The following is a 72,089-nucleotide window of genomic DNA, read 5'->3' as shown; positions in this document are numbered from 1 at the left end:
TTGATTCTCTCTTATGATTAGACTTTCTTATTTGGCATGCTATTTTTTGAAATCACCTAGCCTACCTAGGTATCCATGATCAACCATTTAATTTCCATGTTTCCCTCAACTTAGTTAGTAGAGACATCTTTAGGGCTTAGAGGGGTGCTACCTCCTAGAGGTACCTTCCTAATAAGTAACTTGATCTCCGAACCTAGACTCGGGTTTTTCAAAGACATGTTTTTTCCAAAATTATGGAGTCACATTTTAGGGTTTTACTTTCTTATTTTATTTTCCCTTTAAAATAAAAATAAAATAAGTGGTGGCTCTGACTTTTTCCAAAATTAATTTTTCATAAATAGAAAAACGAGTATCGCCGATCGAGTGGGGGCACACGTGAAAAATGCGGGTCCACACAAATGTAAGATGAATGCATTAGGTTTTTCATACCTTTTCATGCATCTTTGAAAACTCGGTTTATTCTTTAAAATTTCGATTTCATTAAAACCTGAGTTTTATCAAATGCACCTTAGGCAAAACATTTCAAAATTGGCATATTAATGTACTTAAAGACCTTGCCTAAGTGTTAGAAAAAAAAATGATTAAAAAGGATAGGTTTTCGAGGCCAAAAGACTAAACTAGTCAAGGCTCTGGCTAACCGGCTCAATCGGTTAGGGAATCGGTCGACCGGTTGCCCTTATTAGGTCGAGGTTTGGTAGAGGAGTGCCAAAAACACACATTTTCTCATCCAGTAGCTTCCTCTTCCCGGTTGAGGTTCACCCCTTCTCGGTCGACCTCCAATCGAGGTCACCTCCGGTTGAGGCAACGGTAACCTGCCAAAGCATTAAATGCTTCAACGGCTAGTGAACTGGTCGACCCCCAGCTCGACCGATCAAGACTGCCTCTTGCTGTTTTTGGCTCCAGAATTTAGAAACCTATAAATTGAGAGCTCTAATTCATTTATGACATAGAGAACACTTGCAATCAATTGTCTACCTACATGTTCTTGGCTTAAAAGCTTTCATTTCTTTCTTAGTTCATTAAACCATCATTTGCATATTTTTTAGTGCACCCTTGTGAGTCATCATAGCTTTGTTTTGTATTTGAGCTATCTTTGAGCTAGGTTGAGGGGTTCTTTCTTGTAAAACTTGAGTGTTAAAGCCTTTAAGAGGTTTGAATCTTGAAGAGATTATGTAAGAGCCCATTGGAACCGGAATCCAAGTGTAAAGGATTGGAAGCTTGACTTCAAGCTAGTGAAACCCTCACTCGGTTAGGAGATTGAGGAGAGTGGACATAGGTAAGGAAGTTCCGAACCACTATAAAATCTGAGTTTGAATTCTCTAACTCTATCTCTTTATTTCTTGTTTATATTGTGTTTGAATTTGTTGTGTTGAAAAAGTTTTTGAAAAACCCAATTCACCTCCCTCTTGGGTGTTTTTCTCTTTTAAGCATAGCCTTTATTTTCTCAATTACCTCTAATGTTCTTTGACCTTTTTTGTTTTTCTTTTAGTCTTTTCAACAACCAAGTCAATACCAAAAATCGACTCATTGTCAATAAAAGGTGTGACATTTATAGGTCTCATATCAATGGTAGCAGCAGTTGGTTGTTCTCTTAATAACCATGTCTCATCTTCACTATAAATTTTAAGGGTACTTCTAACACTACATGACAGTTATGGTCTTTTGGGTTTTTGAAGTAGAAAACTTGTCTAACATGTTTTTCAAGAATGACTTATCCAATACTTTGAGATACTCATATTAGAAAGATTTACCATCCTAAGAATCAATTTCTCATCAATGCAAGCATCTTGTTGCATCAATTTAACCTAATCATACTTCCATCAAATAAGTCTATATCCTTCATCAATACTCCGATTGAACAATATCCTTAAGATCTCCATAATATATCATAGATTCATAAATTGGAGATTTGCATTTAGAGCTCAAACAAAAAGTGGTCATTGAATTTGTACAAAGCCTACTATTTTTTTATATTTTTTACTTGATTCATATCCATTAGTGACAAAAAAACCCATTAGTACAATATTTCTTATATCATGTAGCAAAAGTTATAGATACTCTTAAAATGATCTTGTAATCAACATTTCTAGTATTAGGCACTAGCGATATTCACATGACATAAACAATATGCTTAGTTAGTTATACAAACTATCACAATAATTTTATTCAATCTTTTAAGTAAGTTTTAATAACATGTTTGTTGACTTAACTAAGGTATAAACTCTTATTCAATAGGTACCTTATAATAGTTTAATTTTTTTCTTATATATTATGCTCTTGTAACATATCTTCATGTTTCCTAATTGACCATGAAAAGGATTTACATTATATATTTTCAAATATAATTTAACATTTCATAGAAATTTGTTAAAAAAAAAAAAGGTAATGTACCATTTACCCTAATCATATCTCATATAATGAATGAATTTTCACTACTCATTTACAAACGTGTTCATATTCAACACCTTTTAGAACAAATGTTTTTCCTATACCAACTAGTCTTTTTTCAAGTACTAAATTGTTTTTCATCATCATTACCATCAAATATATATATATATATATATATATTTTTTTTGTTGAAGTAGGCTAAATCCATCAAGCACTTTCTCAAGCTTTTGTGAAAGGTTTATATGGTTTCTACCTTTATATCTAGTGTAATATGTTAGTGTCTCCTCTTGGATATACCTCTTTGCTATGCAACCTTTAGGTTATCCTTTGTTTGCAACATACCCTTTGAATGTTTTCATCAATATTTGAAAATTGAAAATTGAAAATATATTAGGGATCCATTTATAAGTAAAATAAAATTAAACCTTTAAATAATAATATAAATATGATTAGTAAAATTTTAATGGTATTAATATTATACCTTTCAAATATAGACATTCATCTATAGTGTACATGATTGCATACTTGAGCCTTGTAAGCTAAATAAATTGGCAAATGCATCATCATAACAAATCCTAAGGGAGATAAATATTTTCCATTTCACATAATGTTCTTGTTGTACTCTTTTTTAACACTACACGTATTCCAAGATCTATGAATTTTGAACATAATGCATTGAAAAACATATAAAAACTTTTAACTATTTTTTTAATCCTTGAATAGATATTGAATCAGAATTGGAAGCAAATGTTGCATTAGAATATGGTAATCATGTTCTTCAAAGTCATACTATCTTTTTTAACAACATTTGACCAATCAAAACTAAACCTAGAAGGAACTAAAAAATTAGATAATGTTTTAACGAAGATTTGCTTCTTTTCTTTTTGAAACCAATATATTGCAAACATTTGTATTTCCTTATCACATGATTTATGTAGAGAATCTCATATCATTCTTATTTTCTAAATAAGGATAAAGTCCAAGATTTGATTTATTTTCTTAATATGGAAGATTGTGTTACGTGTTTTTATTTTTAATTATTAGTTGTAATATTTCAGTTGGTTTGAATCTCCTAAAATAAAGGGTTATGGTTAAAAAACCTAGCCTATAAATTTTATTGTTTTTTAAAAAATAAAAAATAACTTGAGTAGTCTCCATTCTATGGTTTGCATTTTTGTATGATTTTTTTTTTTTTTTTTTTTTTTTTTGTTTCTTGCCCGTTTTCATGGTACGAAGGCTGGTGCCAGTTGAGACAAAGAGATGTACAAAACAACCTTAATTGGTGAGTGTACGTATGCCAATTTTGAGGTTTCTTCAAAAGCCTCTCAGCCTGTCTTTATAAGTTCATCCATTACAACCTTTCTAACCCTTTTTGAAAGTTCTTCCATCCAAATCACAACCATAAAATTGAATAATCAAAATTTCCTTAAATAATTTTGATATGTTTTAATAGTGACAAAAGGATGAGGTTGTCTTGGCTATGTAGATGGCTCAATGAAGAAACTTGATCCAAAAGATCTTTTTTTTTTCAACATGGGATGCACAAAACTCTATGGTTATGACTTGGATTGTGAATTCAATGGAAGAAGATATCAAGGAATCTTACCTATATTATTCCACCGTTAAGGAGATGTGGGATGCATTAACTCTAGCATACTTAGACATCAAAAACTCAACCTAACTTTTTAAACTTCAAAATAGAGCTCATGATTTGAAACAAGGAGAGCTAGATGTTGTGCAATATATCAATGCCCTAACTCGATTGTGACAAGAATGGACCTTTATGTCTAAATTCCATGGTCAAATCCTAGGGATTCTAAACTATACAAAAAATAGGTTAAAAAAAATGAGGTTATGATTTTTTGCTAGGATTAAATGTTGATCTTGATGAAGTCATGTTGCTGACTTCTAGGAATCAAACCTCTCCTAGTGGTTGTTAAAATATTTGTTGAAGTTTGATGAGAGGCAAGCCGAAAATGGGTTATGATGGGCAGATCAAAACCATCATTGCCTGAAGTTTCATCTTTAGTAGTTTATGGTCAAGAATCCCCTAAGCACTCGAAAAAAACAATCTTTAGTTTGATTTATTCAAGAAAAAAAATCACACCAAAGATTGTTGTTGGAAGTTACATGGTAGGCCACCAAATTGGAAGGACCATAGAGCTAGAAATCAAGATCCCTCTAATTTTCAGATTTTAGCTGAGATCTCTAACCAACTTGGTTCTAGCTTGAAGTAGAATGTTTATGGAGAAAGTACATATTTATTGCTTACCAAAGAGCAAATGGAACAACTTTACAAACTACTTAAACCGTCACAACACACCAATACTTCATTACTAGCACAATTTTTTTTTCATCTCTTAGTAGTTGGAGCAATAATTTGGAATCGTGGGTGATTGACTCTGGAGCCACAGATCACATGACAGGCTACGAAATATTATTCATGTCATATAGTCCTAGTTCAAGAAGTTTCAAGGTTAAAATAGCAGATGGATCTCTTTCAACAGTGATAAGAACTAAAACAATTAGAATTAGTCCTAATAGTGAACTACATTATGTTTTGTATGTTCCAAATTTGTCTTGCAACCTTCTTTCTATCAATAAGTTGACTTGAGATTTATAGTGTGGTGCTCATGTAAAATTTCCAATTAGCCAAGCATCGTTCCACTTATCCTCCTTGAAAATACAAAGCTTCATTACTTTTTTCAAAAGTCCATAGTGATATTTAGGCTCTTCACAAGTTAAAAAAAAATGGTTTATCACATTTATTAATGATCACACTCATATTTGTTAGGTATATCTTTTGAAATAAAAATTAGAAGCAGAACAAGTGCTCAAAAATTTTTATGTCAGGACTAACATTAAAATTCTCAGAACATATAATAGAAAAAAAAATTTTAAACCTATTCTAGAAAGTTTTCTCTTTTAAAAAGACATTATTCATCAAAGCTCTTGCACAATAACCCCACAACAAAATTGTATTGCTAAAAGAAAGAATCACTACCTTCTAGAAATAGCTAGAACCATTATGTTCACAAATAATGTACCAAAATGCCTCCGGGGAGACGCTGTTCTTATTACCTATTATCTAATAAATAGAATGTCAACCCACATTCTTAATTATGAATTATCGTTAACTTGTTTTCTTAAAGCCTATCTTCATAATCAATCTATCTCTTCATTTCCATTAAGAGTTTTTTCTTGTACTTCCTTTATACACATCCACAATAATGATAGGAGTAAACTTGACTTTAAAACTCAAAAATGTATTTTCTTAGGATACTTTCCTACACAAAAAGGGTACAAATGTTACTTACCAAAAATATGTAAATATTATACTTCTATGGGTATGACATTCTTTAAAATCCAACATTTTTCTAACCAAAAATTTCTCTTAAAGGAAGAGAGTTAATGAGGACGAAAATATTTAGGATATCATTGTTCCTATATCTATACTGCCACTTGAACTTGAACAAACACAAACCCTATTACCTGAACCTGAACAACCCCAAACACCCTCTACCAAACCTACTATGACCATGAACAAGGGTTCAATGATAGGGGGAGACTTGCAACTCTAATCTCCCGAGCCACTTGTTTATTCAAGACGAAAGAATACTAAAATAGTGGAGCACTTGATAGATCTCTTGCAAAACCATGAATATGAACCGATATCAGGTACTCAAACTTCTAACCCACATGTTATTTCTAGAGATAGTGATCTTAATGTTCCTATAGCTCTTAGGAAAGGAACTCGGTCTTGTACTCAACATCTAATCTCCAACTTTATAGCCTACAACCACTTGTCATCATTTGTTCAAGCTCTTATAACTAATTTGATAGCAGTGGAAGTTTTGAAAACTATACAGGAAGCTTTATCAATACCAGATTTGAGAAATAGAGTAAGATAAGAAATGTTAGCTTTGGAAAGTAATAGAACTTGGGATGTTGTGGAGATGTCGAGGGAAAAATCCTTTGTTGGCTGCAAGTGGGTTTTCACTGTTAAATATAAGTCATGCAAATCTATTGAGTGCTATAAAGTGAGGTTAGTAGCAAAAGGTTTTTCTCAAACCTATGGAGTTGATTATTAGGAGATATTTGCACTAGTGGCAAAGCTAAACACTGTTCGAGTACTCTTATCCTCGACAACAAATTTGGATTGGAAACTCCAACAACTTAATGTCAAAAATACATTCTTGAATGGTGAGTTAGAGGAAGAAGTCCATATGGAAATGTCATCAGGATTTGATGAGATTAAAATGAATGGAAAGGTTTGCAAGCTCAAGAAATCTTTTTATGAATTGAAACAATCCCCACAAGCTTGGTTTGGTAGATTCACGAAAGTTATTCATCATCAAAGGTACAAACAAGCTTAATCCGATCACACTCTATTCTATAGACAAAAAGAGGGTAAGAATACTATTCCATAGTCTATGTTAATGATATAATCTTGATTGATGATGATATTATAGAGATGGAAAGACTAATAAAATACTCTTGCAGTAGAATTTGATATTAAAAATCTAGGTCCATTGAGATATTTTCTTGGTATGGAAGTAGTAAGAAATAAAATCGGTATTTTAGTTTCTTAGAGGAAGTACGTCCTAAATATCTTAAAGAAGATAGGGATGTTAGGGTATAAGCCTGCAAATACTCCTATAAATCCTAATTTGAAACTACAAGTACACTCTATCTTTCCCATTAAGGTCGATACCAATGTTTAGTAGGAAAGCTTATCTATCTTTCCTATATTAAACCTAATAATGCCTTCATAGTTAATGTTGTGAGTCAATATATGCATTTTGCTATGAAAAACACATGGAAGCCATGTGTAAGACTTTGAGATATCTCAAAGGGACTCCAGAATGAGGCTTATTTTTCGAGAAAAATAAAGAAAGGAGTGTTGAGACTTTTATAAATACAAATTAGTAAGATCGGTGAAAGACTAAAACTTAACAACTAGATATTACACCTTTGTGTAGAGCAATTTAGTGACTTAGAGGAGTAAGAAACAGACAGTGGTGGCTAGAAGTAGTATTGAGGCAGAATTAGAGCTTTAGCACATGTGATTTACGAGTTACTTTGGTTGAAGATATTATTAGATGAACTAAAATTTATGAGAAATGAGTCTATGAAGGTTTATTATGTTAATAAGGCTACCATCTCCATCTCCCATAACCTTGTTCATCACGGTAAAACAAAGACATGTAAAGGTAGACAATCACTTTAATAAGGAAAATATCGAAGATGGAGCATTTGTGTTGTGTATGTGCCTTCATCATAACAAGCTATAGATTTGTTAACTAAGAGATCATTCAAATCGGTATTTGGGAAGTTGGTCAATAAGTTGGGCCTATTCAATGTGTTTAGTCTTGCTTGAGGGGGAGTATAAAGAATCTTGGATCCTTCTTATTCTCTGAATAAGGATAAAATCCAAGATTTGGTTTATTTTTTAAATATAGGAGATTGTGTTACCTATTTTTATTTATAATTGCTAGTTGTAATATTATAATTGGTTTGAATTGCCTAAAATAAAGGGTTGTGGTTACACAACCTAGCCTATAAATCTGCTTGTATTGAAGAAATAAAAAATAACTTGAGTAATTTGCATTTTATGGTCTTTATTTTTCTACAGTGTTTCTTATATTTTTGTTTCCTGCATGGTTTCAATTTCTTTAACAATTATTGCTCTTTAATTTTGAAATGCTTCAAGTCTCTATGTGCATTCCCATCATTATTTGTTTTCCTTTTCTATTTATAGCATCAATACAATAAGGATTTCACACACATTTTTTTCAATGTGCATGACACATATATTGTGTTGCACAAGAATGCGCTTCCAATATTCAAGATTGAATAGTAATGACCACTTAGAGAATCATGTCAATTCATCATCACCATTTTGTTCGTCAATATCTTCAACACATCTTTGTGTCTTATTTTCATTATTTCCCCATTTCACTTTCAATTTATTTGTTATTTGTTCAACTGCTTTACCAATTAAATGTTTAGGTCATCGATGAATCACCTCTTTATTATTAAAAGTGCATGCATTAGTATTCTTTCTTGGATCATCTATAAGTGGAAACCACCAATTATCAATTATATATACATGTTTCTTTCCATGTTAAAGCATGAGAGAATCAATATTTGGACCACAACAAGGACAACCATATTGTTACATCATGATACAACTCTATATGCTAAAAAAATAATGAACTATTCATAATAAAATAAGATGAATATTGAAATCTGTACTACTATATGCATCAAATGTGATCATCCCTTTATGGTATAACTCTTGCAACTCCTTAATAATGGTTGCAAATAAATGACAATATTTTTTTCTAGTTGTCTAAGACCATCAATGAGTAGTGTTAGCATGGTAAGTTGAGGCTTCATGCATAAATTTGGTAGAAGATTGTATACTAAACACATAACGGGCTACAAACTATAAGACATGTTTTGAGGCTCTACTAAGAAATCTCGTACATGTCGTCATCAATGTGTTTCCATGCATTTGAATCAACTGGATGAATCATCTTTCCTATTGGCATTTTTCCAATTGAGTGTGAAGTATCTTTTTTGTTGCTATCTATGACACCAAACACAAAATGAATTGATCTAGTTACATTATCATTTAATATTTTTTTTCACATTATCTAATTAAAAAAAAATATATAAAATAGAATACAAACCTACCCATCCTCTATAGCTCTGGAGTCAAAGGAAAATATCTTAACATCTTATTAGGCATTTGTCTTTTTTTCTTATTTGGATTATATTGAGTTTCATACTTAAAAGCACCTCATGTTGGGCAACTAGTCTTCTTTTCATGTTCTCTCCAATACAAAATATCTTATGATCATTTTAGCAAAATCTTTTTTTTTTTTTTTTGGTAGTTGAGCCTCAATACATTTATAATCTTTTTTGTATGGTATATGTTATTTGGGGTCTTATTACTTGAAGACAATACTTCTTTAGGAGTTGAAATAGCTTAGTAAAACTTTGATCACGACCTCTATGACTTACTTTTAAGCCATAAAACTTTCCAATGAAGGTAAGGATATTGAAGTTTTCACATACATGATATAATGCATCCATTGCTTCTTACATATTGTTATTGAAATTCAATACCTAATTCCATCTCATCATGTTTTCCATCTTTTAGCATTCTATTTGTTTCCTCTTCAACAACACTATTTAAATTGTCACTAAGATTTGACTTCCTGAATTCCACATCAAAATTTTCCATTAAATCCCTATTGAGTTGATTTTTGAACATTTGTAGTTGTTCATTGCACTCACATTTGAGTTAAATACATATTAACTAAATCATACTTGACATCATCATATGTTGATGAAAGTTGATGATTTCCACATTTGTTACATGGACATAAAATTGTTTGTTTATCAAGAAGATTCATTCATACAAAAGCTAAGATGGATTATTGATCTGGAAATTGAAGAGTGGTTCAATCTTTATCCATTGGATATAACCTTTTTAACTTCTATATTCTACAACATGATGGTAAAAACATAATTGATGAGGATACTTAATTAATTACATGAAAATTTTGACAAATAAATTATAAGATTAAGATAATATAAGGTGTAAAAAAAATGCTAATATATTACATAAAGCTTCTATAACAAATTGTATTTCACATATTTAACATAAAAACTAAATATACTTATAATGCTGGGATTGAGCCCCTAAAAGCAAGACATGATATGATAAAGTTAGACTTTTCTATCCCCTTACTATCTCTTTTATGTATTGATATCAATTTGATCATTAAGCCCATATTTCTTATATTGTACATGACTTAGGTGTATTAGGAGTTGTATAAATGATACAAGTCATGGGTTCCTTGTAAGATGATAAGTTGTTTACAGTCAGTTCATAGATTTGAGCAATTTGGTAGAGACTATAGAATACTACCTCCTAATTAGATTAATGACTTGTCTTGACCATTGGGATGAGTTTCCCATTGTGAGTGCAGTAATGTGTATGGTTACACATTGGACAAGACTTATGGTGAATCATGACGTAAGGCTATCGGGTTGTCATGATTCACTAAGCTACTATGTTGTATGGACTGTTAACCTTGAGATGATATTGAGTCTATGTGAAAATCAATAGTAGGTTTTGACTTATAGGTGAGATCCTAAAGTGGTTATATATTCCCTACAAATTAGGTCACTTTTGATGAAAGATAGTGGCAACAAGTATTCTTAATAGAAACACCATAATACCTCATGGTATTGAGACAATGTGTCTCATTAAGTGAACTAAAGGACTTGTGATCATAAAATCTGTGCCATAATAATTCCTCTAATGGAATTTGACATGCTACGTGAATTAGGACTAATTAATTAATTAGAACCCAAGTGGGTTGAATTAGGTGACCTAAGCCCAATTTGAGTTCAAGTCATTTAAGCCCATAGGGAAGCCTATATGAATCCCCTTAGGGGTTAGGGCTTCAGTCTTGCAATTTAGTTTTTGTGAAATTTTGAAGAGAGGAACCCTAGCCACCATCATGCGAGAAAGAGAAGTCCACCATTTTCTTTTAGCAAGACCCATGGAGGGAGGGATCAGGTGGAAGATCGCTGGATAAATGAGTTCTATAATGATCACCGTAATTTTAGAGTCTTCATCAAATGGAAATCAATATGAGAACATTCAAATCACATATATGAAGCTTTTTCAATTTAGATCTATACCTTAAAATGGTTTTTGAAGCCATAATATTCCATGGTGTTAGATCTAGAAAAGTCTAGGATAGAATGCATGCATCCTATGTGATTCAAGGCTAGGGAATAAAGCAATTTGAAATTCCCAATACATAAAATTTAATATCTATCTATCTATCTATCTATCTATCTATATAGAGAGAGAGAGAGAGAGAGAGATAAAATTAAACTTAAAATAAATAAAATTTATCACTCAAATATTTAATGTGATAATTAACCAATTAGCATGTAATAGGCGTAAAGTTCAATGGTTGATATTTTTTAAACATGAAAAATCTAGATGTATTTTTTACTCATAATAATTTTTTTTTTAAAAAAAAAAAAATCAATTGTTATAGAAATAACCAATTATGCAAAAATAACTTATCATGTAAGTAACAAAGACAAGAGTCATAACTACTAAAATAAGCAAAAAAATTGTTAATTACTAATAACACATTTTGGGATCTTTTACAATGTAAAAATAAAAAGACAATGAACAAATCCAAGATCGGACTCACCATCAACATACAAAAAATTCAAATCTAGCAACATAAAATCAATACAAATATATTAAAAAAATTGATTAAACATGCTTCTTTGATATGAATCTAAATTTTGTAACTTTACTTCATATTCACATGAAGTTAAATTTCAAATTGAATATTTTATGTCTTGTACTTCAAAAGTTCAAATGAATTAATATACATCATTTAATGAAACAAAACATGTTCTATTAAAACTTCGTTAAATTATGCATCAATTGTTGCATTTGCATTGTATATGATCCTCAATATGCTACAATTGAGCTCATCTCTTTGCTTCAAATTATTCAATATCTTTTTTTTCAACTAAGATATTCATTTCTTCTTGATTTAAACATCGACCCAAAAAATACCTTTTAAAATATTGTGCTCCAATATGATTGTGTCTTCAATATTCAACAACTAATATCTAATCTTTATCAATTGGTAGTTTCGCACCCTTAAGAGTGGACATCCACTTTGCTTACCTAATGGTGGCGGTCCTTTCTTTCAAGGATCTTAATATTCAAACTTAATTTATCTAGGATTTTAAAACGTGAATAGAGAAAATTCAGGCATTGGATATTTGCAATATGAAATAGAGCCAAAATCCACTGCATTTTATCCTTAATAAGAGTAACTTCTTAAGATCATAATTTCCAGGTCAACCTCTCACGAAAGTCCAAAAACTTGACACAAAACTCTACTCCACATATAGAAGGAAGTTGTTATGATAATTGTTACATCAGATCAGGTTCTGCTAATAAATAGCTTCTTTAGTTTCTACTTTAAAAGATGGAATCCAAGTCAAGTAATAGTTCTCAAGCAATACAACTCCCCTGAGCCCCATGTCCTGACTGAAAAAAAAATCAATTAACCAACAAAAAAAAAAAAAAAAAAAATCATACAAATATGAATTGGAAAACACCTACATGACAAAAAGGGTACATACCCAAATTTATTCTAGTGGTTCATTCAATATTTAACTGGATGAACTAGTTGAAGCCCTGAAACATTTTCCAGGCAAAGAAAATTTTACATAATTAAGATTCCTCTTTCTAAGCAGAACAGATCCATTAGATCAAGCCCAGTCATTAGTTCCTCATCTATTTTGGCTACAACCGTCAAGTACTGAAGACGTCCAACTGTCCACCCCATCCAACCCAAAAGAGAGAGAGAAGAAAAAGAAAAGGAAGAAGGGAAGAACAAAATTTCCCTCTAGGCCACAGAGAGAAGAAAAGGAAAAAAATTTATATATAAAAATAAAAAAGGAGGGTATAAACAGTGAAATGTGAAGAGAAGACGATCTCATAGCCAGTGAAGGGATTTACTTGGTTTGGCTGAGTTCCGAATAAGAAATGACAAGTTGTCTTCTGCCTGTTATGACCCCTCACAAGTTGGCATTACCAGGGATACTCCACTGTCACTAGGTAAATCTTTCCATTGTTGCGTCACTGTTTTGATTTGGGTGTAAAAATGAACTCCAGCCTTTCCTGCAATTCAGGGAATTCTTCTGCTCATCACTTCAGAAATTTACCCAATGTAGCCCATTTTGTGTAAATTTGCTTTTAGAACAGATGGAATTATCGAACGAGAGCATGGACAAATATATGTTACCAAAGAAATTGAGATCCCCAGCAAAAGATGCCTTGGAGCCAGTAAATGAGAAAAACGGCAGTGGGTCTGGAACTGGCACATTTATGCCCACCTGAGTCAAAACTGGTTCATCAGTTTCTAGTGGCCATAAGATTAAGTTTTCAAGACCAGTCATCAGACATGCTGAAAAGGATTGCCTCACCTCCCCAGCTTCAATCTCAGTCTGAAATTTCCTCGCAGCTACACCAGATGTGGTGAATATAGAAGCCCCAATGCCATATCTGCATTAGGAGTATAACTCGAATAAAAAACAGAATGCAATACGTCAAGTGATTATAGACTATTTAAGGTGATCAAGAGACGTTAAATTGATGATGTACTTGTTTTTATTGACAATGCTTATGGCTTCTTGTAAGTTGTCAGCCTGAAAGAAAGTTGCAAAAAGAGAAGTATGTGTGACTACTACATCTCATAGACAACTTGATTAAAAAGATAATAATAAATAAATAACAGGAGCGGGAATGCTCAACAAACCTGCATGCAGAGAAGCACTGGACCAAATATTTCCTCCTGCACAAACCAAAAGAAGAGCAAGGTCAAGTTTATGACAGGATCTAAGCTCCAGTCATTTCTTCTGTGGGGATAATAGTTTTCTGAGGTCCCTTTCAGAGAAAATGAAATGAGGTACCTTGTAACACAACATGTTGGCTGTCACATCAGATAAGATGGTAGGACCAATAAAGTTGCCATGCTCATATCCAGGAACCTATAGTTGTCAATAAATTAATAAGACCAACTTGGATCCTTCATAAAATTCAAAAACAGAAATGCAATGGACATCATAAGATCACCACAAAACTAATTTACAGGAACATAAATTCAAGGGTGATGTTTCTCCAAGGAAGTCCAGTGGATAATCCTGTACCATAGATAATATATACACACATGTACATATACATGCATACATCCATGTGTGTGTGTTGAACATTTCAGCCAATGGGTGCTAAATTCCTCCGACTTTATCTCCACCAGTTGCCCATGATTCAGGCTCTGTATATCACTAAGACAGTGGTCTAAGTAAGTCCCATTCAAGGGCCAAATTTCCCAACATCAGATGAATTATACAAAATTAGGACTATTAAGCCTCCACCACTCAACCTCAACCCCCCACAACCCAACCCCTCCCCCTCTGAAAAGAATAAAAAGGGATGACAAAAAAGAGAAAGTCCCATCCCAGAATGTAAAAACAAAGAAGAAGAAGAAGAAAAATGTACATATCAAATGGACTCAGCCACATTTGTTGGGCACGAGACGTGTCTAAATGTTGCATTCATCAGATCACATCATGAAACAGCGGCTCAGCTACATTTTCATGGACATATAATTATTACTTATCAAATAGGAAGCCATAAAAGCTTCACAAGAGAAGCTAGTGAAGGATAAATTCTTATACCCATAAATAACACAAACACATTGAACTACAAATACAAAAAAAAAAAGAAAAAAAGAAAAAAGAGAAAAAATCTGGAAAGACTAATTTTAACCATTGTGAGTGACTTTTTTTTTGCAAAAAAATTAAAAGATGTGACTTTATGTTGGCCGTGTGTCTCCATGTTTTTTTTAATAGGTAAACCTTTTTTTTTCTTCTTTTTTTTTTTCCCCTCCCTGGGACTTGAACCAGGAACCTCCCAACAACCCCATCCGAACCCCTTACCACTTGAGCTAGACCTCAAAGCAATCATGTTTCTCTGCAGAGAAAGTAAGCATGGTTTCAGCATGCTGGAGTTAAAACACCATGCTATGGGCAAGGACACAGACAGTAGAAGTGAAGGGTCCAGGTGCCAACTTTTAAAGGCTTTTTCTATTTTTATTTTTTTATTAGAAACAAACAATTGTATTAAAATAGAAAAACATGAGAAGGATGGGAAGTCTTCCCCATGATGTACATACTTGACCAAAAGAAGTGAGTAAACCTCCATTAAACAAGGAGGGTTATACAAAAAGGACAAAAGACCTATACATGTATAACAAACCTAGACCTTGCAGACCCAACCCTAGGGTGTACAAATCGATATCTAGCTAAGTTGAATTATACTCAAAGGATAAGGTTTAAAAATGTCTGTATAGTAAGCCTAAAAAGAATCAGAATTGAAGCGAATCCCACATCAACTCTGGCATCCTCCAAGTATCCTCAAAAATCTTAGCATTCCTTTCTCTCCACGCAATCTTAAAACAAAGAGAGACATGCTATCCTCCATACAGTCTTGCCTTTGATAGAATCCCAAAACACTTGAAGGAAATCACCATCATATCCTAAATACTACCTGGTTGAACCCAATCCATCCTAGCCTGTGAAAAAATCCTATGCCACAATCCCAAAGTAATCAGACAATATAAGAAGAGATGATCAATCATCTCACTACTCCTACAAAGGATGCACCAATCAAGACTAAGGGCTTTGAAAGGCCTCCTCAATTATAGCATGTCATTGGTATTTACCTTCTTATGTGCTACTAACCATGCAAAGGCCCGGACTTTAGAAGGGACTTTTGACTTTCACAAAAAATTAACAAGATAGAAAGGAGCAAAATCTGAGAAATTGGATAAAGTTGAAAAAAATGAGTTTACTGAGAAAGCTCCTGAGAAGGACGGAACCCAAGCTTTCGCATCTAGAACAAAAGGAGATAAATGAACATTGGAAAGTAAGGTCATTAGTCTTTCAAGATCCACAATCTATGCATCATTTAGATTGCGAAAAAATGTGAGATCCCAAGACAAAGAAGTGTTATTACCTAGAATAGCTAAAATAAGAAGGTTTTTAGTTATGGTGACTATGAACAATCTTGGAAATTGAAAGCAAAAAGGTTGATCCCCCTACCACAGATATTCCCAAAAACAAAATTTGGTCCCATCACTCAACACAAAACGAGTGAGTAAAAAAACCTTAGAACATATGTGCAAATGACCTTCTAGGGACTTTTTTTTTTTTTTTTTTTTCTATAAGAGTAATTCATCACACATAGACTTTTAACTCACTTATAAAGGAAATAACGAATACCTGAGAGAAAGGAATAAAATGCAAAGTCACATGCACATTGCCATTGTATAGAACAAAGTTTTAAAAGGCGAAAGCAAATGGCAATGCATTTTTATGCCCATTAAGTGAGGTGTAGGCCTCAAAGCATTGAAGTGTAAACATTTTGAGACCTTATTTTTCCAATTAACAAATATTTAAAAATAATTTAAAATATATGAAAAATATAAATTAAAAACCTCATAACAAGTCAATTTAAGTCATAAAAAACATAATAATAGTTCCACACTATCACAAAAAATTATAATAAGTCAAAAAATAACAAATATAAGTCAAACACATATGACTAAAATATATAACTTAAATCCCTCTCTCAAATGTCATCATCATCCCCATCCAATGTATCTATTGTAGGAAAGCTTCTACTATCAAATCCTCCTAATTCATCTCATTCCTCATTTTCATTAATTGGTGCCATATTCACCTCCTCTTTGCCTTTATTACCTAGCATAAAGTACAAATGAACTGTAAAATTTTAATTGTTCATGGGTAGATCTAGTCATATTTATAACTTTAACATTTTAATACTTACTTTCAAATTCATCATGCTTTCTTTTGTAGGAATGTGAAGAAACTGTTGATCAATAGTGCTTGAATTTTTTCACCTTTTGATAGCACAGTTCCAATACCATCAAAATTAAATAGTTCCTCATCTTCAAGCCAAGTATAAAGTAGGAGGAAGGGATCTTCTTTCTTGGCAATTTATTCATGTTCAAAATTAATCTCCACCAATATTGCATCAACATTTTGTTTTCTTTGCATACCTAACTTTCTCAATCTAGTGTTGTACCTCATATATACTAGAGCATTTGACCTCTTATGTTCAAGTCTATTTCTCTTTTTTTGTATGAATCTACATATGATAAAAGAAACAAATTTATATGTTAACTATTGAATATTTAAATATTCAAATGTTAAATCTACGTCATCGTATTAAAATAGAAATATAAGTACTTAAAATTAGAAGTATTACCGATTTAAAAATGCTCCCATTTCTCACATCCTAAAGCACTACAAGTGAGGCTAAGAACTCAAATAGAAAACTTTTGCAACTCCAATGTTGAAACCTCAAAATGTATCCACCAACTCATTGTATTTTTTAATTTTTGAGAATTAATTACAACACAGCTTCCAAATTCTACTCTTGCTTGGTCATGTAAGTCTAAGTAAATATCAATTGTTAAATGTTTATTATAACCCAACATCCTATGTATGCATTCAAATAATCTGTTCCACACCTCATAAGAGAATTTATCTTCATAGCGCACTTAAGGTTAAGACAATAACCTAATGCATATAATGGCCCATGAAGTTGTGGAGTCCATCTTACATCTATTTTTATCCATATCAACCCATAGTTTCTCTCAATACCTCCACAAGTAAATGCAATATTCCCCTTGGCTAAGTCCATCAACTCATAAATATAACCCATGACTGGCTTCTCAAATGAATCAATCTCTTTCAAAGCCTAACCAATAAAATATTGGTCTTTATATAAAGAGCAACATGAGACTAAAAAATTTGGATTAAACAACACAATACTTCGAGCTTTGACACCACCTACCTTTTTTCCTCAAAAACTTTAACACCATTTTTTAGAGGAAAACATTGTTATGAGAGCTTATTTTTGCTTATAAAGACTTTAGAAAGTAAGAAATGCAATAGCAAATGAGTTCATCATTTTTTGTAAATATCCTAATCAATCTAAGAACCCAAGTGTGCCCATATATAACCTTTGCCCCTTGCCTGGCTTGTGAAAGTGCATTAGCATGAACCTTTAGTTTTTCCATTCAACATCAAATCAATGTATTGAGCAACACAAGGAGTCCACCACAATTTTGTACTATTTTCCATAAGCCTCGTTCCAACATTCACATAATTGGAGGCATTATTAGTGATGACTTATACAAAATTCTCCTCTCCATTTTCTTCAACCACGTTATCAAGATATTTGAACATTAATTCTTTATTTTCTATTGTATTAAATATATCAATTGATTTAAATAACCATGTGTCAACAAGACTATTAACAAGAAAATTTATTACATATCTATTCTTTTTATCCGTCCAACTCTCTAATATAATTCACAAGAAGCTACCACAAGAGTGAGAAGCCATTGATCTTTAGGGGGCTTGAGGAGGTGGTGATTGCGGCACCTACGTATGTGAGATAAGGGGTTCCATAGAGAGTTAGGATTAGAGTTTTTTCACTCAATATCTTCTCTATTTTTACTCTATGGGATTTTGATGTTGAAAGGTTGGTTTTCTTCCTCGGCAACCAAGATCAGCAGAAGCTGATGCCTTAAAATCATGGCAAAAAAGGCATGCCCAAAGCACGTCACTAGGGTGCCTTGACTCTAAAGGCAAATGGATTTTGGGAGCCCTATGTTTATTACAATACCTCAATGCTTTTTTGTTATGCCCCATCCTAAGGTGTGCTTAGAAGTGCACCTCAAAAATGCTTTTGAAAACCTGGTATAGAATAACTAGATTTTAGTTTGATGTCAAGATCCTCTTACAAAACAACAAAAATGCCAAGGAAACTTAAACAACAAACTACAAATTTAACCGTGAATTGAAGTGCATTCTCTTATATAAATAATTGGTCAGGGCAAGGGAAAAGGGAATTTCCCATTAAATTCTACATAGTAATACCTCAAATATTTAAGAAATTTTAGGTTTACCCTTTACAATCATACTTTGGGAGATAGACTTACTAGCATCTTGTTGCAAATCATGGTCATAAAGAAAAAATCCAATCCCTTATTATTGGGATATAGACTTACTGGCTCCTATTCATCTATAAAAAAAATAAAAAAGGATAAACATATAATAAGATAACCATAAGAATAGTAGTCAATATCTTCAACACTCCCTTTCAAGCAAATGCGTAGATATTAATCAAGTCTAGTTTGGATAAAGCACTTTGTAATGTATTTCTAGAAAGGGCTTTTGTAAAAACATCAGCCAGCTGACCTATAGAGCGAACATAGGGAGTAAAAAATTCTTGAGCTAATACATTTTATGTTTTGTGCATTAATGGAGAACAAAATTAGATGCAATGTGAATGGCCACTTGATTGTCACAATGCATATGAGAAGGAGATGAAACCAGAGAAACCAACTCAGCCACTAATTTTGGAAGCCAAATCAATTCACTACATGTCTAAGTCATGGCTCTAAATCCAGCTTCACCACTACTACGAGCAACCACAAGTTTTTTAGTATGCCTTGTTACCAAGTTACCTCCCAAAAATGTAGAAAATTCTACAGTAGATCTTCTATCATCTGGTGAACCATCCCAATTTGCATATGAATAGCTAACGATATTAAGGTAACTTTTGTTTTAAAACAAAATTCCTTTCCTAGGAGTTTCATTAATATAACGAAGAATTCATTTAACTTCTTTGAAATGTTCAATGTGTGGCACATGCATTTATTGGTTGACAAGACTAACTTTATAGGCTAGATCAGAACAAGTAATGGTGAGATAAAATAAGTTTACCAACCAGACTTTGACAAAGATGAGGATCACGTAAAAGACTGCCACTGTCTGTAGATAACTTTGTGTACATATCAATTGCAATATCACTCAATCGACATCTAAGGAAGTATCTTAGGTGGTCAAGATCATTTTACCTTAAAAGTTCACTTCAAGAAATTCTTAAGAACAAGAATGCCTTGAGAATAATCTCTTTTGATAACAATATCATCAACATTCACGACAAAAGAGTCAAGCCTATATCACACATTTTGTAAAATAAAGAATAGTCTTCATTAGATCTCATAAACTGAAATTGCAAAAGAGCGGATCTAAGTTTCTCAAACCAGGCACGAGAAGACTTTTTAAGGCCATATAAAGAATTTTTCAAGATGACATTCATAGCATATATATTCTTCATGTAGATCACCATTCAATAAGGTGTTTTAATATCTAACTGATGTAAATTCCATCCATAAGAAGCATCCAAAGATAAAATGACTCAAATAGAGCCTATTTTAGATATTGGAGAAATGTATCAAAATAGTCCTCCCCCATAGGTACGCAAAAAACCTTTTGCAACTAATCTCACCTTACATCATGCAATGCTTCCATCAAGATTATATTTTAAAAAGCAAATACCCACTTGCAATCAATTGGATGTTTTCCAACTGGTAATGATGTTAACTCCCAAGTATGATTTTTCTAGAGAACTTCCATTTCCTGATTCATTGCTTGTTTCTAGTAAGGTAAAGTAAGAACTTCTTTGTTTGAGGAGGAGACATAAGATTGATCAAGTCAAGTAATGAATGTCTTGTGAAGAGGTAAAATGAATTGGTAAGAAACAAAGGAGGAAATAGGACATCTTGTACAAGGGTGCTTACCTTTTTGAAGAGCAATTGGAAGTCCAACAAAGGTTTTGGAAGAAATGGTAGGTACCTCATCAGTATGTGACTATTGATCAAGGTATGTGGTAGATTCAAACACAAGAGATGGATCTAAATAAATAATGGCCTATTCTTCCTTCATGAATAAACTTGTAAAGTAGGTGCAAGATTCACAACAAGAGTAAGTGGTGTTACGCTTATTATGGGTGTGGTATTTGTTGACAAAGTGGGTACGAAAAAATAGATGGAAGATCCTGAGTGAGTTTCCTTTTAGTGCATTTTTCAAAAGGATAGAAAGAAGTATGTTCAAGAAAACGAACATTCATGGAGAGCCTCTTCCTTATAAGAGAGTCGAAACATTTATATCCTTTATTGGTTGTAAAATATCCTAGAAAAATGTAAATTGAGTAAGAAGATGACTTAGAACTAGCAGCAGAATGCTCATATACATAGCAAACACAACCAAACACGCGAAGTGGAATTTTTGTCTCATGATAAAATTCAGAAGAAGTTTCAATAGATGATTTACTATCAACTAAGGGACTAGGCCATTGATTAATTAGATAGCGTGTTACGCATTAGACCAATAATGTGTGGGTACATTCATTGTAAAAAGTAAACATCGGGCCACTTCAAGTGACAATTTTCTTTTCAGCAATACCATTTTGTTTAGTGTGCAAGGACATGATGTTTGTGATTCAATCCTTTCATCAAGCAAATATTGTGTAAAAGCATGTGACAAATATTCTTTTGCATTATCACTATGAAATGTGCCTATAGATGTGTTAAAATTGTTAGTAATCCAAGCATGAAAACTTCTAAACATAGATATAACATTACTTTTACTCTTTGAGTAAGTAGATCCATGTCATCTTTCAATATTAATCAATGAAAGTAATAAAATATTTGAATTTTGAAGAGTAGACAAGGGATGGTCCCCAAATATCTGAATGAATCAATTCAAAGAACCTAGTATGACGATTAATTTTATTCAAGGGGTAAATAGATCCATGATATTATACTCTCAAACATGGTTCATGACAAACTACACTCAAGCTTGGAAGGCACTACTCTCTCTAAGACACATGTGGATGGATGACCAAACCTGTAGTGCCATGACAGTGCCTGGTCACTTGTTACATTGTGTGTAACACTAACTCTAGATGTATTTGAGGAAAAAAATGCATTTAGGCCATGCTGCTCCTTACCACCACCAATTGTCCTCCTCATCCATAGATCCAAAATGACAAAATGTGAAGGAAAAAAAGGTTACGTAACAATTTAATGATTTTGTAAATGAACTAATAGACATTACATTATGAGTCAACTGGGAAACACGTAAGACATTTCAAGGGCAAAATTTGAGACAAACTAATGGAACCAATACCAACAATCCTAATTGTAGCACCATCAGCAAGTTTTACTGAAATGGGTTGAACTGATGGAGAGTAAGAAAAGAAACTTTGTAGATGTACCTGTCATATGGTCAGTAGCTCCTGAATCAATAATCCAGGGGTTAGCATCAAAAGATACTAGAAGAGAATAAGAAGACTTGTCTGGACCAAAGCAGTGGAATAAAATGAAGGTTTCTCCATTTGAGATATTCTCTCATATATGAGTTGAACCAGTGAATCAAAATCTGGCCTTGAAAGAGATATATCATTTCTTAGGTTAACCTCCTCAGTTGGCACAACTGGATTATCTTCTAAAGAGATAGTATTTGCAGAAGGCCTCCTGTGTAAATCCCAACGATATGTTGTGGTAGGATTGGTACACCCACAATGGGTACATATCTTCTCGCTTGTAGATCAACCTCTACCTCAACCATTAGATGCAGCCCCTCTACCTATACCCCTCTTCTGAGAGAAGTCTCATGGTCTCTTCCACATCCTCTAGTACTTCCCACAGTTGTAAGTGCTGACTTCTCAATGGAGTTTGAGATTTTCTTGGGAAACTTTTCTTCTTTGTGTTCCAGGGCATATGCTAAATTTAAAGATGGCAAAGGGATTGTATTAATTACCCCCAAAGAAACTCACAGATTTTATCTGTTTTGAGAACTTTTTTCTTGCTTGGCTGCATCACCAGGACAATCATAAGTAACATCTCTCAAATATGTAAGTTGATGTCAGCAGAAGCGCAACTAAGTATAGTAATCTGAAACTGATTCCTCCTCTGAGTATAAGGGACAATTTCCTTCTTCAAGATGTATCAAAATTTAATTATTTTATTTTATTTTATTTTATTTTGATTGGAAACGACAAAGGCATATATAGATAAAAAGGAAAGTACAAGAGAAGGATGAGGAATCCTCCCACCAAAGAAAAACAAAACTACAATGAAACAAATGCGAGAAAATACAAAGTAGATACAGACAACTGCTATAAGTTAGGCCAACCCAATGGAGTTGCACGCCGCTAACCAATCAAGTTGTATCACATTAAGGGGAATCCCCTTAAAAACCTTAGAACAACAAGCCCAAAGAGAAGCAAGGAAATGAATCATGTCCCATAGGTTCTCTGAATTCCTTGCTTTATCCTCAAAAATCCTTGCATTTCTTTCCCGCCACACGACCCATAATAAAGCGATGCACGCAGCTTGCCATAATACAATCCCTCTCTTAGAAGATCCAAACCCATTAAAATTGGTAGATAGCATGTCACAGATGCTCCTAGGAGGGACCCAATCTATCTGTGATAACTGAAATAGTCTGTACCACAACCCCATCGTCAGAGGGCAATGAAGAAAAAGATGATCTACTGTTTCTCCCTGCTTCATGCACAACATGCAAATGTCGGGACTAAGTGCTTTGTAGGGTCTTCTCAACTGTAGCATATCATTAGTATTTACCTTCTTGTGAGCCACTAACCAGACAAAGGACTTGATTTTGAAAGGGACTTGAGAATTCCAGACTATCTTGGAAGGGAAAACTGAAGGCAAACCAGAATAATTTTATGCGGATCTCAAAATATGAATACTGTAAATTTCTGCATTTACAGAATCCAAACTTTTATGGTTCACCCCAGCATTCACTAATTGTCTGACTGCCTTCTTTCTTCCCTTCATCTTAAAGCTATGGCATATCCCACTGATCCGATCCTCAAAATCAGCACAGCAGATCATGGTTGATATACAGAGCATATTATCAATACTGTCTACAAAAAGATTCTCCCTTCTCACATCTCTAAAACTGTAACCCATGAAGTTGATAAGGACTTTAATTTTCATTTTCATTTTCATTTTTACATTCCGATTATCATCTAAACCCTGAATATTACTTTGCAGGGCTACTCAACCTCCTCAAACACCTCTCCCTTACTTTTAACACTTCTCAAAACTGCTCTCTTCAATCCCAAGATTTCAACTCTGTAATCCCCTTAAAATATTTACCTTCCATCACATCTCCCTTGAGAAGATTTTGTGTCTTGTAGCTTCCTTCTAATCATTTATTCAATTTCAGTCCTTCCTCAACGTCTGATTCATCATATCTTACTCTTGGATGAGCAAGATCCATTATGTTCTAAGGCATGAAACATGTGTCCATTGACAATATTTTTAACAAGAAAAAAGGAATATATGGACAAGGAGTGAATGGAAACGCTAAGGAGTGGGTTAAGGCATACAAAGGCCTAAGACAAGGAGATCTCCTTCCCCTTTTTCTTTTCAACATTGTGGTTGATGTTTTAAGTAGATTAGTTGTGAGAGCGAAGGAGAGGTCTATTCGAGGGGTTTCTAGTAAATAGAAATAAGACCAAGGTGTCTCATTTACAATTTGTAGATGACACCATCTTTTTTTCTAAAGCATCCTTGGAAGAGTTGAAATCTCTTAAGCTAATTTTGTTGGTGTTTAGGTGTTTATCAAGGCTAAGGATTAATCTAAATAAGAGCACTCTATCTGGAATTAACATTAGTCAAGACTAAACCGCCAGGTTGGCTTCTCTACTTGATTGTGCAGTCCTTGATTAGCGTTTAACATATTTGGGTCTTCTTTCAGGGAGGAACCCAAAATTGATTTCCTTTTGAGATCTAATGCTAGATAGAGTCTCGAGGAGGTTGGATGGATGGAAAAAAACTTTCTTGTCCTTAGGAGGTAGAATCACCCTAATTCAGTCTTAATTGTCGCACATCTCGAGCTATTTTCCATCTCTTTTCAAGATTCTAGTTTCAATAGATTTGAGGATTGAGAAAATTCCAAGAGAATTTTTATGGTCAAGTTCTGGGGAGGGTAAGAGAGATCATTTGGTCAAGTGGGACATGGTTTGTAAGCCTAAGGAGTTTGGTGGGTTAGGGTTTGGGAAAATTTCTATGAGGAACCAAGCTTTATAAGGAAAGTGGCTTTGGAGGTACCCTAAGGAAAGTTATGCTCTCTGGCATCAGGTTATCTTGAGTATCTATGGAACACATCCTAATGGATGGGACACCAACAAAATAATCAGATGGTCACATTGTTACACCTGGAAGACCATCACACATATTCTCTAAGTTTTTTCTTCACTCTCTTTGTGGTGGGTGTTGAGACCAAAATTCGTTTTTGGGAAGATCTGTGGTGGGGGAACCAACCTCTTTGCTTACAATTTTCAAGACTTTTCATAGTTACCATTATTAAAAACCTTCATATTTCAGCTATCTTGGGCAATAGCACTTTTTGGTCTTGGGATCTCATCTTCAGACACAATCTAACTGATGTGGAGATTGTGGATCTTAAAAAACTAATGTCTTACTTTCCCTTGTTCATTTTGACTCCTTCAGTTCTAGATGTGAAGCTTGGGTACCGTCCTTTTCAAGAATTTTCTCAATAAAATCGTTTTTTCAGCCTCACCATGTCTCAAATTTTGTTCCTTTCTACCCAACTAATTTTTTTTATGGAAATCAAAAGTCTCTTCTAAGGTCAAGGCCTTTGCATTATTAGTGGCACAAAAGAAGGTAAATATCAATGACATGCTATAGTTGAGAAGGCCTTTCAAAGCTCTTAGCATTGATTGGTGCATCCTATATAGGAGGAATAGAAAGACGATTGATCATCTTTTCTTGCATTGTCCGATCACTTTGGGATTGTGGCATAAGAGATTTTCATAGGTTGGGATGGCATGGGTTCATCCAAACAGTATTTGCGATATGATGGTGATTTCTTTCAAGTGTTTTGGGAATTCTATTAGAGGCAAGACTCTTTGGAGGATTGCGTGTCTCTCTTTGTTGTGGATTGTGTGGAGAGAGAGGAATGCTAGGATTTTTTAAAACACTTGGAAGACGCTAGAGATGATGTGGAATTTGCTTTATTTCTATGTTTCTTTTTAGGCTTACTGTATAGACATTTTTAAACCCTATCCTTTGAGTGTAATTTAGCTTAGTTGACTTTCGATATGTACATCCTAGGGTTGCGTTTGCAGAGTCAAGAGTTGTTATACTTGTATAGGCCTTTTGCACCTTTTGTATAGCCATCCTTAGTTAGTGGAGATTTACTTAATACTTTTGATTTGGTTTGTACATCATGGGGAGGATTTCTCATCCTTCTCATGTTTCTTTTCTTAATTAATATTTATGTTTGTTTCTGATAAAAAGAAAAAAAGGAATTTATGGACCATGTTTGTTCAATTTTTGTTTTATTTTTGTTAAAATTTTCTATTTGTAATTTTTTTACATTATTTTTTATTGGAAGAATTGTACCTAAGTTCTAAAGATTTGTTCAATCTTTCTTAATATGTTTAAATTTCCTATGTTGTCTATATTGTAAATTCTTTTATGTAATTTCTCTACTAAAAAATAGGAAAATTGCTATTTATATAGCTATGTCAAATTTCTTGCTTTAACTTTAAATTTTTAGTGATTTAAATATGAAAACAAATACAATATTATGTCCACTACATTGCACAAAAATCATGTGCCTTTAATCTTAGTTAAGGAATATAAGAAAATGATTGATTGGACCAAAAGAAATCAAGCAAAATAATCATAGACAAATAAGTGGTAAGACATACCTCAATATTTCTTCCGTCAAGCACGAGTCTGGCACCACTGTCCACTCCAGCTTGGATCAATCTGCATATTCGTTCCTTCACCTGGGTGCACATGAAGAATGAATTAAAAAGTTTTAAAATGCAGTCCGATGTAGAATGCAAAATCATAAATAGACACCCAAAATAAAAACTGCCCTATGTTTCCATTGATAAGTCATAAAAATTTTCACGATTAAAATTGTGGAAAGCCATTTCAGTAAATCTCACCATTTCTTGTCAAAGAAAGTAGTTCACATCTACAGGTAAAAGTTTGAACCATGTATGCACCTGTTTGCTAATCACTGGACCAAGGTCTGCATCAGGTTCTATTCCAGCATTTACTTTAAGAGCCTTGGCACACTCCACTAGTTTATCTTCCCTGGAAAAGGTCATAACAGACCCCTGTTATACTAATATATTTCAGTTCCATGACCAAACTTCATTTCCCAAGAAGCAACATTACTTAGTTATGATGAAGAAGAGAAAAGGAAAAAAAATTTTAAAAAAAATGGAAAATAAGAAAGCAAGGGAAGATATTTTTTATGAAGAGGAACATCAATTCTTAAAAGGCAGTCAATTTACTAGCAGCAGAGGCTACAGATAACAGGGGAAGAAGTCCGCTCTGGTCCAGCTAGGTGGGCTGCATCAGTAAGCATATATGGATGAGAATATCAACGCTCCCTAGCCAAGAGATGGTTTTGGAGAAAGGTGGCTATGCAGTAAACCACAAAGCAAATCTTTTTTCTATTGATTCTAGGCATGCTAGGAGTTGGTTTGTGAATGGCTGACGTTTAGTGCTAAAAAATTTTTTAGTTCCTTCATCTTTCAGAGACTATACATCATGGTTCAAAGTCACGGTATAAGTCATTGACTTGGGAGGTCCTAAGGCACATCGGTCTATGCATCTTGGATCAACATTGGCTGATACGCAAAATATACTAATTAAAAATTTAAAAATATTTTAAAAAAATTATTACAATGGTAAAAAAATTAAACACAATTAAATGAACTCAAGAATTAATAAAATAAACTTCTTTCATTTAATATTTAGTTACATTAATTCATAATTTTAAACCATTAAATATAATTAATAACTGTTAAATATTTAACTATAAATGTATATCAATATACTAAAATTATTTAAAAATACTATTATTATGTTTTATGCTATTTCATTATATATTTATTTTTTATATTTATATAATAAAATTTATTAATTTATATTAATGATTAACATCCAAGTCTATTTTAAAATTATTATATATGCATTTTTAATACTTGTAACAATTATTATATTTCAATTTGTTATTTTTAATTCCTTATGAATATCCTATATAATTAATTTTATAAATAAATTACCATATATTAGGAATACAACTATAAAAAATATTAGGAATACATCATCATTTAATGCATTTAATTAATTTCATAAAAGGAATATGTTAAAATTTCCTAAATCTATCCCAATTGCTACTTTCCCAATTCTTAAATTCCAAACCAAGAACAAAGAAAATGTAGAGGCATTTTCGTCCAACCCACCCACCCATGTGATTAGACTCATCGCCAACCATCAATGAAGACAATATTATTGTTCAACCAATGCACCGACGCAATCGGCAAGGAAGCAACAAAGATTGAAGAAAAGGGTCACGATTAGAATCTTTTGCAATGATGCCTCAGCCAATCCTAGCACTACCACTCATCGCCGTTCAATCCAACAACAGCAAAGATCATATTGTTTCATGGGTTTGAAGCCATGGATCTGAGTTAACTAGGTGTAGTTTTGGTGAACCAAAACGAGTCTTACTGATTTTTCACCAAGTTAGTGCAAAAACATGTATTAGGTATCGGACTTGTCATGGAACTTGCCAAGGCGGATGCGACTCAGCCCTGAACTCGGCTGATGCTTCGAACCTTGGGGCACATCTCCCAGTATTCCAGTTAACTTGACTTGGAATGACAAACCATCCCCCTAAAATCATACATTATTTTGGCTGAATGCAGCTTAGACATTCAATACTAATGACTTGCTTCTATGTAGATGCCTTATAGATCCCTAATCTCAGATATGTGCTTATGTACCTAGCTGGGAAACAGCAGGCCATCTGCTGTTGCATGGCTTATTGTCTTATTGTCCTATAAAGACCAACCACTTATGCTGTTTGGAAAAGGTGGCTTTTCATGGCCGGAGTTCAGTAGGTTCCCTAGAGGATATCACCAAGATTGATGGTTGTCTCTGAGGGTCTTGGTAGGAGAGTGCATAGTGGTGCCCTTCTCACACAGTTGATTTGGCTGGAAACAAGTGTGAAACTTTCTATGTCAGATGATGATAAAATCAATGTTGTGAGGAAAAAAGTCTGGTTCATGACTTCTCTTGAGGAGTTTAGGGATTTGCAACTGGGCAGTAGTTAGTTCAACAGGGAAAAGAAAAGTGTCTATTTTGACCATGGAAGTGTAAAAAGTTCATTTTAATTTCGAAGTTTGATCTTTAAGTAACCTTGTTCAGATGAAAGTTGAAGGATTTATTAGAGACCACATGAAAAGTGTGATACATGTCTTCTCTAAGGCTAATGCTTGGATATTGGCAGAGATTCTGGCCTTATTGGCAGGCAAGCTCAAGCTAGGGAAATTATGAATCTTGCAATATTATCACTAGGAGAAAGATTGCAAACAAGTCTAACAGCATTGGGTTGTCTTCTAAATGGAATCCCAGATCAGGTAACCAAGAGGCTGATATGCCAGCCAAGATGGGAGATATTGCTCCTGATGGTTTTGTTGGGAATCTTACCCCCTGAAACTAAGCCTCTAGATAGCTGTGCCTGGCGTTCCTTCTTTAATCATAAAGTTCACCTTTCCTCTTTCTTTTAGCTTCTTTTGAAGGCTTTCTCATCCTTCTGTTGTACTGTATTACCTATTGAGCAATCAGATTGAGTTGATCCCTTGTTGCTCACAGCACATTGTCGTGGTGGACAGTTGATGTAGAGCAACATGTTACTGCACTAATATATCTTGATTGACCTGGCCACACCCTTCGCCACAAAATGAGACGAGGTGAAATAAACCTCTCGAAACAACTAATAAGGAGCAAATATGTCTGCCTACTGATACAATTAAAAGGAAAAAAAAAAAAACCTATATGCTTTTATCATTCAACAAAACATCAACAAAATTCCACCTTTTTTATTTACTTGCAAATGAAATCAAATACACAAAGCACATGCACTATGGTTACAAGAAACTGCACAAGATGTTCTCATCCTTTTCATGTTTTCTTTAACATTAATATATATATATCACTTGTTTCTAATTAAAAAAAAAAAAAAAAAAGATGTCCTCAACACATCTTTATCACTGCATTGATGTGGGCACTTCCCACAGCATCTTATACAGAGAGAACTTATTATCTACAGGGCTTCTAAAGGAAGTTGTCTGCCCAGAAATAGAAGTTATATTGTTATACATATCATGTACGATGTGTTATATATGAATTTTACATCCCTTGGTTCACTAAGCACCTGTGTTTGCAACAAATGGAGCCATCACCGAGTCTTAGGATGCAATAACATCAGACCAAGGATGAAAGAATTCAAACACCACCCCCACCAAAACCATGACCATAAGTGGGGAAAATCTAGCTTGATAGCCACTCACATATATTTATAGAGAATTTAAAAGAAGCTTCTTCTTCCAATTGTAGATATTAATGTGATAGATATTGAAGGTGAAAACTAGTTGCAGTAGAACTGCTGATTGTTGACTTATAATTTAAACCTTAAGAGAGTGAGGAATAAATTGAACTCAAACATCAGAAAAGCAAAATATTTTATTTAAGTTAATAAGGGAGACAGAAAATACGACCATGATTTTGAGCCTCCAACAAAGACTACCGTGCTGAGCACCATGCATCTTTGTCCTGCAGCACCAAAACCAGCAGAAACTAGTGCATTCAAGGTAGCATCCTTGCTGGCATCAGGCATGACAATTGCATGATTCTTGGCTCCTATATTAGACTGAAAACCAGTAATAAGTCAGATAGCCATTTAATTTGATCTCAACTATCACATGAGTAGAAAAGAAACCATTTCTCTTACATGCGAAACTTTAAATTTGTTACCAAAGATAATGAAGTGCACTTACCTGCACACGTTTCCCTTTAGCTGATGCCCTTGCATATATGTACATGCCATCCTTAAAAAATAGTATCAATAACAAAAGACCAAATAAGAACATAACTAACAGATGCTAAGAATACATTTGAACTATGTTCCATGGAATCAAGTATGATAACAAACTACTCTCAACAGTGTGAAAAAAAATATTGTTCAACAAAAAAAGGCTTGTTGTATAGTTTCATTATATGATGAACAAACATTCAATTATAATAAATTGAAACATGGCTAGTAGAACTCTGCTAGAAATGTTTAGATTAAACTATACTGAGTTGGGCAAAAGAATTATATTGACAGACCCCTTAATGTAGGTTAATATGGAGATCTGATTATGGAGCCCATCTAGCAAGAATTCCACACAAAAAGAGGAGTTGTTAAGCTGAATACTTGTATCATTTCAATTAAGCTGAAAAGAAAAAAACCCCTGATATATCTCAAAGGTTCCCATAGAAGAGAGTTCTAATATAAATTTAGGGGAGTTTCATGCCTCCTTGAGAGGTTCTTTGATCTATATATTCTGCATCTTACTTCCTTCACGGTTCTTCTTTTCTTTGTAGCGAACTGCTTACCCTTGAAGGGTACCCCATCCTTCTAGTAATTTTGATTTGTGATGCTATAAATATTTGGTTTATGACAACGCCAAAAAAAAAAAAAAAAAAAAAAAGAAGAAAAGAAGAAGGAGAAAGAAAGACAAATGAACTTCAATTGGAATCCTAGAGACATTATCCTTGGATGGAGGATCATTGACCTTTCTAGAGATCAGAGGTGCCCTCTCAATTGGAATCCTAAGTTGTCAAGCAGGTAGTGGATAACTTGGCTAAGCTAGGGGCTGTTCCACTGAATTTATTTCTTAGGAATTCACTTCCCATCCAGAATTCCTTGGTTTTGTGGCTTCTATTAGGTTTTGGGGGGTGCTTGGTCGTACACTAGCATCCATTTTTTTAATTTATTTTTCTTCTTTTATTTCCCCCATGGCTTTCTTTAAGGATAATCTTCCATCCTAATAATGGGTTCTTCTTATTCAATAAAAAGCTCTAGTTTCTTATGAAAAAAATATATGTAATACTGTTAGAATGAGTTTAATCATGTTCAATGGTGTTGGACAGCCAAAAAAATTAATCCCTCCAATAAATTTAGTGATGATAATCTAGGCCTCATGGTTAAATAGTACGCATACAGGTTAGAGCAACTGAAAACATAGGTTTCATTTTTAGGTTCATGTTGATTTATCTTCTCTTTACAAGATTCCATCTTCAATCACATCTAAGATTGAGAAATTACAAAGGTATTTTCTTTGGTTAGGGGTGGGGGAGTGTAAGAGACACCAACTCATCAGCTAGGACCTAGTATGCAAACCAAAGATGGAAAGGGTTTTAGGTTTAAGGAATCAAGCCCTTTTAAGGAAGTGGCTTTGGAGGTTCCCAAGCGAAAGTTCTACTCTTTGGCACCAAGTTGTTTTGGTTTGGGCATCTACAAGACATAACCTAATGGATAGGATGCCAACATTCTAGGATTCTAAGACCACTATTTCCTTATAATTGGCAATCATCATTATCATAGTGATATTGCTAGCTAGACATGATCAATATTGATGCTTAAGGGAGTGACATTAGTGTAAATGCTTTTTTGTCCAACTATTTTAAGATGCATTTTGCCTTATATGTCCACAAAATTTTGGAGTTGTAATCATTTCATATAAACGGTTATGGTAAAAGAGAAAAGGTTGTGTTCGCCTTTTAGTTAAGTAAGAATGAAATTCATTAATAAAAAGCTTGTGCAGAAGATGTATAAACTCACCTAACAGAAAAAAAAAGGAAGATGTATAAACTCTACATCATTTCGAAGAAGAAAGTAAAAACTCATTACTGTAGCAATGCTAATCCTGAACAAGTAAAACTACAATTAAGCCAAGCAATACGTAAGAGGTCCGACACTCTTGATTTCTAACAATATCTACAGTGCAAGGAACACCTATAGAAGGAAAAATCTTCACTTGCAACAACAACGATGGCACAATTTCTGTTTCGTGAAGAGTTTGCGACGATGCGATGGTGGAAGTCTGAGATAAAGGGAAGGCCGACAACAAGGAAGATCCAAGGGTGACAGCAAGGTTGAGACAAGAGTTGCAACGCGATACTGGTGCAAGGTGGAGATGAAGTTTGCATGATCTCTCAACAATGTGATTTGCAGTAGTGGCATGACATGATCTTTGTGTAGTGCGATGGCAGTGCAAGGCGAAGATAGAGATGTCTTGCATTAGTGGCATGACAATGTGAGCTTTGGCATTGCATTCGTGATCTAGGTTTCCTGCAATGGCTTAACTCAGACAAGAGGAAATCTTAAGGTTGATGATGAAGGTTGACTCTGGTCTTCAACTCGGCTATGAAGGTTGAAAAAAAAATTCTTCTCTTCCTAGATTTATGAGGCTAAAGCTCTAATACCATGTAGAAGAAGAGATGGAATGAATGAAAGGTATAAAATTCTTTCCCTTGATTTTTTTACCCTATACAGAGACTCAACACATATACAAAAATTCCTAGCACCAAAATTAAAAACTTTCCTAATTTAATTACATTAGATCCCTTTGATTACGGGATTGCCTAATTCTCTTCCTTAATTATAAAATCATGACTTTCATAATTTCATTCTTCCACAGAAACAAATGGTCATTAGATATTTTCTCACTTCTAATAAATCATCTTGTAAACCCCTAAAGGATACAAAATTTTATTGATGCATACACCAAGTTTGTTTATCATTACTAACTTGCAAATTTGTAATTCATAAGAATCCTAACTTTTTATTTACTAGGCTTTAACTACAACAAGTTGATGAGTTTGGACACTTAGAACTAGCCCTTAGCTATGTTTGTTATTTAGGACCCTAAGCTGGTCACTGATGATCATGCTAGAGCTTTTGAGCCATTAAATAAGTTGCACTTAAGTAAAATCATGTTTGGAACAAATGGTTAAGTGTTGAGGAATGAACATAAACAAGAAGGCCAAGCAGGCCATTTGAGCAGAACTAAGGAATGAAGGAAGAAGCATGAGGATAACCAAGAATAAGGCTTAATCTCTTTGAGCAGAAACAAGATGCACTTTGGGTGGACTAAGCATGTATGTCAACAAATAGGCTGAGTTTGTTCAAGCAAATTAAGTATGACCCAATGAGTGGATTAAGAGAAAACATTCTTTGCAGCAACCATGCTTAAAGGGTTGCATGTCTGTTTGAGCAGACTGGAGACCATCTACCTATTCTCTACTTTGAGCCTTGATGTTCACATGAGTTGGTTAAGCATGGGATCTACAGCTAAGTTGCACAAAGGGAATGGTTTTAGATAACAAACTCATCAGTGTGTATATATATATGAGAGATACAATTGGAAAGGGAGGATTGTTTCTTTTGCCCATTAAAAAGTTCTTTCTAGAGTTTTATAGTGTGTAGCTTAAGACCTAAGCAGTATTCTTCTTCTTAACAAATACAACTAAGTTCTTATTTTGCAAAGTGTTTTTCCATTTCTCTGCAATTATGCATAACAATTTCTTTTAGCTAGGGCTCAGGTGAAGACGGTGAAGCTGAGTTTGCTTCTCCCTAGTATAGTTTCTGCACTATTATAGATTCTAATAAGTTTTTGGAATTGGCTTTGTGATTCACTGTGAGAGTTTATATTGTTAGGGATCAAAACCTAAGTTAACGGTTCAAAGAGATTCTGATACTATTGATTCTCCGGATTGTGTGAGTGACAGTGTTTGATTACACCAGTAACATATCTTTTGAATCTGATAGCAATCAAGATCTGGAAAGGTAGCACTTGACCAATTCCTGAACACTGACTGCGAATTAATGAATTAGAGCTTTATTGATTATCTGCCACAGTCTCTGACCTGACAAAGGTTGGATGACTAAGGAGCAAAACTCTACTCCAGAAAGGGTGAATCAGTGGATCTTAGCCTCAACTATGTTTCTTCTATTGTTTAATTGTAGAAAATCATTCTGACCATCACTACCACCAATTGCTTGATACAGCTTCTACCTTACTGAACATTACCCTCTCTTTAACTACATGCATTTGGTATGCTACTGTTTTTGGCACAAAATCCTTGTGAGTCTGATACCTAATACTAACTGGGTACTACAATTTGAGATCCTTCCACTTGGGGATATGACTTAGCAACAAGAGGTAATCATATCCACAAACACATGATACCCAAAGCTAACTGGGTACTACAATTCAAGATCCTTGCTCTTGGGGACACAAGACTTTTTGAAAATCATTAGAGCAACAAGTAGTGATCATATCTATAAATACAAGCATTATATACGAAGTAATTTAGAAAATGCAATACTGAGGAGTAACTTACTGTGTTTGAACCAACAAATGATATAGCTTTAATATCATCATCATCACAAATGGCATTAATAATGTCCTGGTCCACATCCAAAAGGAAAAGAACTGTCAGAAATATCAAAACAAAAAAATTTAGCAAATTCATGTATTTGGATATAGTACTTCAAGAGCCATATGTCAAAGACCAAATAAAACGTGTAGTGCAGATCCAAAAGAATATCAGATATTAATATCAAATACATTTTCTCATTGTCAAGGAAGTGAATCAATTAAATAAAGATTGGATTAGAAATTTCGGAAGTCAGAGCTTACAACAGTGCCATGAACAATGTTTAAGACACCATTAGGCAAGCCAGCCTCCATTGCTAACTCTGCAAGTATAATAGTAGCCCCTGAAAGAACACAAAATGACACACACATATTTTTAAGCATGAGAAATAATTGTATTATGCATATAAGACCAATAAACAACCAAGTGTGGAAATAAAAAAAATAATAATCAAATGCATAGCTTCAGCAGAAGGAAATGCATGACCAACAACCAGTAACTAGATAGATTGAACAAGGGAAGACTGCAAGAGTATTGCACATACATCTTGAATGGTCCAGATAAAGCTCTCTTGAGCAGGTTGAGGTAAAATTTTCATTTGAATGCATTTCTCTGACATCATTTTTTAAGAATATAGGAAACACCGATTTATAAAGATAATAAAAAGAGGAGTATAATGAAGGATGGCTATTCTTCATACTAAACATGGCATGGAGATGACTATAAACCACAGACCAAACATTATCAGGCACAGAAAAAGAACAAAAAATAGAAGGCAAACAAAATCAGTGAGGAAGGCCATCCTCATTTGGCCATCTAATCTGTTGCCTGGTTGGATGACCAAGGTATCCAAGGGAAGGAACTACTCAAATTTATCAGAAAGACAACAATCTTACAAATCCATCCATCTGCTTCCATGTCCTTTTTCTCCCCTTCAAACAACCAAGATCAAAGAAGTGTCGAGTCCCCTTCGACTTGAAGGTCTCTAGACCCAAAGAAGTCTCCTCGGCCAAAACCAAATAAAGCCTAGAACATTTGCCTCAATTCAAATGCTCCACATGCTCTTTACTGACATCATAGAGGATAAAAGTATCATAAAAAAATTACAGATGGGCCACCTCCAATCCCTCACCACCTCTTCCACTAACTGAGAAAGTCACGATAAAGCCCCCTTACTTGATAAATTGTTGAATAATTATTTTCATATATCTCAAGGGTATTTATATAAAGTACATAAGGTTATTTTAGGATAGTCAACTATATAGAATAATCGACAAGTATACAAAATAATTACAACTTTACAATCAATAATTATAGCTCTATAATTATAGTTGTATACATAGTTGTAAATCACAGTTGTCCAAAATATATGTTCCCTCAAGTTGGTGCAGAGATATTGCACATGCCCAACTTGGATAATGACACAGAATGGACCACTAGTAACAACATGAGTCATCATATCCGCCGATTGATCTGCACTCTTGATGTAGGGAACCTTTATCATGCCAAAGTCTAGGCTATCGTTGATGTAGCTCTTGTCAAGTTCAATATGCTTAGTTCGATCGCATTGTACCAAATTATTTGCAATCTTAATAGTTATCATGTTATCACAAAAAAGCACCATAGGTTTCTTAGGACCAAACCCAAGCTCACTTAAGATAATTCTTAGCCAAGTAAGTTTCATAGTTGAATGATGGAATGCATGGTATTCAGTTTTTGCACTAGACAGCGAGACCACATTTTGTTTCTTACTCCTCCAAGTCACCAAATTTCCCCTACAAATGACATATACCTTGAAGTAGACTTTTTATCCACTTTGGAGCCAACAAAGTCAAAGTCTATGTAACTCTCACTATCTAGATGTTCTTGTCTAGAGAACATAATACCTTTTCCTAGATAGAACTTCTAATAGACCAGGATACAATTTATTGCATTCACGTGTCGGTCACTCAAATTATGCATGAAGTGACTTGCAACACTAACTGCATATGACAAGTGAGGTCTAGTGTGGGTCGGATAGATTAATTTCTCCACTAGTCTCTGATATCTTTCTTTGTTCGTTGGAATCCGGTCAAAATAGATGGACAAGCCATGATTTACCTCAATGGGAGTATCTACAGGTTCACAAGCGTAGTTACCAGTTTCAGTCAAGAGATCTAATGCATACTTCCATTGTGAGATGAATGGTCCTTGCTTGGACCGAGACACCTCAATGCCCAAGAAGTATTTTAGAGCACCCAAGTCCTTCATCTCATTGTCTTCTTTTCCTGAGGGAGCTTGGCCATCTCCCAAGTCGAGTTCTTCTCAAGAGCCTTCATACTTCCACATAGGATCTTCAAGGCCTTCCTAAAAATGATTAGGAATAAACACAAAGGATAACTGAAGAGCAAAAGCAGGGTGAGCCTTAGATAGACGATAGACAAAATTAGAAATGGGATAAACAACATTAGAGGATAATTTTGAGAAATCCAATCTATTAGGTTCTTTATAATCATAAAAAGGATACCTCCTACCTTGATCACTAACTTGTGGATTCAAGGTAGCAGTTTCAAAAGTTAAAGGTGAAGGAACATGTACCTCAGGATTAGTCTCAAAAGAGTCATTCGATGGCATGGTAGTATCATTAAGAGGAGCATTAGAGCCTGGAGTGGGGATGACAATAGCATCTTTGTTCTTCCTTGTATAACTTTGTTGGCATAATCCGACTAGTCTTTCATCCCTTCTTTCCTCATATTCAAATTCAATCGCCATATGGTTAGGAGTATCTAAAGACTCAACCTTACCCAAATCAATTGTATCCTCCCCTTAACTTGAAATCCATAACCTCTTCTCTTCTAACCATAACTTTTCCTCTTCCTTACTAATCTTTCCCTAAAAAGGAACCAGAGAAACATTCCCATGAAGACATAGCATTTACCTATAGGAGGATGAAAGCATTTACAGCCCTTTTAGGAATTAGAGTAACCAAGAAATACACATTTAAGAGCACGAGGATCAAGCTTATCCCTTTGGTGAGAATATATATGAGCATAATATACACAACCAGAAACTTAGGACAAAGATTCAAAGCAAAAGGAATAGAGTGAAATTGTGATAGCATTTGAAAAGGAGTTTGATAATCAATGCCACGAGCAAGCATTCGATTGATAAGAAAAACAACAATCATGACAGCCTTAGCCCAAAAACGTTTTCGAACATGCATTGTAAAGCATAAAGCCTAGGCCACCTCTAGAATGTAGTGGGTTTTACACTCTGCTATGTCGTTTTGTTATGGCGTGTATGTACACATTGTCTGGTGGAGGATTCCATTGTCATTGAATAAATCAACAAGGGATTGATTCACAAAATCACGAACATTGTCAAAGTGAAAGACCTTAACCTAAGTATTAAATTGTGTGACAATCATTTTGGAAAATTGAGGAATAACATGTAGAACATCATTCTTAGAGTATAAACCCAATCCTCAGAAGTATACTTCCTCTATTTCTCAATATTAGCTACATACATCATAACATTGGGCCTTCGATAATCAAGCTCCATGAATATTGAGTTTAACTCATTGTAGTATTTTGCAAAAGGGCAACCACCTTAGCATGATTGAAAGGATTTCTTCATCAATTCATACACTTGAGAAGAGTCGAAGACATCAAGATTGCTCCTCTTGACTGCATCCAAAACCTCCTTAGCCAGTCCACATCGCACAAAGTGTGACATCAGTTGGCTAGTCATGGAATTGATGGGCCAAGAATTGACTAGAGCATCTTCGGCCTCCCATTCATCATAGTTTGGGTCATACTCTATGGGGGCAGCCTTACTTCATGTGATATATCCCTTCTTCTTTCTACTAGCAATATGCATCTCCAAAATTTGAGAACAAACATGATAATTAGCACCATCCAACTTAATAGAAATTATTGGAGAGGCAATCTCATGAATGGTCACCATGGATGGATTTTTGCTATTAGAAATACTCATATCGGTTTTTGAAAACATGATATGGTAATGAAGAGGGTGAAAAAGAATGGAAGAAGTGTTGACTAGGCAACAACAGTAATTCTCTGCTTTTGCTCTAATACCAACTTGATAAATTGTTGAAAAATTATTCTCATATATTGCAAGGGTATTTATACAAGGTACACAAGACTATTTTAGGATAGTCAACCATACAGAATAATAGACAACTATATAGAATCATTATTGCTCTATAATTAATAATTACAGCTTTATAATTACAGTCGTATACACAGCTGTAAATCACAACTATACAGAATATACACAACTGTAAATCACAGTGTTGAGAGAAAGAGAAAGAAGAAAGACCTTAATTCTCATTCATGTAAAATCTACTTACAATTGAGAAATATATATATATACAAGGCTAGGAGTCCTAACTACCATACATGTGACCTATATTAACAAGGAAAGATTATACACTATAAATACATTATATTCAACACTCCCCCTCAAGCTGGAGCATATACGTCATATGCACCAAGCTTGTTACAAATATATTTAATCCTAGGACCTCTGAGAGATTTAGTGAAGATGTCTGCTAGTTGATCATTTAAATTAACAAAACTTGTTGCAACACATCCTGATACGATCTTCTCTCTAATGAAATGACAGTCAACTTCAATATGTTTGGTCCTTTCATGAAAGACTGGATTGGATGCAATATGTAATGCGGCCTGGTTATCACAGATGAGTGTCATCTGTTCATCCTTTCCAAATCTCAACTCTCGAAGAAGATGTCTCAACCATATGAGTTCACATGTTGCCAAAGTCATAGCTCGATACTTGGCTTCAGCGCTAGATCTGGCCACTACATCTTGTTTCTTACTCTTCCAAGATATTAGATTACCTCCAATAAAAACACAGTACCTTGAAGTGGAACGTCTATCTGTGGGTGAGCCAGCCTAATCTGCATCAGTGTAACCAACAACCTGAGTATGACCTCTATTATCGTACAACACACCTTGGCCTGGTGTACTTTTGATATATCGAAGAATGCGGATTACGGCATCCCAATGGCTATCACATGGTGACTGTAGGAATTGACTAACAACACTCACAGGAAAAGAAATGTCTGGACGAGTAATGGTGAGATAGTTCAATTTACCTACGAGTCGTCGATATCTCCCGGGGTCTCCTAAAGGCTCCCCCTGTCCTAGTACAAGTTTGACATTCGGATCCATAGGTGTGTCTACCGGTTTACAGTCTAACATACCGGTTTCTTCCAGGATGTCTAAAGCATACTTCCTTTGGGAAAGGACCACACCAGAACTGGATTGAGCTATCTCAATTCCCAAGAAATACTTGAATTTCCCCAAGTCTTTGGTCTGAAAGTGGGTAAAAAGATGTTGCTTTAGTTTCTGAATACCATCCTGATCACTGCCTGTAATGACGATGTCGTCCACATAAACAACCAGATAAATACACTGCCCCAAAGAGTTATGATGATAGAAAACTAAATGGTTTGCTGTACTGCGAAGCATGCCAAACTCTTGAACAACAGAACTAGAACGGTCAAACCATGCTCGAGGAGATTGTTTCAAGCCATATAGAGAACGGCGTAACCTGCACACTAAACCAGACTCCCCCTGAGCAACAAAACCAGGAGGTTGCTCCATATAAACTTCCTCGACAAGATCACCATGAAGGAAGGCATTTTTAATATCCAACTGATAAAGAGGCCAAGAACACATAGCAGCCATGGAGAGAAGCAGACGGACAGAAGCAATCTTGGCAACAGGAGAGAATGTGTCACCATAATCAGAACCATAAACCTGAGTATAGCCTTTAGCAACTAAGCGGGCCTTAAGGCGATCAACCTGACCATCAGGACCAACCTTAACTGCGTAGACCCAACGACAGCCAACGGTAGATTTACCAGAGGGTAAAACAACAAGATCCCAAGTGCCAGTAGAGTGCAGAGCAGCCATTTCATCCACCATTGCCTATCGCCAGCCTGGATGGGAAAGAGCTTCATGGGTGCTCTTTGGAAGAGAAACAGAAGATATAGCAGAAACAAAAGCAGAATAGGGTGAAGATAATCGATGATAACTCAAAAAATTGTAAATAGGATGTGGATTACGAGTAGAACGAGTACCTTTCCAAACAGCAATGGGTAAGTCATTAGGAGAAGGCAGAGCCGGGACAGGTGAAGCCGAAGGGATAGGAAGTGAGTCAGTAGGTGCCTCAGCAAAAGGGAGAGGAGCAATGACACGAGGGCGACGATGATAAACCTGAAGTGGTCGAGGAGGCATAGCATCAGGTGGGGAGACAATGGGAATAGGCAAGACTTCAGAAACAGGAAGAGACTCAAAAGTGGTGGAAAAGAATGGTGAGTCCTCAAAGAAGGTGACATCAGCGGAGATAAAGTATCGATGAGTCTCAAGGGAATAACAACGATAACCCTTCTGAAGTCTGGAGTATCCCAAGAAGAGGCACTTCATGGCTTTGGCAGAAAGCTTGTCCTGTCCAGGAGTGAGAATATGAACAAAGCAAGTACAACCAAAGACACGAGGAGGAAGGAAATAAAGTGGTTGGTCAGGGAAGAGAAGGGAGTGAGGAATCTGATCGTGTAAGACAGAGAAGGGCATACGATTAATCAAATAACAAGCGGTAAGAACAGCGTCCCCCCAAAAACGAAAAGGAACATTACTATGGAGGAGGATAGTACGAGCTGTCTCAACAAGATGTCGATTCTTGCGTTCAACTACCCCATTTTGTTGAGGAGTATGAGCACAAGAAGACTAATGAAGAATCCCATGATGAGACATAAACGAAGTAAATGGGACTGAAAAATATTCTCTGGCATTGTCACTGCGTAACACACGAATAGAAATATTGAACTAGGTTTGGATTTCAGCATAAAATTTCTGGAAAATAGAGAATAACTCAGCTCGATTTTTCATTAAAAATAACCAAGTACATCGAGAATAGTCATCAATGAAAGTGACAAAATACTGAAATCCTAAAGTAGACGCAGTCCGACAAGGACCCCAAACATCAGTGTGGACAAGCTCAAAAGGAGACTTTGCCCGATTATTCAAACGCTTTGGGAACGAGACACGAGTATGTTTCCCAAGCTGACATGACTCATACGGAAGCGACGACAAAGTGGAAAAACGAGGGACCATCTTCTGGAACTTGGAGAGACTAGGGTGGCCCAGACGATTATGAATGAGGAGAAGAGCATCAGTGGAAATGCAAACTGCAGGAGATGAATCCGAGGCGAGGTGATAGAGGCCTTGAGACTCACGTCCTATGTCAATCGTCTTCCCCGTACTCCGGTCCTGCAAGGTCACAAATTTATCAGAAAAGGTAATCGAGCAATTAAGAGTACGAGTGATTTTGCTGATGGAAATAAGATTAAAAGGACATTCAGGAGTATAAAGGACAGAAGTGAGAGGTAGAGAAGGCAAAGGAAGGGCCAAACCAATACCTTTAGCCACAGTTTGAGAACCATTAGCTAAGGTAACAGTAGGTAAAGCAGAGGTAGTAGTAATAGAGGAGAAAAGATCCTTATTACCAGATAAATGATCAGAAGCTCCAGAATCTAGAATCCAGGGTCCAAGAGAAGATGTGTGGGTAAGGCAGGCAGAGGTATTACCAGGCTAGGCAACAAAGGCAACAGAAGTCTAAGATGCGGAAGAGCTCGGAGGTTGAGGCAGCGGAGAATCAGAGGACTAGGCCACATGGGCAGTGCGAGGAGGTCGTCCATGTAACTGATAGCAACGATCGCGAGTGTGGCTAAGTTTATTGCAATAGGTGTAATGAGGACGTTGACCTCTACCTCGGGTACCACTGCGGCCTCCTCGAGAGCTAGTTTGAGAAACTAACACAAAAGAATCTGAAGTACTATCAAATGGCAAAGTCTGAGTGGAGGAGATACGGAGGAGGCGAGCAAACACATCATCCAAGGACGGAACTGATGAACTACCAAGAATTTGATCGCGGACAGGCTCAAGATCCGGACGGAGGCCAATAAGAGTAAGAACCATGAAGAACTTGTCAAGTTGTGTTTGTTGAGCCCCAACATCAGGAGTAAGAGGCTTCACAGTCAAGAACTCCTCCTTAAGAGAGGCAATCTGGCCAATATAAGTAGATAGATCCAAGTCCTGTTGGCTGATATGGATAATAGCAGAAGCCACCTTATAAAGACGCTGGATATCATTCGTATATAATCCTTGGCCTGAGTCCAAAATTTAAAACAAGTTTTGTAGGCCCGAAGATGAAAAAGAATCTTGGGATCAACCGATTGCCATAACACACTACATAACTGTGCATCTATCTTCCTCCACTGTACGCGGTCAACCTCAGGGATATCTGCCTCCTATGTAATCAAGTGATCCTCATATCCTTGACCCATAAACCAAAGTTCAACAGAAGCAGACCAAGAAAGATAATTGTCACTGCCAACCAATTTCTCCGAAGTAATCATAGGAGATCCAGATATAACAGAGGAAAAAATGGAAGTTTTAGTAGTCATATCTACTTATCTGGAGAATGAAGTATATTTGGATCGAAGAGACGGCTGCAGATCGCGGCGTGGCACCACTGGAAAGGGAGACGGCTTCAGATCGCGGCGTGGCACCACCGGAAAGGTAGAAGAACACTTCCTTAGGCACGTGCAGGGATTAGGATGGAGAAAAAGTAGCCGAAGCTCGCCGGAAAAACTGTTTGGAGGGTCGGCGGAGGCAAAAAAACCCAAAAGAGGTACGTGCAGGGCTCGGATGGCAGAACCAGGGATGAAGGAAGGCTAGTCGGCGTCAGGCGAGGCTGGAGGAGGAGGCGCGTGGCCGGGAAAGTCCTCACGCGCCCTCACGCGCCGGCGCATGAGATGCAGTCGCCGGACGGAAAATTGAGCGTGGCCGGCGCGTGGATGATCTTTTGGTTCCGGTGCCTTCACAAAAGTTAAAGATCTCCTCCAGGCGCTCCTTCTGGTATGGTCGGTGTCGGAAAAAGACGTCGTCGGAAAGTTCGCCGGAAAAGTTTGCCGGCGGTGAGTGTTTTCTGACGACGATCCGACTGACCGGAAAGTATTGGGAGATGGGGAAGGTGACCGGAATGAAACACGATTACCGGAAGGTTTCCCGGAGTTGATGACACGGGAAACTGGAAAAAATTAGGTTTTCTCCCTTACAATTGAGAAAGAAGAAAGACCTTAATTCTCATTCATGTAAAATCTACTTACAATTGAGAAACATATATATATACAAGGCTAGGAGTCCTAACTACCATACATGTGACCTATATTAACAAGGAAAGATTATACACTATAAATACATTATATTCAACACACAGCTATCCAAAATATATGTTGACTCCCTTCTTAACCTTGTTCAAGATTCAGGACAGTGCCCTCATAGCCATAATGAAGAGGTATGAGGACAAAGGGTCACACATTCTCAAAGCTCTAGAACTTTGGAAAAAAAACTAATGGGGTCCCATTAACCAAGATGGAGAAGCTATCCATAAAAAATGCACCCCTTAATGTACTTGGGACCAAATTTCACTTTTTCCAAGACTACCAACAAACCCCCAATTGACATAATAATACATCTTCTTGATATTTAGATTACATATGACTCCATTCTCAATGTTTTTTAGCCTTGAATCAATGGTTTTATTTGTTAGAAAGACCACATCTAAAATTTATCTACCATCTACAAACACATGTTAAAAAGCTGAAACCTTTCTTCCCACCAATTTTTAAGTCTATTGGTCAAGACTTTTGCTAGAAGCTAGTATAACCCCCAACTAAACTAATTGATCTGAGGATTTTTAAATCTTTGTACCCTTTTTTTTTGGGACTAATGCTATAAAAGTAGCATTTAAGCTTCTTTCCAAAGAGCCTAGCTCATAGAACTCCGTAAAAAATCCCATCACCTCATTTTTCACAAAGCCCTAACAAAATTACCAGAAGGTCATGGAAAAGCCATCCTACCTAAAGGCTTTATCCCCATACAAACTATAAGGGGTTGTATAGACCTCCTCCTCAAAAAACAGTGTCTACAAGGGCCCTAAATCTTCTCTACCCTAAGTTTCAAAAGTCATCCCACTGATATTTGGTCTCCACTCCCCTAACTCAAAAAGAAAATTATGAAAAGTGTTTTGCCACCCACTCCTTTATATTTGCATCCTCAAATAACGTTTCCCCATTTACCTTATTTTTGGCCAAACAGTTCCTTTTTCTATGAGCATTGGCCATTTTATGGAAGAACTTTGTATTTTTCATCTCCCTCTTGTAGCTATAATTCTTTTCATTCATACCTTCAAGAGCTTCATGCTACAGTATATTCCATGCCATGTACATCAGGAAGATTGTACCAACCTAGTCTTTTAACATGTCATAAAGACCCATAAGATGGACAAATCTTTTTGAATGTCATATCATATGAAATACAACGAACCAGAGAATCTAGCACATATTTCAGATAATTAGAAATGAGATAATTATCTAATGCATATATCACTATATGAGGAAGGAGATCACAATCACCTGGATCCTTCTCTGATGGCTTTAGAATGAACGTATTGCCACAGGTAACTGCAATTGGAAACATCTGTAGAAAAACCATACAAGTCTAAGAATGTTTTCTTTTTCCATCTTGGTAATCAAAGGCTATAAAGCATCATAAATACCTCTAGATATGCATGCAATAGAACAACACAAGTTAACTACGAAGCACAAGAATAGTTATATGGAGATTATACTAGAAAATTGTGCCAAGTTCACTCTAAAGGTGACTTTATTAATTAATTCAGATTAATGATAGATACTTAGGGCCCTACTTGGATTGATTGGAAGCCAAAAACTCTTTTTTAAACCAAACAAAATCTTCTATGCTGTTCGGGTAATTTTATTAAAAAAATAAAAAAAGTGGCTTCAAAAGGGCTTGAAACATAAGAAAGGACGTTCATGCTTCTCATGCCCTTTGTAGCTTATGCAACGGAAACTATTTCATGGTTAATGAGACTCTCATAATACCACAAATGCCCCTCAAAATCATAACTCCAGCTTCAGTTTCAGCTTTTAGAAAGTGAAAAGCAAAAAGCTATCCCAAACAAGGCCTTACAAAGAACCTATTATCTCAGTAAGTAATAAACAAGGCCCCTAGAACATAGTTTTAAAAAGTGCAAGGTGCAAGATGTAAAAGTCCCCTATAGCTTAGGCGAAAGGCGCAACATAAGGCGCGCACCTGAAAGAAGTGAAACGTGACCTAGGATGCATATCAATTTTTTAAAATATGATCCAAAATTTAATCCAATCAATAAAAAATTTAGGATTCCAAACATTTAAAAAAACATTCAATAAAAATTAAGGAGATTATATAAATTTCAATACAAAGTTGGAAATTTCAAGAATAAAAGTGTTCAAAAAATGAAAAATAAAGTAGATGAGGGAAACCTCTTTAATAAGGCACACACTTTGGCAAGTGAGGCACTATAATTGGGAAGTGGTTGTGCTGGGCCTAGGTGCACTTTAAGTACGTCTTTAAAAACTATGCCATAGACTAAATGACCTAGAATTACAAGGGGAAAGAATAAACAGCGATGCAAAAGGAAAGCAAGCTGACCCATAAGGGAATCATTGCTGGAAAATCGAATGGACAAATCCCTGCACAGACACCAAGTGGCTCTCTAATGCTATAGGTATCAATTCCATTTGATACATTTGAAACAAATTCCCCCATTTGTAGAGTCGCCATTCCACAAGCGTGTTCCACCACCTCTGCAAGAGAAAACCAAAAACTTGATAGTGCTTGACCATCTTCCATTGAGCATGTAACACCAGAACATAGTCTTAAAACAAAAGACAATAACAAGACTAACCAAGTCCACGGTGTACATCAGTGTAAGCATCCTTCAATGTCTTTCCATGTTCAGTAGTAATATTCATAGCAATCTTATCCTAGGACAAAATATTTCCAATCAAAAAAAATTTAACTTGACCAAGAGATAATATAATTGAAATTCCAACACCACTTACAATATCTCTCCGAATAAGTTCTTGGAATTTGAACATGATACGTTGACGGGTGGTAACTGGTGTGTCTCGCCATGAAGGAAAAGCTCGTTTTGCAGCAAATATTGCAGCTCTGAATTCTTCATTGGTGGTTAAAGGGACTTGAGAAACAACTTTCTGTGTTGCCTATCAGTAATTATTAAAAATTTAAGATAACTATTAGAAAACACAATTATTGATTAATCAACTTGGTCATGATAAAATAAAAAAGAAACAAAATAATTAACTTGATCACCAAGTTTCTATACCGTTTCTGTACTTACAGGATTTGTAACATCAATGGATGCAAATGACTGTGAATCAACAAATCTACCTCCAATGAGATTGGGAACCCTCTGAGACATATTAATAGATGAGCTTCAGTCTATTATAATTTCAGAAAGAGAACATCTGACAAGGAGAGAGAGATTGGGAACCTTCCAATAGATATTAATAAATGAGCTCTAGAGGGAGAGGAAGCAAGAGGCAGGGAGGGAGGAGACAGAGAGATAGAGAGAGGGGAGCCTATAATACATATTAACAAATGAGCTCCAGACAGAGGGAGAGAGAGAGAGAGAGAAACCTGTGATACATATTAATGAGAAAAAGAGAAGCATAAGCTGCAAAAGATTACTTTTTTACCCCTTCTATATCTAAGCTTACCTTAAGTAATTCGACAAGGCATGGAATTCAGTTTAGCTGAGACAAATGTAAGCTTACAGGGAGGGTTTTGTTGCCTGTTGAAATATGATAATTTTCCACAAAAGAAGAACAAGAAGGCATTGAATTCAATTTTGTTAAGTTAAATGTAAGCTTACTGGAGGATTGCGTTGCCTCCAAGATGGCTCATTAGCTGTTGAAATATGAGAATTTTCCACAGATGATTTAACTCTCAATGACTTGAAGTTCCTCACTGCAATACAAATAAATTGTCATTCATTATGAGGAAACCGAAAGTCCAAACACTGATCAATTTCCAAAATTTTATCAAGGGATTCAACTGAAAAGGTCATCAAACAATGGAATCAGTGCTTGTTAGTTAAGTTCATCTTACATCCATAGAGCAAACACCAGAACATTGTCATTGATTTTAATGCCTTTACATATGATAACTGTAAGGATGTGTTTGGAACGCTAGAAAAAGGAATGGGAATGGGAAATCCAGTCCATGTACCATTCATTTGGATTACAACTAGAAATGGGAAGCAAGTCAAAAATTTGTTCTCATAGAAACCAAAACCAAGCCCTATAAGAATTTTGATTCCTCTCTCGTACATGATTTGTGATTCACCTCCATTTCCATCCCAATTCCCACGTACCAAACACATCCTAAGAGAATCTAACTCCCATGACTTCATTTCTGATCAAAAAAATGACTCTGCTCTTATATCATCAAATTCACTGTTGAACCAAGAGTATCATACATCAAGACCATGGATGTGATTTGTTCCAGACACCATCTAAATCAATGTCCTAGTAGATAGAGCCATAAAAACTACAATTTTCTTGCACCCAAACAGTGATCATATCACATAAATTGATGACTATACTGCAGCCCAAAAACTTCTGTTTCCCAACTGGGTAAATTATGATGATTGTCACAGATCATCATTCAAGTATCAGTAAGAACATTTAACTAAACCTGCTCACCAAAGAAAATGAAACACTTTCAAAAAGACGATCTTATTTCATCTCATCTCAAAGGAAAAAAAACCTTGAACCATTTAAACTGTGTTGAAAAGGATTTTTCTGGGGGAAAAGGGAATGGAAAGCTAATGACAACAATGTTGGAATAGGGATTCCACCTGTTAAATTTCCTTGTCGGAGCTTAGCTTTAACATTGTAAACATGCTTTGGTGTTGATAAAAGCTCCGGATTGTTTTGTCTCAGTCTCTTTAAAATTTGGCGCGGTTTTAAACCAGCTTCAGTCATATCTTTAATAAGCAATACTTCTCTCTCAGTGAAGCGACGAGATGAAGGGTGTTCTGAAATGTCCCTGATGGGATCATGGTTATGTTCTCCATTTTTAATGGCAAGTACCCACAAGCCATCTTCCTTTTTACCCACGACTTCAAAAGGGCAATTTGTAAGACGTGAACCTGTTTTTCTTTTGCGCACCTGTTCAGCAGAACTTTCATCAACAAGTTTACGCCTGTTACGGTAAACACCCCCTCTGTCACAACCAAGCACTACCACTTTGTCCTTCTTGGACTGCTTAATGGTAACTACATAGCCCTGGGATAAGGCAAAGTCCCCAACATGTTGAATAAGTTCTTCACGATCTATAAAGCTTCCAGGTGGAGGAGGAAGCATCTGCGGGATTTCATTTAACTCTGTACAATCTTGTATGTCCATCACTAATAATGGAAAGCAGCCTGTACCAAAAAATAGAACTAAGATAAATGTTCTACAAATTTTAGGGATATTACTGCAAATCCTCTGCTTCATTGCCAAATAAAGGAAAAGCAAAGTAGTTGACAAATGTTACCTTTTTCATGGTGTACTAATGGCCAGAACTAAGGATTCTGCAGGTTAAAACTTTATAAACACTGATTTTCCATCCTGAACTTGCTCCAAGTTTCATTCTATCAACCCAAAGCAAAAGAGGAGAGGCAGCACTATCGTGTAGTAATAATGGTAGAGAAGGAGGTCATAGCAGCAGCAATGCCAAGAGTCCCCACCCTTTCCAAACCTATTTTTTTAAAAATAAAAATAAAAATTAAAAAAAAAAAACCAAAAAAAAATTAAAATAAAAAATGAAAAATAAAACCATCAAGAGAAACAACAGTACAATTTTCCCACCATCTTTTCTGCCTTCATAAAATGAAGTATGGAGAGAAAGTGCGAGTGAGAGAGAGAGAGACAGATGATGGAAGAGAACAAAAAGAAATATGCAAGGGGCAAGTCTAATTGGAAGAGAACAAAAAATTACCAAAGGGTTTGCAAGTCTAATTGGAGAAGAATGACTAGCATGATGCTTGCCTTCAAAACTTAGAGAATATAATCCAAGTAGCGTAAACCTTAAGGCAGACCTCAACTGAAAGGCATTAGATCAACTCAAGGCAAGTGAAAGATCCATCTGATCATAGGTGTAAACCTTCTCACAACCATATATTAAACATAAGGGCAGAACTATGGATCTGACCAATCTAACTGATCCTCAGAAACAACATAATAATGTCATTCCAATTGGATTCTGTTTAGTTGAGTAGAGTTGAAGGCTCAAAGCTTTTATTTTTGTGACCAAGTATAGAAAATGCCACATTCCTAACCTTCTATTCTTTTCCTCTATTTCCCAGGTAATCAAACTAAGCCCCTTAGGCTAAATTTATATATATATATATATATAACACAGAAATAAAGCACCCAAATTAAGTAATCATGCAATTGGAGACCTCAGGATCATGGTTTGGTTAATTATTTAAAAGATCAGTTCTTTCATGAAAACAAGGTTACAAATTTTAGCCACACTTGTTTGCTCCTTCCTTCTTCAAAAGGAGAGATGGGGATAAATAATATATATAAATATATAGGTACAACTTCACCTCCCCAGGGTGTAAAGATGAAATGATTAGATAGGTCTTTTGATTTAGGTTGAAGGCAGGCAATCAGACACAACATGGAATTTTGTATTAAAAAAGATGCATGCAAGGAAAGATTAGATTTGAGTTTCTTCATAGATCTCTCATGGGGAGATGGAAAAGTTTTGAGGATGTTGTACCTGTCATGGTAAATTACAGGTAGGAAATTTGTGACTACTGCAGAAACTATTACTTCAGTAAAGACAGGAAAGCATGTGTGGAAGTGAGGAGTGAGTGAGAGTTTAATTTTAGTGTTGTGGTTGAGGAAATGATCTTGTTACTGATAGTGCCAATAAATGGAGGGAAGATGATGCTTGCGGATGCAAAAGATAAGTTGGTGACGGCAACCATAGAGGCAGTAGCGTTGCAGGTGATGGTAGAGGTGATAGATAAAGTTCTTGTGGCGGTGGTAATAGGTAATGGTGATGATATCGGTAATATGTTAGTAATGGTGAAAATAGTGGTAGTAGTGTTGGTGATAATTTTAGTGATAAGATTGTAAGAGATGAGTTTGAGTGACACTGGTACATGATCACATGGTAATCAGACAGCATTATATAAATGACAACTCCAGCTCTCAACTCCAAACTCATATGTGATCAAAAGAGATATAGATGTCAACCTTGAGATTATCACGTTTACATAATCCAGAATTAAAAGCAAGTTTTGAATTGCTTCCTCTTCTTAACGTTTATTTTCCTCAACTATCACAGTTCAAGATGGTTTCAATCAAACAGGATTAAATGATTAATCAAAGAATTCCACCTCAATAAACTCCTACTAGGATAGCAAGAACAAGTTTTTCCTATTCATTTTTTCCTCAAACCAATTGCTACTCAATCTTGTAAACAGAATGCCTTGACTACACCATATCTTAGGTCCATGGAGGATAAGCCCACCAATTTGATTATGACTTGCAAGGTTTAAAAAGGTATTTAGAGGATCATCAAGGGGTAATATAATGGTAAATCACACAAATATTGTAAATCAACTAGTGAAGCTTTTACAGGTATCCCTTTGAACCTCATTTTGCTAGACTAGAACCTAGTTAGTAGAATGACAAGGTTGACCAAGGAGACACATTTTGAATAGCTACAAATTCCAATGAATTTTGTTAAGTGAAATTTTGATTGATATTCTTTGAGCAACCTAGGGCAGTTAGGGATTAGAGGGTTGCTTAGGGATCACTGCAGCACAATGCTAAGGACGTTCTCTAACCTACAGGTCAAGATTTAGCCATTGAGGTAGAGATTCCAGCCCTTTTGGAAGGGTTTTAACAGGCAAAAGCTTTGGGTCTCTATAATTTTCAAGTCGATGAGATTTCGTTATTATCCTATCATAGGCGACTGAGAAAGAAAGAGAAACCTTGCAAGTTGGATGGGCGGTTACACCAAATTATTGATATTTCTTCTAGAAGCCCTAAAAGGAAGAAATCGAAAAATACAAAGAATTAAAAGACTTAATAGAGCAAATCCAACTTAGGGAAGTCTTAAGAATCAATGGGATTATCAATACTCTATCTACCAAAACAACAATTGCAACAGTTGCAAAACAGTCACGCAAAAATGGTTTTGCTTATGTCACTATCCAAGTTAAAAAAGGATCACTCACACCTTCAAATCAATACCTCAAATAGACTCAAGAGCATATCTAAACTACATATCTAAAATACCAATATCATCCAAGCAAACAGGTGATTTTCTCACCGATGGGAGCAAGTTGGTTGTTGACTATAAGCTCTTAGATGCTTGGGTTTGCAAGCAAGGGTTATGCCTTGAAACTCCGTTCATATTGATTAAAAACCCTTGTCAATGAGTTATCCTTGCGTCCCATTTTCTCAATATGATGTATCTTATCAAAATAGATGCTTCAAGATTAAAATAAAAAATCCAAGGGCATAATTCAACTTTACTGAGGAACAAAAATGGCAAGAAATTAGCTACCATAAGAATTGAATCCTTGACAAAGCAACTGAAGCAAAGTGTCAAAACTAACTAATATGTAAAAGTACATAAAAGATTTTCAAGAAATTCTTGAAAAGGAAAGATGTTCTAATCTTCCTAATGCTTTTGGAGTTGAAAGAGGCAAATGGTTCAGCTCCCTTATGAAGAAGGATTTGATGAAAGACAGGTTATCACGAAGGCCAAGCCAATCCAAATGAATAATCAACATCTTGAGGTTTGTGGTCACAAAGGCCAAGCCAATCCAAATGAATAATTAATATCTTAAGCTTTCTGATAAGCTGTCTTTCATCAAATCCTTCTTCATAAGGGAGCTGAACCATTTGCCTTTTTCGACTCCAAAAGCATTAAGAAGATTAGAGCATATTTTTTCAAGAATTTCCAGAAATTTTTTTATGTGCTTCTGCATATTAGTAGTTTTTACATTTTCCATAGTTACTTTGTGACTTCTCATTTAAGGTGATAAAAAAAAATTAAAAAAAAATTCTTTGCTAAGGATTTGATTCGTAAAATAGTTAATTTCTTGCCATTGTTGTTCTTTAATGATTTCAGATCTAATTTTATGTCCTTGAATTTTTTATTCTAATTCTAACGCATCTATTTTGATAAGATACATCATATTAAGAAAATGAGACCTAAGGGTTAACTCCTTGGGTAGGGTTTTTCACCAGTATGAATGGAATTTTAAGCATTTGAGAGCTTATAGTCAACAAGCAACTTGCTCTCATATGTTGTATTCAAAATTTGGGTGGTCTTTCACAAATATTTAAACAGCATTAGTCCTTCATATATGAGTTTAGATCCGCTCTTGAGTCTATTAAAGGTACTGAATCAAAAGTGCATTTTTTTTAACTTGGATTGTAACATAAGTAAACTATATTTGTGTGACTTTTTTGTTAGAATTGGATCAATCATCAAATCGGAAAAGTTACAAGTCATGGCTCATTGGTCGAGGCTAGGGTTCAATTGCAGTTAAACCACGATGTCAACATGACATTATAAATATATGTTTTGCATACTATTCAAATAAAAAATGTTGAATTACTAGTTTTCCTAAAAGCTTAAGCTTGTAGCATTTCAACTCATAATGTATATCAGGCCATTTAACACACTTCCTCACATGCAGTCTCATACCTACACATGGAGAAACACACAAACCTGTAGGTAAACAAGTATAATTAGCCTCCTTCGGGCTTTTATAAACATGGGTGAGGTTTGGACACATGACCTCCCACTAAACAAGACTCTAATACCATGTTAAGTGGAAAAAAAAAAAAAGATAATGTCTTATTCAACAAGAAAAAAGGGAAGAGTAACACGAATTTAATCATGTTTGTCTTACATTCCTAGTTATTTCCTCTCTCTTTTCAAGATCTCATCTTTTGTCCCATCTAAGATTGAGAAATTGCATAAGAATTTTCTTTGATCAATGGTAGGGGGGAGTAAGAAAGACCACCTTACCAGCCAAAGATGGAAAGGGGATGGGCTTTGGGAGGATTTCTTTGAGGAACCGAGCCCTTTTAAGGAAGTGGCTTTGAAGGTCCCCAAAGGAAAGTTCTACTCTTTGGCACTAAGTTATTTTAAGCATTTATGAGACACAACCCAATGGATGGGATGTCAGCATTCTAATTAGGTAACACTAATCCCACTGCAAGGTCATTGCACAAGTTTTTCAGGATTTTTCCACATTTACCCTTCTAGTGGAGAGTGATGGAGAAAGAATACATTTTAGAAAGATTTTTTTGTGGGGGATCAACCATTGAGCTCTCAAGTTACTAAACTTTTTAAAGTTGTCACAATTAGAAATCTTTCTATCTTAGCTATCCTTGCCTTCTCTATACTTTTTCTTAGAACCTGAATTTTTCTCATAACCTCAATGATTTGGAGTTGAGGATCTTGAAAGACTCATGTCTTCTCTCACTCATGTACACTTGTCACCATCTATTCCATACACAAGAGCTTGGATGCTAAGTTTTTAACCTCTTAGGGGAGGAATTAACAAATATTTAATTTCAGGTGTAGCAAGGTAGGAAAGAGGCCAAAGGGTCATGGAGATACAACCAATGATGAAGTCAAATTATGAATCTCTCTAGATCTAGGGTTGCTCCTTTGCTTGGAGGTCCACATCAACTAATATGGAAGCTAGCTGGTTAATTAGGAAAAAAGTTTTAGAGACTCTCCCCTAAGTTCCTTCAACTTTGCCTTTTCCCTATGTCAAATTTCAAGGCTAGGGTTTATGAAGTTGGGATCCATTTTTTAGTTTTCCAAGGATCTCTCAACCTCTATATATGCCTTCTTGTTATTACATCAATGTTATTCTTGTTTTGTTTAAAAATTAAAAGAAAAATACCATAATAAGGGTAATTTTGAGTTGAAATTATGAATAGATGCCCTAGAATCCTAAGACTTTCGGGTACGCTATATAAAGACAAAATAAATGGAATGTTATTTGTATTAAAGCTACAAAGGACAAATGAGAATATGATCAAAATTGAGACCAAGTAATACCTAAAATTAAACATCTCTACTATCTTGGATCAATTATTTTTTGTGGAAGAAACATTAAGGATGACATTGCCAATAGAATTAGAGCAAAATGGATGAAGTGAAGTGCCAACAAAGAGATACATAATTTGTGAAGAGGCCATAAGGCCAATCATGTTTTCTTATACTATTATATAGATATTAGTAGGGGTGACAAAATTTGATACAATTCGCCAACATAACTTGAACCTAATACGGTTTTCGTAGGTTTAGGTTGAGTATAATCATGTTTGGGTCAAATTCGATTGACTTGCACAATCCATTTGATAAATGGATTTTTTTTTATCAACTTGCATAACATGAATTTGACTTAAATTGACCTATTTAATAATTGTGTTAAGTAACCTAATTATAACTCTTAACATATTTAACACATATGATTCATTTCAAATTTACTTTTGAATATATAAGTTAATTGAGTCATAAACATGTCATATTAGGAGGTTAATTACATAGACTTACACATAAACCTAATTCGATCTAATTATTAAATAGGACAATCTTATTATTAAATGGGTTAAATGAGTTATACAATGCAGTACATATTTAATAATTAAGTCATATTTGGGTTCATGTTTTTAATCTAATTATTATTCATATCATATTTGGGTTGACCTATTTAATCAAATGTTTGAGCATTGACACAATAGGAACAAGATCCACCAACATGAATTGCCACCCCAAGATATTAGGGAATAAAAAATTGAAAAAGAGAGAGAGAAAGAGAGAGTCGCCAACATAAGGATGTTTTTATAGGCATGTGATAATTCAAGAAAAGATAACAAACAAATTCTGATAAATTAGGTGGCACCAATTGATGACAAGAGTAATAAAACTCTATCTAAGATGGTTCAGCTATGGGCAACAAACATACACAGAGCAACAGCATGGGGGGGAGTTGATTCACCACCAAAAGGAACAAGAGGAAAGCAAAGAGAAATTAATATGCAACACCAAAATAATAATAATAATAATAATAATCATTATTAATTTTGAATGATTTTACAAAGGATGACTTTAGATATAGTTGAATTGCAAAAATGAAACAAGCCTTCAATCTCATGTAGTTGGAATTAAAACTATGGTGAGTTGAGTTGAGATGTGTTGACAATAAGATCTAGTTTTTAAGGAGAATTTAAATAAGTCAATATGTTTAGGTTGTTATTTCCATTTATCTAGATTAGGAGTTATCAGTTTGTTTTTTATTTTTAAATTCAAATAAATCAGGTTAGTTGATAGAAATTAAACTGCCATGATATTAGGAGTAGGTTTTGGACTTGGTTGTAAACTCTAATTTTTTTTTTGATAAGTTAACTTGGTTGTAAACTCTAATTGAAACCTAAGTCTATTTAAATGTAATTTCCGTTTGATTTAATAAAAAATTTCATTTTTAGATCTTCGTACATGGTATCAGAGCTAGAACTCTGATAATTTCCATGGCAAAAACAGGCATGACAGGGTCCTTACATGGAGACAATCCCAAATCAGAAACCTCCGACAAGACTCACACTGATCAGCCCATCACAACATCTCCTGGTGGCGACAACAGCTACTCTAGATTACAGCTCACAAACTTAATGGAAAAAATTATCTTCAATGGTCTCAATCAGTTAAAATTGTGATTTGCGGCAGAGGAAAATTCAAATACATCATCGGCGAAGCTAAAGCTCCGGCTCCAACCGCCCCTACGTACAAGAAATGGTTTGCAAAAAACTCCATTGTACACGCATGGCTTATCAACTCCATGGAACCCATGGTCAACCGCCGATATCTCTTCCTTCCAACGGCTAAAGACGTATGGGATACTGTTAGAAGAACATATTCCAATCTCGGCAATGCCTCACAAGTGTTCGAAATTCATTCAAAACTGAAGGAGATGAAACAGGGTACCAAATCTGTTACTCAATACTTCACTGATCTACAGGATAGTTAGCAAGAACTGGATCTTTTCCTTGAAGAAGATTCAGTGTGTGCAACCAGTAATGTGAAGCAGAGACAGATTCTTGAAAAATAATGCGTGTATGACTTTCTCGCTTGATTAAATCGAGACCTGGATGAAGTCAGAGGCCGCATCTTGAGTCATCTTCCATTCCCAACAACTGAAGAAGCTTTTGCTGAAGTTTGTAGGGAAGAAAAACGCCGGAAAGTCATGCTGCTAGAGGAAGGATCTCCTAGTGCACCACCAACAGAAAGCTCAGCTTTGGCAACCAGAAAAACCTCACAACCAGCAAGGAACAACAATGATTCTAGGACACCACAACAAGGAGAACAAATGCGGTGCGACCACTGTAACCGCCATGGACATACCCGTGACATATGTTGGAAAATTCAGGGCAAACCTACAAATTGGGTTCCCCAAAGACAAACTGAAGGACGTGGATGTCAAACTCAATCAAACCAAGACAAGGAAGCAACAACAGAAAATCAAACCTCGATTCTATTTAGCAAGGAACAGATTGAGCAACTCTGTCACCTTCTCAATCAGTCACCTGCCCCATCCTCATCAACTCCAAGCCTTGGATCATGTTTTGTAGCTCAATCTGGTAAACTATCACTCATCCTTAAAATCTACCATTCACTTTAAGGAACCTTGGATCATTGATTCTGGTGCCTCCAACCATATGGCAGGTGTCTCTAATTTTTTTCCTCTCTTATGCTCCATGTCCTAGTTCTACTAAAGTGAAAATTGCAGATGGATCCTTGTCTTCTGTTGCAGGAATAGGTTCATTCAAAGTATCCAAAGACCTAACTCTTAATTCAGTCCTTCATGTTCCCGCCTTAAAATGCAATTTGTTGTCAATAAGTAAACTCAATCATGATAATAATTGTGTTGCTAATTTTCATTCTTCTATGTGTCACTTTCAAGACCTATCATTAGGGAGGATGATTGGCAATGCTAGAGTTCATGAGGGGCTTTACTTCCTTGAGGACACGGAGAATGAGAGGCGACAAGCCTTTGTGACTGGTATTTCGCCTATTTTTGTTTCTAATGATAAGGAAATAATGTTGTGGCATCATAGACTCGGCCACCCTAATTTTTCATATTTGAAACATTTCTTACCATCATCCTTCAAGAATAAAACTCTTGTTTCTTTAAATTGTGACATCTACCAATTTGCAAAACACACTCGGGTACCATTTTCTCCTAAACCTTACATACCCTCTAGCCCATTTTCATTAATTCACAGCGACTTCTGGGGGCCATCTAAGGTTACCACAATGAATGAAAAAAGATGGTTTGTGGCATTTATTGATGATCATACACGAATAACTTGGGTATATCTTCTTTGAGAAAAATCTGAAACTTGCCAAGTATTCCAAAATTTTTCAACAACATGATTCAAACTCAGTTTTAAGAAAAAAAAATTTGTGTCTTAAGAACTGACAACGGGAGAGAATATTTTCAATCTATCTTGGGAGAATATTTGTTACAACAGGGAATTGTTCACCAAAGTTCTTGTGTTGACACATCGTAACAAAACGGAGTCTCAGAAAGAAAAAATAGACATTTATTGGAATTGGCCCGTGCGCTCATGTTTACAATGAACATTCCCAAATACCTATGGGGAGATGCCAAACTATCGCGTTTCTCATAAATCGCCTACCTAGCTGAACCTTAAACTCCAACTCCCCACTGTCCCTGCTTACCAAAACATAATCACACCTTCAAGCCGTTAATAATCTTCCCCTCAAGACATTCGAATGCACCTCCTTTGTTCATCTTCACTCCCAACACCGAACCAAACTTGACTCTCAAACCATAAAAACCATTTTTCTTGGCTATTCTCCAACTCAAAAAGGGTACCGGTGCTAATGTCCCAAGACCAAAAAAATGTTTATCTCCCAAGATGTCACATTCTTTGAAGAAGTGCCATATTATTCCCCCACTTCGCTTCAGGGGGAGAACCACGACCAAGAAGCTCGTGTGTGGGATTGGGACACTACTGCCTTACCTATATCCGAGACTCCATCCATGTCTACCACCTCATTACCCAAGACCACTGCTGCTTCATCCATCACACCCAAGTTCACCTCATCTAAGACTGAGATTGCTGCTACTACACCCATCACAGCCGAGCTCACCCCATGAAACTATACCACCATCCCAGAATATGCCACAGCAAACACAAGCAGTACCAGTCCTTGAAACAGGGGGAGATCTCAATATTCTTAATCAGCAAGAACTCCGTGTTTATTCTCAAAAACAAAATTCTCAAGGAAACAAGTTGCTCATGAACTCTATGCACTGTCCAGAATCTGAACTTGTGCTAGGAACTAATTCCTCATCTTCAGGCAATCCCAAAAACATTTCTTAAACACTAGATGTGCCAATTGCCCATAAGAAAGGTGTTAGATCATGTACAAAACATCCTATTTCTAAATTTGTGTCATATGAAAACTTGTTTGCATCATTTCATGCCTTTACCACAAATCTATCTAGTGTTAATATTCCCAGGTCAAAAAAAGAAGCCTTTGATGTTCCTGAATGGAAAAGCAGTCCTTGAAGAGATGCGACACATGGAGTTTGGTGAAACTACCACAAAGCAAGAGTGTGGTCAGATTTAAATGGATATTCGCTATCAAATTCAAACCAGATGGATTGATTGAAAGATACAAAGCATGGTTGGTTGCAAAAGGTTTCACACAAACCTATGGAGTAGATTACACTAAGACATTCGCTCCTATGGCAAAGCTCAACACAATCCAATACCTATTATCCCTAGCAATACATTTGGATTGGCCATTGTTTCAACTCGATGTGAAGAATGCATTCTTAAAAGGTGAATTGGAGGAAGAAGTATATATGAGTGTCCCAACCGGCTTTGAAGAAGATAAGAAAAACAGAATGGTGTGCAAGTTAAAGAAATCACTATATGGGCTAAAGGAAGGCCCTGATCAGGTCTCAAAGAGTGGATTTGGTGTGTTTGCATGAGACTAAATTCAAGATATAACCCTGGGGTTAGTGCACAGTCTTGGAGTGGGAAGATTTTTAGGTTGGGGAGCAATGAATGCAAAAGGGGCAGCTAGTGGGGTGGTAGTCATCTAGGATAACAAAGTATTGGATGTGGTAGGTATGGAGGTGGGTCTCTAATCAATTTCGTGTCGCTTTAAAAATTGCGAGGATGGCTTCTTGTGGACCTTTACAGGGGTCTACGAGCCTACCTTGAAAAGATATAGAGAATTTTTTTGGGAGGCGTTAAGGGTTATTCGAGGGTTGCGGACTGACTCGTGGTGTAATGGAGGGGATTTTAATGTGATCAGATTTCCTAGTGAGCAGAGTAGAAAAGGAAGAATGTCTACTTCCATGAGAAGGTTTTCGGAAGTGATTGATGAGTTGACTTTGAGAGACATTCTCCTACAGGGAAGGGGGCCTTTACTTGGAGTGGAGGGTTGAATGGTCAATCCATGTCAAGATCGGATCATTTTCTAGTATCGGAGGATTGGGAGACTCATTTTAGCGGGGTGACGCAGTGTACTCTCCCAAGGTCGATGTCTAACCATTTTCCAATTCTGTTAGATGGGGGTGGGGTGAGGAGGGGGACCAATTCCTTTTCGTTTTGAAAATATTTGGATGAAGGAGAAGGGGTTTAAGGAGATGTTGAAAGGTTGGTGACAAGGTTTCAATTTCAGCGGGTCTTATAGCTTTATCCTGACAGAAAAATTAAAGGCTTTAAAAACCAATTTGAAGATTTGGAACAAGGATGTGTTTAGGAAAGTGGTGAGCGATTATGGAGGAAATTTCTTGAAGACAAAAATCAAGAGAAACGTGGTAAAAGGAAGGTGATAAGAACATGGGATTCTTCCATAGGATGGCAAATTCTAACAAAATGAGGAATTGTTTGGCAAAGATCAAAATTAATAGTCTTTAGTTAACAAAAGAGCAAGAGATTCAGAGGAGTGTGGTTAGGGCCTACCAAAATCTGCTGTCAGATCCTGGTGGTTAGTGCCCTAGTTTGAACGATTTGGATTTTGATAGAATTGGGGTTGAGGAGGCAGCCAATTTATAAGAGGTGTTCTCTGTGGAAGAGGTTTACTCTGCCCTTTCAGAGCTAAATGGGGACAAGGCGCCTGGTCCAGATGGGTTCCCCCTCGCTTTCTGGCAGTTCTATTGGGAATTCGTTAAAGATAATATTATGGGTTTCTTCAAAAAGTTTCATGAGAGGGGAAGATTTGTCAGAAGTCTGAACATCACGTTCCTGGTTTTAGTTCCAAAAAAAGGTGGGGCAAACGATTTGACAGAACTATAGACCCATCAGTTTGGTGGGAGGATTATACAAGCTGCTAGCAAAGGTCTTAGCTAATAGGCTAAAGAAGGTTGTGGAAAAGGTGGTGTCCTCATTCCAAAATGCCTTTGTTTAAGGAAGATAAATTCTCGATGTCGCGCTAATCGCTAGTGAGGCCATAGATTCTTTGCTGAAAAGGAATGAAAGTGGGGTGTTGTGTAAGTTGGATATAGAGAAGGCATACAATCATATTAATTGGAATTTTCTATTGCTAATGATGCAAAAAATGGGTTTTGGGGAGAAATGGGCTGGTTGGATTAGTTGGTGTATATCCACTGCAACATATTCAGTTTTGATTAATGGCTCACCAACGGGTTTTTTTCGCAGCACTAGGGGGCTAAGGCAAGGGGACCCTCTATCTCCTAACTTATTTGTGATTGGGATGGAGGCTTTAAGTTGTCTCATAAATAGAGCAGCAAGGAGGGATTCTTAACAGGTTGTAGGATAAGGGGAAGGGGTGGCGACGGGTTTCAAATTACCCACCTGTTGTTCGCTAATGATACACTGGTTTTTTGTGATGCTTCTCAGGAGCAGATGACCTCTTTAAGATGGTTGTTAATGTGGTTTGAAGTCATATCAGGGCTAAGAATCAATTTGGATGAGAGTGAAATTTTGCCGATGGGAAGAGTAGAGAATATAGAGATGTTGGCCCTAGAACTTGGTTGCAAAGTGGGAGCTCTTCCTTCCACTTATTTGGGGCTCCCCTTGGGTGCTCCACACAAATCGATGGCGGTTTGGGATGGTGTGGAGGAGAGGATTTGGAATAGACTAGCCTTATGGAAGAGGCAATTTATGTCTAAAGGAGAGAGAATTACTCTCATTCGGAGCACTTTGGTTAGCATGTCAATTTATCTCATGTCCCTGATGCGTATGCCAAGAGTTGTTAAATTGAGACTAAAGCAAATCCAAAGGGACTTTCTTTGGGGTGGGGGAGCTTTGGAGAAGAGGCCCCATCTTGTAAAGTGGGCAATTGTTTGTTCAAATAAAAAAAAAAAAGGTGGTTTGGGAGTTAGAAGTCTTTCTATTCTCAATAGGGCCCTTTTGTGCAAGTGGAGTTAGCGCTTTGTAGTTGAAAAGGAGTCCTTGTGAAAGCTTGTTATTAGTAGGAAGTTTGGGGAGGAAGGAGGAGGTTGGAGTACCCGTGAAGTAAGGCAAGGCTATGGGGTGGGGTTTTGGAAGGAAATTAGAAAGAAAGGCTCCTTGATGCTTAAAAATATTGTTTTTTCTATGGAGGATGGTAGAAGAGTGAGATTTTGGAAAGACAAAGAGTGCGGGAACAATACCCTTTGTGATTCTTTTCCTTCTTTGTATGCCTTAGCGGATTCAAAAGATGCGTGGGTAGCGGATTATTGGGATTCCTTGGGGGAAGAGAGGGGGTGAAATACCCGTTTCTCTAGATCTTTCAATGATTGGGAGGTGGAGGCGGTGGAGAGGTTCCTTTTGACTCTACAAGGAAATAGACTAGTTTTTAGTTTGGAGGATAAGGTAGTGTGGAAAGAGACAAAGAACGGGAATTTTTTTGTTAAATCCCTTTATAGTACTCTTAAACCTAGATGTGCAGTTATGTTTTCGTGGAACATCATTTGGAGCCCTTGTGTTCCTACTAAGGTGGGTTTCTTTGCTTGGGAAGCTTCATGGGGGAAGGTCCTAACCCTAGATCATCTCAAAAGGAGGGGGTGAAACATAGCTAACAGATGTTTCCTTTGTTGTGTTGAAGAGGAGATGATTAATCACATTCTTATCCATTGCTCCAAGGCGAGGGTTTTGTGGGAGCTTGTTTTTGCTATGTTTGGTGTTAAGTGGGTCCTTCCGCTTTCGGCTAGAGACACTCTTCTAGGTTGGCATGGTTCCTTTGTGGGCAAGAAGCGTAGAAAGGCTTGGATAGCAGCTCCTCTTTGTTTATTTTGGACAATTTGGAAGGAAAGAAACAAGATAGCTTTTGTTAATGAGGATATTTCGATTCAAATGATGAAAAATTCATTTGTTTGTAATCGTTGGTCTTGGTCTAAGTATTGTTTAGATGTAGGACCTTTACCTATAATCAACTTTATTGATCGGTTGGGTTCTAGATGAAGGCTGGTGAGTTTTTGCTTCTTTTTGTTCTTGCCTTTTGGCGACTCTTGTATGCTCCCTATATGCTTTGAGTTGCCTTTTAAGCGCCCTTTTTTCTTAATATATATTTTTTTGTGTTTATCTATCAAAAAAAATCACTATATGGGCTAAAGCAGTCTCCATGTGCATGGCTTGATAGATTTTCGAAGGTGATTAAGAGTCATGAATACTCACAAGGGCAAACTGATCACACGTTATTTGTTAAGCACTCATCAGATCGAAAAATCACAATCCTAATAGTATACGTAGATGATATAATACTTATTGGAGACAACTTCGAAGAAATGGAGGAAATTAAAAGATTGATGGCAATGGAGTTTGAGGTTAAAGATCTCGGAACTCTGAAATTTTTTTGGGAATGGAAGTCGCAAGAAGTAAGAGGGGCTTTTCTATATCACAAAGGAAGTACACACTAGACTTGTTAGAAGAGACAAGTATGCTTGGCTGCAAACCAATAGAGACTCCAATTGAATAAGGAGGCAAGGCAAAATTAATTGAAGGAGATACAGTTAATAAAGGAAGATATCAACAGCTTGTGGGAAAACTAATATACCTTTCACACACAAGACCTAACATCACCTTTGCAGTAAGTGTAGTAAGTCAATACATGCATTTGTCATGCCAAGGACACCTTGATTCCGTTTATCGCATATTGAGGTATCTCAAGAAGACTCCGGGGAAAGGATTATTTTTTTAGTAAAGAAGGAAATAGAAAAGTGGAAATTTTTACTAATGTAGATTGGGCAAGATCCATCAATGATAGGAAATCAACATCCGGGTATTGCACACATCTTTGGGGGAATTTAGTGACTTGGCGCAGCAAAAAGCAGTCCATAGTACCAAGGAGCAGTGCTGAAGCTGAATAGAGAGCCATAGCTCATGGTATTTGTGAAGCAATTTGGTTGAAACGGTTTCTAGAAGAGTTGCAGATCAGTTGTGAGTTCCCTATGCAGCTCTATTGAGACAACAAGGCCACAATCAGGATAGCACACAACCCGGTTCATCAGGATAGAACCAAACATGTGGAGGTGGATAGACACTTTATTACCGAAAAACTAGAGAATGGAATAATCAACATAGAGTACATTCCTACCGACCAACAAGTTGCAAACATACTCACCAAAGGTCTCTCAGGACCAACATTTGACTACTTAGTAGGCAAGCTTAGGCTCATTGACATAAGCTTGAGGGGGAGTGTTGACGGATAAGATCTAGTTCTTCGGGAGAATTTAAATTAGTCAATATGTTTAGGTTGTTATTTCCATTTATGGAGTTATCAGTTTGTTTTTTATTTTTAAATTCAAATAAATCAGGTTAGTTGATAGAAACTAAACTGCCGAGATATTAGGAGTAGGTTTTGGACTTGGTTGTAAACTCTTATTCAAACCTAAGTCTATTTAAATGTAATTTCTGTTTGATTTAATAAAAAAATTTATTTTCACATCTTCGTACGAGATGTTATTCATTTTTACTAGTGAATTGACCCATAATTCAACCTACTACGGAAAAAGTTAAAGAGTAGTGATACATGTATTAGAAGGGTACTTCCTTCTTTATTTTTTATTGTGATTTCTTTCTGATTTTGGAGGTCACAATAGGTTTTATTTCAAACTGAATGTTTTCCACTTTCAAATTGGCCTATCATTCTACTTCAATCAACTTACTTTTGCAAAATTCAAACTGGCCAGCATGATGCATCATTGGTCGGTACAAAGTTTGATATTCAAGCGCCAGACACCCATTCAATCAGAAGAATCCCTAGCCTCCATTTTCGATAATCTTAATTATCCAAATAAAGAAAATGCAAAAACAAATACCATTTCATGTACCAAAATTTTGATCGAACAACCGTTCGGTTCGTGGGAAACCGAGAAATAAAATGAAATTAAACAAAACGGTATCTTCTATGTTCATACTTAAGAACCCTAAGTTCATGTTTCTATTTCCTATCCTTTTTTTCTCTCAATTTCTCGAGAATCAAACAGAAAGAACATATTAAAACCAAGAACAAGAACAGTACCGGCGACAGCAAGTGAAAACGGCCCAAGGCACACAGGCGCATCTAGGGTTTTAAACTCTGAGCTCGAAAATGGATTTTCAGAGTACAGGCACCGTTCCAGAGAGGGTCGAACCTGTGAGGAATTCACAAGAACGCGGTCCCGTTTGCCGTAGAGAGAGAGATGCGATCTCTGTGCTTTGTGAAATGCGTTTTGGACCTCCCAAACGAACACGCCCTTATTTTCCTCTGTAACAGGCTTCTTTTTGTTATTTCCACGGCTTGCTTGTGGAGTTGTGCAATAAGAGTACCTGTACTGCCCTGGAAGCAAGAAAATATCTCTAAAATTGCTAAGGGAAATACATATTTTGAGGCACGTGTCGAGTCCAAGAGATGCCCCCTTTGTGTGATTAAATCTATACTAATAAAAGTAGGAGGTGTTTTACATCTTTTGTTTCCCAAAACTACCCTTATCACCCATCATTTTATGTGCCTTAAATAAAAAATAAATAATAAGATAATAAAAAAAAAAACAACTTACCCGTTTATCCCAAGCATCACCTTCATCGTACCAAACTTATTACCCCTTTTTCAGCCACAACCCTTGTTTGACGCTAGTTGTGAATAATTAAAAAAAAAAAAAATCAACTTACCAGTTTATCATATCTTACATATAATCGGGATTATACACGGCGTTGAATCCATTTGCAAATTCCTCACTCAGAACCCAAACGGTGAACCCATTTGCAAGTTCCTCACCTGGAACCCAAACGTTGGGTTGATTGGTCCTTCTATTGCACCACAAGTTCCTCACTCGGAACCAAACGATGAACCCATTTGCAAGTTCCTCACCCGGAACTAGATGGTGGGTGGATTGGTCCTCTATTTCTGTTGCACCACAACAAGGTCTTCATGGAGAGTTGGTACTATACAGTTAGTTTAGTTCTTTTTCCCTATCCTGTAATTTCTTTTCCATAGACAAATGGGTTTTTTCTTTTTTCTTTTTATTTTTTATTTTTTGAGAATATTAGTGGGATTTTTAAGGGGAAAATGGGGTTTTGATTGTCTTGGGAAACAAACACAAGAGGGATCGAAATATTTAGGACTAAGATGATGAATTCACTATATGGTTGTATTTATACCTTGATTGATTGGGTTGTTCTCAAGTACCACTTGAATGATACTATATTGTAAGGAGAAATTCCATTCAATCAAGCACGGATTGACAACGTTTGAATACCCAGGAACAGATCAAATATTCAAGAGGGTGTTTAATGAGGCAATGTAAAATCATACTACATTGATAATGAAGAGGATATTCCAGATTTACAAAGGGTTTGAAGGCCTCAAAGTGTATAGAGAGAAGTCTGGTTATGGTAAAAGATCATCGCAAAGCGTTTTTTCGATTTCGAATTTAGAATTGAGATGAATGATAGTTAGGGTTTGTTTAGAACTCTCCCACAAATCAGGGTTTTTTTTTTTTCTTAATAACAAATTTGAAGTATTTTCAATTATATTTGAGTGTGTTTTAAGAAAATAAATAAAATATATTTAACACGTATATCTATTATTAATTTTTTTCTTCTTATTTGAACCTATCTTTCATTTCTTTAATGAAATAAATTACTTTTAAAAAAATTCATATGTTTTATCTTTTATAATTGTAATAGTAATTTTCATTCATTTTGAAATATTTAAATCTTTTAATCTTTTATATTTAATTAAATAATAGTGAATTAATAATAACACTTATTACATTATAGATAATTATTGAATGAAAAGTTTCATCTCTCATTTACATTATTTATTTAAACAAATTTAAATTTTATTAAGAAAATTACAACATTATTTTAAAAATATTAATATTTTGAAATAAAATTTACAAAAATGATGAAATTTTTTCTATTGAGATTTAATTCTTTTGATTTTTTTAAAAATATTTTTAGAAAAAACTTATTTTTCCTTTTGATTGAATAATTTGATATATTATGTATTTTTCTTTGATATGAAATTATTTAATTTAATTTGGATTATATTTTCTATCTTTAGAAACAAAAAATAATAATTGGTTTTACAAAATATATAATGGTTTTTAAAAACAAATTAAAAAAAAATTTAACAACATAATATAAGTCAATAACTTTTCCATAAGAATTTTTAAATTTAATATAAATTTTTATTTTACTTTTTTGAAAAGAAAATATATGAAAACCAATCATTAATTTTTTATTTACTCTTCACTTTTTTCATTCCAAAAAAGTCTTAAAGTTATAAATTTCATTCTCTTTAAAACCATATTATTAAAATAATTAATGTTATAAAAATTTATCATTAAAAGTTTGAAAACTTTTCAAATTTCTCATTCATTATAAATTTTATTCTCTTTAAAGTTTTTGAGATTTTTCTTTTTTTAATCCACAAATTTCTTGATCAAATTAATTCATTTTTGTTCTTATTTTTATTAAAAAGCTCTTATATAAAAGGAAAAAAATATTTAAACTATATATAAAATAATTAACACAAACTTTTTTATAAATTTAGTGTAAAAGAAATAAATAATGTGTTTAAATTAAATTTGGTAAATGTTATGGCTAAGGACCAAGGTGGTATTTATTTTTTTAATCTAAAAAAATTGGTTAAAAAAATAATTTTATTATCATAAAATTTTGTGCCAAAAAGTGTAATTTTATTTATATCTAATCCCAATTATTATTTTTTAATTTGGTTTCACGTTTAATTCAATTATTTAATTTTGAATCTTTACTTGATTTTTATGTAAGTCTTGAAATAATAAATTCACATACTGATTTTTATGTTGGAAAATACGAGTTGTTTTTTCACTTTTTTTATTTATTGAAATACCCTTATTAATACTAATAATCAATTTAAATGATAATTTAATGTTTTCAAAATAATTTAATTTTTTCATTTTGTTACAATTTTAATTATTTGAGCGTAACACAAACCATTCTTAAAAATTACCACCACAATCCTAAAAGGTAATTCAAAATTTAATATTTTTCATACTCATAATCAACTTAAATAGGGATTTAATCTTTTTATTTTCTTAGGGTTAACATAAGTCATTCCTGAAATTGGCATCACAAAACTAAAAGGTAATGAAAAATTTAATCTTTTCATTTGCTTTCAATTTCTATTCCATCAATAGAGCTTTAATTTAATTTTTTAATTACTTGACACAAAGGAAATTCGTATTTCATAACTTTATTTTGATTTTATATTCAAATTCAATACATCATTTTTATTTTATATTCAAATTCAATCTTGAAAACTGCTCTCAAGAAACTATAAAAGAAAATATTAATGTTTGTGGAAAACCTCTCAAATTGGGCATTTATCTTCAGCACCCCCTCCAACATAGCTACTCGATTCTTCATCCTCTATTTGACAAAGGATAATATGATCTACCAATATAATATTTATTAATCTCAACCATTGATTTTTGTTTATTTATAGTATGTATGTAGAGAAGTCTGGTTATAGTAGGAGATCATCATAAAGTGTTTTTCGATTTTAGATTTAGAATTGAGATGAAAGACAGTTAAGGTTTGTTTGGAACTCTCCCATAAATCAGGTTTTTTTTTTTTTTTAAATAACAAATTTGAAGTATTTTAAATCATATTTGAGTGTGTTTTGAGAAATCGAATAAAATATATTTATTATTAATTTTTTCTTCTTATCTTAACCTATCTTTTATTTCTTCAACGAAATAAATTATTTTTAAAGAAAAAAAATTACATGAAACTTTTTATAACCGTAATAGTGATTTCCATTCATTTTGAGATATTTAATTCTTTTAAATTTTTATATTTAATTAATAATAGTGAAGTAATAATAACACTTATTATATTAATTATTGAATAGAAATTTTCATCACTCATTTACATTATTTATTTAAGCAAATTTAAATTTATTAAGGAAATTACTACATTGTTTTAAAAATATTAAGATTTTGATATAAAATTTACCAAATGATGAAAAATTTTCTATTGAGATTTTAATTCTTTTGATTTTTTTTTTTAAAATATTTTTAGAACAAGACTTATTTTACTTTTATATATTTTTTGTTTGATTGAATAATTTGATATATTATATATTTTTATTTGATATGAAATTATTTAATTTGATTTGGATTCTATTTTCTGATATGAAATTATTTAATTTAATCTGGTTCTATTTTCTATCTTTACAAAAATAATAATAATAATAAGTTTTACAAAATATATAATGGTATTTAAAAACGAATTAAAAATATAATTTTTAACAACATAATATAAGTCAATGATTTTTTCATAAGAATTTTTAAATTTAACATAAAATTTTTATTTTATTTTCTTTAAAAGAAAGTGTTTCATAAACCAATCATTAATTTTATTTATTTATTTTTCACTTTTTCATTCCAAAAATATCTTAAAAGTTATAAATTTCATTCTCTTTAAAACCACACTACTAATATAATCAATATTATAAAAATTTATCATTAAAAGTTTGAAAACTTTTCAAATTTCTTATAACCATTTCTTTTTTCATCTTTAAAGTTTGAAAATTGTTCTCTTTTTTTGTCATTCTGAATTCTTTTCAAAATTTTCTCTTCAACTATTTCGGGTATGCTATTCGTTCTTTTTCATTTTTTCATTTTTTTTAAAACATTTTTCATTTTTTTAATCCACAAATTTCTCGCTCAAATTAAGTCATTTTTGTTATGATTTTTATTAAAAAGCTCTCATATAAAAGAAAAGAAGTATTTGAATTATATATAAAACAATTAACTTAATTAAATTTACAAATTTAGTGTAAAAGAAATAAATGATGGGTTTAAATTAAGATTGATAAATATTATGCCAAGGACTAAGGTGGTATTTTTTGTAATATAAGAAAATTGATTAAAAAATAATTTTATTATCATAAAATTTGGTGCCAAAAAATGTGATCTTATTTATATCTAATTCCATTTATTTTTAAATTTTGATTTCATGTTTAATTCAATTATTTGATTTTTAATTTCTACTTGATCTAGTCTTGAAATAATAAATTCACATACTAATTTTTTTATTAAATTTTTGTCATATTCCCTCACGTTGGCACGTGTATAACTAGTAAATTCCAAAAGAATCAAACCCACAAACGTAATTTTTCTTTTAAAAACTTGTAAAAGGATAAAATTATTTCCAAAACTACACTATTTGTACAATTTAATTGTCATTTAAAAATATTTTTAATATTTAATTTAAAATATATCTTTTTAAGTACTAAATTATTCAGGCAATTTTAATAGCATATTATCCTTATTCATAATAAATTTTTGTATGTATTTTTTAGCTTTGGGAATATAAGCAAATTCCCTTATTACTATAATTGCCTTATAAAAAAAATGAAAACAATTTTATTCCTTATTTTTCCTTTTTCTTGATTATGGATTTGATTAAGAAAACCGGAAAATATTTTTAAAAACCCATATGGGTCGATTATTCTCTAATTTGAATTTTATGTGAAAAACATTAAAAATTAAATACAAGGTTTATTTGATTAAAAGGACAATTCAAAACCCGATTTTGGAAATCTAACCCTCAATTATTTTTTTGCCACATTTTGACTTTAATGTCATCATTCTTTTCTTGTAAAAATAATTATTTATTTTAAAACGTGTGCATATAAATACTTGAAATAGTCAAGAATATTTATGTAAAAAAATGGGTTACTCTTTAAGAAAAAAATGAAAGAGATTAAAATCACAAACATGAAAATTATTTCATCCCTTTTAACCAATTAATTTGAAATATAATTAAAAGTTATATAATATATATTGCATATTTTATACAATACATTGCATAAAGGGGGCGTGAGGGAGAGTGAAGGCGCGTGCGACGGCGACGATGAGGAGACCGGCGAGGTGAGTCGAAAGCGGTGCTTCTCGGTGGAATCTAAGACCTTCGAACTTGCCCTGGATGAAAGGAAAGGAAGGCGTCAGATCCTCATCGTGGAGAAGAAGCGGGGGGTCTCGACATGGGTTCGATTAGGGCTGGAAAGTTTAGGGTTTTTTAAGGAGGGGTTAATCCATTGCATACGTGACGAAGAAGAAGGGAGATGGGAAAAGGAGTGGAAAGAAAGAGGCAAGCAGTTCACCTTGGCTCGGGGTTTCAATAGAGCGGGTGGTTTTTTAAGGTTGGGGGTTGTCGACCTGGAATGCAGAAGGTTTTGCATCTTCTTACCGAAAGGTAAGAGGGACAAAAGAGGTTGGACGGTTATGGCGGAGATGATTTGTCAAATGGAAAAGATGGCTGGAAGAAGAATGGATTTACAGGAAGTTCGGGCTGGC

General features: G+C 34.8%; 1 protein-coding gene across 1 annotated transcript; it reads right to left on the bottom strand.

Annotated features, from left to right (window-relative positions):
- Positions 1 to 12,581: 12,581 nt before the first annotated feature.
- LOC117910894 (methylmalonate-semialdehyde dehydrogenase [acylating], mitochondrial-like) lies at positions 12,582 to 66,024 on the bottom strand. Its single transcript, XM_034825073.1, has 21 exons — positions 65,777 to 66,024; positions 49,763 to 49,966; positions 49,080 to 49,649; positions 48,093 to 48,187; positions 47,559 to 47,630; positions 47,260 to 47,421; positions 47,103 to 47,181; positions 46,847 to 47,001; positions 45,769 to 45,832; positions 35,525 to 35,604; positions 35,226 to 35,291; positions 30,833 to 30,883; positions 30,554 to 30,705; positions 26,984 to 27,074; positions 26,678 to 26,758; positions 13,933 to 14,010; positions 13,779 to 13,814; positions 13,625 to 13,668; positions 13,447 to 13,525; positions 13,266 to 13,356; positions 12,582 to 13,141 (listed from the first exon to the last, which is right to left on the bottom strand). The coding sequence occupies exons 3-21, from the start codon at positions 49,627 to 49,629 to the stop codon at positions 13,029 to 13,031; spliced, it is 2,139 nt and encodes a 712-aa protein (XP_034680964.1). The 5' UTR covers positions 49,630 to 49,649; positions 49,763 to 49,966; positions 65,777 to 66,024; the 3' UTR covers positions 12,582 to 13,028.
- Positions 66,025 to 72,089: the final 6,065 nt, after the last annotated feature.

The sequence above is a fragment of the Vitis riparia genome, chromosome 3 (genome assembly GCF_004353265.1).
Source record: "Vitis riparia cultivar Riparia Gloire de Montpellier isolate 1030 chromosome 3, EGFV_Vit.rip_1.0, whole genome shotgun sequence".
NCBI lineage: Eukaryota > Viridiplantae > Streptophyta > Magnoliopsida > Vitales > Vitaceae > Vitis > Vitis riparia.
This window is presented reverse-complemented; position numbering and strand designations above follow the sequence as displayed.

Coding starts and splice junctions, on each gene's coding strand:
- LOC117910894 (XM_034825073.1), bottom strand. CDS start 49,629: ATGGACATACAAGATTGTACAGAGTTAAATGAAATCCCGCAGATGCTT. Junction 48,188..49,079: donor CCGACAAGGAAATTTAACAG/GTGGAATCCCTA, acceptor TTTGTATTGCAG/TGAGGAACTTCAAGTCATTG. Junction 45,833..46,846: donor CAGCAATGATTCCCTTATGG/GTCAGCTTGCTT, acceptor GTTTTTCTACAG/ATGTTTCCAATTGCAGTTAC.